The 71,122-nt window shown below is 47.4% G+C and overlaps 2 protein-coding genes and 1 pseudogene across 6 annotated transcripts; 1 reads left to right on the forward strand and 2 right to left on the reverse strand.

Moving 5' to 3' along the window:
* The first annotated feature begins 28,364 nt into the window (after positions 1 to 28,364).
* Positions 28,365 to 35,322, forward strand: Gtf3a (general transcription factor III A). The gene is made up of 9 exons (NM_025652.3): positions 28,365 to 28,683; positions 30,241 to 30,341; positions 30,895 to 30,991; positions 31,582 to 31,670; positions 32,435 to 32,508; positions 32,935 to 33,015; positions 33,556 to 33,785; positions 34,832 to 34,891; positions 35,076 to 35,322. The coding sequence occupies exons 1-9, from the start codon at positions 28,489 to 28,491 to the stop codon at positions 35,241 to 35,243; spliced, it is 1,095 nt and encodes a 364-aa protein (NP_079928.2). The 5' UTR covers positions 28,365 to 28,488; the 3' UTR covers positions 35,244 to 35,322.
* Positions 31,281 to 43,563, reverse strand: Mtif3 (mitochondrial translational initiation factor 3). 5 transcript variants are annotated; one of them, NM_001256101.1, is made up of 5 exons: positions 43,431 to 43,505; positions 42,929 to 43,088; positions 38,533 to 38,984; positions 36,495 to 36,652; positions 31,281 to 35,523 (listed from the first exon to the last, which is right to left on the reverse strand). In NM_001256101.1, the coding sequence occupies exons 3-5, from the start codon at positions 38,981 to 38,983 to the stop codon at positions 35,302 to 35,304; spliced, it is 831 nt and encodes a 276-aa protein (NP_001243030.1). In that variant the 5' UTR covers position 38,984; positions 42,929 to 43,088; positions 43,431 to 43,505; the 3' UTR covers positions 31,281 to 35,301. The 5 variants fall into 5 exon arrangements, with proteins under 5 accessions (NP_001243030.1, NP_001243029.1, NP_001346396.1 ...); NM_001256100.1 differs by having other exon boundaries at positions 43,420 to 43,505; NM_001359467.1 differs by lacking the exon at positions 42,929 to 43,088 and having other exon boundaries at positions 43,474 to 43,563.
* Positions 43,564 to 58,496: 14,933 nt separating this feature from the next.
* Gm46936 lies at positions 58,497 to 61,482 on the reverse strand (annotated as a pseudogene).
* Between the last annotated feature and the right edge of the window lie 9,640 nt (positions 61,483 to 71,122).

The following is a 71,122-nucleotide window of genomic DNA, read 5'->3' on the forward strand; positions in this document are numbered from 1 at the left end:
TTTACAACACGGGAGAGCCAGGTGCGGGTTCGTTTGGCCAGATCAATGGGGAAAGTGGTAGCTGGGGTGGGCCGACCGCTCTGAGAATGGGTTTCCCCCTCCTCTGCCTCCGAACATCACAGGCTCCTGTGCGGATCGAGGGTGGGGTGGGGTGGGGTGGGGGGAGCGCCCCTCCTCCCCACCCGCTCCGGCAACCCGGGACAATCCCACATTCCAACCATGGCGGGGGAGGGAAGGGAAGCGGGGGTGGGGTGGGGAGGGGTTGGATGTCAGGGCCTCTAGGCTTGTAGGAAGCAACCCTCTAGGTCAGCCTCTCTTTTCTGTAAATTCCTTTATGATGGACTTGGGCTGAGGACAGCTGTTTCTCTAGCGCCCCCCCCCCCAACTTACGCGGAGACGTGTAAAGAGGGGTGGTTCCCTGGGGATGGGGGGTGGGGTCATTCTTCTGGGAGCTTCTGGTGCTGCGGAGGAAGGCAGATGTTCTGTAAGGCGGAGGGTGGCTCTGTCTGAAATGTTTGGAAGCCTCACCTGGGTTCATGGACACAGAGAGTTCTTCCCTGTTGATCTGTGGTGCACGCTTAAGCCCATACATTTAAGGCACACACGTGCAGGGATGACAAGGTTTGGGTCCCCCAAAAGCAAGGCACCTGCTACATATGTGCTGGGGGGGGGGGCGGGTGCTGGCCTCAGTGGGAGAGGATGCGCCTAATCCTGCAACGACTTGGAAAGGAGGGGGTGTCATGAGGGGGCAGCCTCCTCTTTCTCAGAGAAGAAGGGGAAGGAGAGATGGGGGAGGGGCTGTCATCGGGATGTAAAGTGAATAAATAAACAAATAACGAACGGGAAAAGCAAGGCATTTGGGGAATGGCTTCATAATGATAATCCCAGGGCAAGAAAACAAGCTGCGCACTTATGTTTTAAACATGGTTCGTTCTCCTCAGGAATATGTGTGTCTGTGCAATGTGACATCATGAGAGAAGAGCAATACTGAACACACCAATGTGAGACATGCTGGTGTCATGGGCGTCGCCGGAGAAGTGTGACTTCAGAAATGTCACTTCACAAGTAGTCAGGCTGTCTGTAGCCTGTGGGGGGAACGAACCACACCGAGGTCACATTTATGTAATAAGGAAATCAGTGACCCGAGGCACAAGGGTCACGTCTGTCCTTCTATGACTCTGTCTCTTGAGCTTGCAACACTTCTCAGCAGTGGAGCTAAGAGGGTGTCTTCCTAAAGATATTTCAACATTTCTAGTTGGAAATGTCTCTCACAGCCAAATACTGGATTCTGGAATTCACCTTGCCTGCTAAATCGGTGAATGTTTTCTAGGATATGTGTTTTCAGAAGAAGAGTGGGCTAGAAAACTTGTACAGGCTCCTGTACCACTTTCCAACTGTCATTTTCTCTCTTTGATTTATTTATTCATTATATGTAAATGCACTGTAGCTGTCTTCAGACATCCCAGAAAAGGGTGTCAGATCTCATTATGGATGGTTGTAAGCCACCATATGGTTGCTGGGATTTGAACTCAGGACCTTTAGAAGAGCAGTCAGTGCTCTTAACCGCTGAGCCATCTCGCCAGCCCCCCAACTGCCGTCTTCTATCCTCTGAACACATCATTCGGATGCACACTGCATCCAGCACACAGGCCCTGGTGTTCAGTAGGAAGCAAAGGGAAAAGGCACAGCTTCCAGCGGATCAAAACAGGGCAGTTGGATCGGCGTCTGCAGTGATCTGACTATACCACTAGCCTGTCATCTGCTTGCAGCCATGTTAGTGGAGACGCCTCCCTAGGCTTCCTGTTCCTTACCCCACCCCAACCCTCTCAGGCCTCCATCTTTCCTCTGTTTAACTGTGGTTCACAAAATAGACTCAGGTACAGTGCTAGCAAGCCAGAGATTTCCCTGTGTCTGTCCCAAGGGGCCCGTCCTGATACTGGCCCAACTCCATTCCTGGGTCTGTCTGCTTGCCTTTTCTCAGATAGTCAAAGGCTAGAACATTCTTTTCCTTTAAACACACACACACACACACACACACACACACACACACACACACACACACACACACAAAGATATTTTTATTTTATATTTGTTTAGAGATTTATTTATTTATTATATATAAGTACACTGTAGCTGTCTTCAGACACACTAGAAGAGGGAGTCAGATATCATTAGGGATGGTTGTGAGCCACCATGTGGTTGCTGGGATTTGAACTCAGGACCTTCGGAAGAGCAGTCGGGTGCTCTTACCTGCTGAGCCATCTCACCAGCCCCTTATATTTGCTTAAATGAATAGTCATTGTTATCATAGCAAGTCATGGGTTTCACGGTATTATCATATGTGTCATTTTATTTATTGTGTGAGATTTTGTGTGTGCTACATGTGTGCAGTGCCTGTGGAGGCCAGAAGAGGGCGTCAGGTCCCCTAGGACTGGAGTTGCAGGTGGTTGTGAGCCACCATGTGGATGCTGGGAATCAAACCGGGATCCTCTGTGAGAGCAACAAGGGCTCTGAGCTGAGGTTCTCCTCAGACTCCTGGAGATGCTATTCTTTCAAAATAAAATAAGGCAAGGCGTGGCTTTACTTACTGTATTTATTGTATTTGATTATTGTACCCTTGCTAACCCAGCACTTGGGAGACTGAGGCAGGAAGATCAAGAATTTGAGGTCAGCCTGGGCTGCTGCAGAGCCTGACCCTGTTTTGTTTTGTTTTTTAAGATTTATTTATTTATTTTGTGTATGTAAATACATACATAAAAGCTATGTATGTGAATACACTATAGCTGTCTTCAGACACACCAGAAGAGGGCATAGGATCCCATTACAGATGGTTGTGAGCACCATGTGGTTGCTGGGAACTGAACTCAGGACCTCTGGAAGAGCAGCCAGTGCTTTTATTTATTTATTTATTTTAAAAGATTTATTTATTGTTATATGTAATACACTGTAGCTGTTTTCAGACACACCAGAGGAGGGTGTCAGATCTCATTACAGATGGTTGTGAGCCACCATGTGGTTGCTGGGATTTGAACTCAGAATCTTAGGAAGAGTAGTCAGTGCTCATAACCGCTGAGCCAGCTCTCCAGCCCCTGGCCCTTCCTGTCTTAAAACAAAAACAATAACAGAAAACCTAAAACAAAACAAAGCAAACAATGAGAGAAAGTAGAGAAGACACGCCCCTGAGGACTCTTGCACACTTTACACAGATTTCAGTTCTAGGCCAGGGTTGTCCTCTTTTCTCTTGCGCTCCTAGCAAATCCAGAGATTTGAGAGCTCATCTATTTTCACAAGTATGTCTAAGCAATAAAGATTCTTTTAAAAAAATCTATCACCTTGGTATCGGCTCATTTCTAGCTCTTTAGGACTGGTGTCTCTTAGTAGCACTCAGGCGGCCAGTACACAGACTCTGGCTTGTGTGTTTGTTTTCTTTACTGGTAGGGTTGGGTTGGGAGCTGTGTGTATGTGGGTGTGCCTTGAGTGTTTCAGATTCTTTAGGCTAGAGCGGGCCTTCCCTCAGCAGCCCTTTGCTTTCAGAGGTCTAGAGTCTATGACTGATGTAGACGTCCATGCTTGGTGTTTTCCCTTAGTTTTGCTAGCTGGTTTCTCTGCACCATCAAAGCCTCCAGATGAGTTATGATTGTCACGAATGCCCTGGTGTTATGGTGAGTCGAGTGACCTAAAACATCGTGGTTTGTTTTCAACCCAATGCAGTTTGCATCCTTGATAAAAGTGGCCAAGAGTGGTGAGAGGCTCTTCAAGCCCGGCCTCAAGCCCTCCTCCATCACTGGGGTAGACAGCCAGCATCCTCACAGGTATGGGATGTGCCCCAGACCTGCAGCAGGACCACTTCTCCATGGGTTTTGGTTGCTCTCAGCAGACAATACTAGGAGATGGGAATCTGCATGTGGAAGCCCCAGCTGTCCCAGAAGGCCATCTTCTCCACGCCTTTCTGTGAAAACGGCCAGAAGATATGTACGTTTGCATTAGCATGAAGCTGTCATAAGATGTTACTCAGCGACTTCAACTGTCTGGATTACTTCCTTCTTCACACAGGAAGATGTTCCCACAGGATCAAGAAGAACTCATTCAACCCCTTCCACCATTCACAACACAGAGCAGCAATGCCAGAGGGGGCTAACATGGCCATTACCTCTGAGAGCCAGGCGGGTGGGTTTGGCTGGATTTGTCTGTAGGTTGTTCCTGATTCTCCGACTGATTTGAAGATAAAGTCATACATAGCTCAAGGGCAGAGCTCTTACCTAGTAAGTGCAAGGGCCTGGGTTTAATCCTTAGCACCAAAATAAATAAATTAAATAAATAAAATTTCCTTTTCTTTAAAAAAAAAACTTTACACACACACACACACAGACATACCCAGACACACACCTTTTATCTTTGCATCCTTAAATATATTTTATCCTTCCTTCCAGTGTTATAGTGTTTAAATATTATGCTTTACTCCTCCATTTTAAAAGCACATATTCATATATATTACATGTTTACATATATATTGTTACATATTACACACACATGTATGTATGTATTACACATATACATATATGTGTATATTACATATATGTGTATATATTACATATATATATGAAAATGAGATATAGCCTCACTTAAAGTATCTTTTTGTACATCTTTTCTTCACAGAAAAATATAGCCAGGCAGTGGTGGTGCACAGCTTTACTCTCAGCACTTAGAGGCAGAGGCAGGTGGAGCTCTGTGAGTTCAAGGCCAGCCTGGTCAACAGAGTGAGTTCCAGGACAGCCTGCGCTACACAGAGAAACCCTGTCTCCGGAAGAAAAAAAAAAGGTAGCAGAGAAGTAACAGATGGTTCAACAATTAAGAGTGCCAGCTGCTCTTGCAGAGGGCCCAAGTTCAATTCCTAGCACTTACACGACTGCTCACAACCATCAACCATCAGGGGCCCAATGCCCTCTTTTTGCTCTGTGGTTACTGCACACACGGTGCACATGCATACATGCAGACAAAACACTCACACATCAAAGCTAACGGTGGCAGCTAATAAACACTGTTCCCTATGTTTGTGTGCTAGCAACAAGTCCCAGATCTCCACCCCACTAGTGAGTAGGCCTCTCGTCCTCATTCCCTGGCAGATGCTCAGTCTAAAATACTATCATTTAGTTAGTTTCTTGGTCGTCATTTGAATCCCTTCCAGATTTTTGCTGTTGCAAATAATGCATATGTCTAGTCATATGTTGGCAGTGCACCTCTGTGAGTTGTAGTGATTTGTAGAAAGTGTGTGTGTGTGTGTGTGTGTGTGTGGTTTGTAGAAAGGAAATCACGGAATCATGGGGCAAACGCATCTGTATAGCTCTTCTAGATGTTACTTGAGTTTCTGTTGCTGTGATAAAACACCCCAACCAAGGCAACTTAGAGAAGGAAGAGTTTATTTGGGCTTACAGGCCCAGAGGGTGAGAGTCCACGATTTTGGAGCAAAGCCATAGCAATGGGGCACGAAGACGAGGGTGCACATCTTGAACCACAAACACAAAGCACAGAGAGCAAATTAGAAGAAATGCACGTATGTAAATGCTCAGAGCCTCCCCAAATGCCACTCTTATAGAAGTTCTTTTCTACTTTTGCAATGTATTGCTTATTGGTTTGTTCATGGTTTTGTTGTTTTCCTTTTGAGACAAGGTTTCTTTCTCTGTGAAGGTCTGGTTGTTCTGGAACTAAAGGTGTGTGCCACCACCATCTAGCTACAATGTGTTTTTAAAAAGATAAACATTCTAGATTGTAAGCAGCAAATCTCTTTTTTTATATTAAAAAGAAAATGTGGTATATGTGTCTATGTGTTGAGTGGGTACATCTGAACGCAGATGCTCTATGGGGCCAGAACCTCTTCTGGCATCAGAGTCCCCTAGAGCCGGAGTTACAGGTGGTGGTTAACTGCTGTGGATGTGGGGACTTGTTCTCTGCAAGAGCCTTACTCTCTCTTTACCCTTGAGTCATGCCTTCAGGGCTGGTGACAGATCTTTCACTGAGCCCTTTCCATTCACTGGCTCCCAGTCTTGTAGCTTGGCCCTGTCCCTTGGCAGCTAATTGGATCCACCTATGGCTGACTGTTTTGGTCTTGGGTAAATCCCTTGGCTTCAAGATGAGTGAGCTTAGCTGTGGAATGGTAATGAGGCTCACCAAAGCACTGTCGGGGAGAACATATGAGTGTTATTTAGATACTAGGTTACTAAAGGCAAGGGCGCCAGAAGAAAATCACAATGGCCAGCAGAAGAAATAGAAACAAGTCAATGAAGTAGCCAGGAGATGATTGTCAAGAAAGCAGGAAGGAGAGTGGCTGGGGGGGGGGGGGGGGGATGAGGGGGAGGGGCAGCGAATCCCACGGGAAGGGACATACAGACAAGTGGAAATGTCTTATTTCTCAGCTTGGTTGGTGAACAACAGGCGTGTAAGGAAACTGTATGCTCAGAACAGCCTTTCTGTACTCTGGGGGTATGGAAGGAACTCTGATGTGTGTGAGACACTGCTACAGGGAGGGAGAACCGGTTGAGAACTGGATTCCCTCAGGGCAGAAGGTGGGTCCCTGCACCCAGCCAGATAGAGCACAAGGTAGTGTCTGAGGAATCTCAAACACGCAGCGCAAAAGAGACTCCGAGGCAAGGACACAGGGACAACAAGATGCTAAAGTAGAAGGACAGTAAGCCCCTGTTAGGGCCCAAAGCTATGCCCTAGGTCTCCCACTGAACCTGGGGTCCCATCCTGGCTCCACCTCCTCACTGCTTGGATTTCAAATGTATTACTAGCGTGTCTGACTCTCACATGGGTGCTGGGGATCTGAAGCCAGGTCCTTATGCCCATGTAGTGAGCTCTTTGCTGGCAGAGCTATCTCCATAGCCGAGAGTGCCGGAAAGCAGGTCTTGTACAGGTAACCACAGCTCGCCGGTGAGGGCTCATGTGTGCAATGACCCATCCAGAAGACAGTATTCATAGCCCTCCTTCCTCCTGCCAGTTCTTTTTCTGATTTGTTTTGGTTTTTCAGACCAGCTTCTCTCTGTAGACCAGGCTAGCCCAGAACTCAAAGATCTGACTGCCTCTTGAGTGCTGGGATTAAAAAGGCACAAACACCATCTCCCGGAGACCCTCCAGTTCCTGATTCTTACCCTTCCACGATGTCCCTGCAGCCTTAGACAGGGTGATATAGATGTACTATTCAAGTTGGTTGAATATTTTTATCACCTAATTTAAAATTGTCTGGTGATGTTTATATATTGCCAAGTTATTATTTGTCCCCAGTACATTTTTAAATGACTTGTCAGATTACATTCTGTGAGTTACAAGGGACTAGAATCTAAAAAGAACTGAAAACCTATTTAAATGTTCTTTTCTAGAGATGTTTTGCAGTCTCAGTTTAAAGAGTTAAAATCTAGGTCACTGGAGAGATGGCTCAGCGGTTAAGAGAACTGACTGCTCTTCGAGAGGACCTGAGTTCAATTCCCAGCCACCACATGGTGGCTCACAGTCATCTGTAACTGTAGTCTCAGGGGCTTCAATGCCCTCTGCTGGTTCTTTGGGCACTTCCATGGTCCACAGGTCTCCATGCAAACAAAATACTCATACACATAAGTTAATTTCACAATTCCCCTTATGTACCTAAACGTTTTAAAGACTTTTTGTCTGCACGGGTCATGTTCATCCATGCTTATCATTTCAGAGAACAAAATTAAAGAATTTACAGTAATGATTTATTAATTTACTAATAAAATAACCCTGAGGGGTTGGAGATGTAACTGAGGGATCAAAGACTTGCCTAATACTTACAGGCCCCTGATTTGACCCCTAGCACTGCAAAACCAAGTCAAAACAGCTACAACAACAATAATAAATCCTTTTTCTATGTTCACGTGTGTGTTTTCATTAAAAATAATTATATTTTTCAAAGCAGTAAAACAGAAAAAGACTTTTGTTGTTTCTTATTTTAGCAGATCTCACTGGCACCTTGCTTTCTACTTTGCAAATGTCCATAACACATATGTCTTATACATGAAAGCGTATGTACATCTTCATGCAGAGAGAGAGAAGGCAGGGGGGCAGAGACATATACAGAGACACACACTCACACAGAGAGACAGAGGAAGAGAGAGACAGAGACAGATATACACACACAGAGAGAGACAGAGAAATATACAGAAACAGAGAGAGAGGCACAGAAAGAGAGAGAGGGAGAGAGAAGAGAGAGAGAGAGAGAGAGAGAGAGAGAGAGAGAGAGAGAGAGAGAGAGAGAGAGAGAGAGAGAGAGAGAGAGAGACTAGTAGGCTCAGGGAGCCCCTGAAAAAAACCTTGGCCCCTCCAGAGTTCATAAACCCTATGAATTTTCATGAAAATATTCTCAAGCCGAACTTTGTGACATGGTTTCTCTGTGTAGCCCAGGCAGGCCTGGAACTCATAGATTCACCTGCCTCCACCCCTGGGATTAAAGGTGATTGCCATCACCGCCTGGCTCAAACTGAACTTTTTAAATCTTTAGAGGAATGGATAATTTTGGAAAAGTTGTAGAACAATCAACTAAGCAACAACTAGCTTATCAAGAGAGACATCTTCCCATTTTTTTTTTGATGATGGTGATGTGTTTTCTTAAAAGGAAGATGAAGTCTATTAAGGAAACCCCAGACTTTGGAGGAAATGATGCAATCAGACAAGCCAAGCACAAGGTAATGCAGTCCTGGGGAGCCAGGCAGGGCACCCGTGACACAGTCCTGGGGAGCTGGCTTTGGTAGGTTTGGAAAAGAAGCATGGTTCCTGGAACATCGTCTTAACGATATTCCTCTTGCTTTCCTCTCCACTTTATGTCACTGTCCTCGGGCCACCTCCTGGCTCTCCCAGTAATGTGATTAGTTGGCCTGTGGCCCACACTGAGGCAACCACAGCCATAAAGCCACTGTCTTCTCTGAGTAGTCTCTCTCCCAGAAGCAGCCGTGTGTTTATAGTGACAGGGGCATTGTTAACCTGGACTCAAGTGGAAGGGGATATTTACAGTGCTCTCCTGCCTCCCCCATCCCTGTAAACATTGATTCAGGGAGACATTCAGGGAAGAAGTAGACTGATGTGGAGCAAATGAAATCTCTCTGCTTCTGTGATGACTTTTTATGGTTCCTCTTGGATGCCTCTTTTGACTTTGAAAAAGGAGCCAAGGTCAAATATGGGCTCGTACCAAGAAACCGTCCCTTAGGGGACAGGGAATATAAGCAAGTGTCATTTCCCATTGCATGGGTGTAGCTAATTCTTCTCACGTTTTCATTCATGACTTTATGTGTAACTACAAAACACACACACAAAAAGTCTTATTGGACTGTGAATGTCTTTCCATAAACCCTTGATGGCTCAATAATTATTTTAAAGGCCATATATGCGTACTTACAGTGAGAAGAAGCCGGTAGAGACTGTGGGCACCCATTCATTATCTTCTAGTTAACATTCATCCACCCAATTACCTCTAAAGGGCACATTTTAGTCATGTTGATCATTTAAGTCAAATAGCAAAATGTCCAGGCTAGGGAGATTTTTCATGTCCACAATGCTGAGCTCGTACAAGTTTTTGAATCTACCCTTCGATTTGATGCCAGTCATATTTTTCAGCCTGTGCTTGGGAGTGAGAGGTATGTGTGTGTTAGGGGCTAGGGGTAGTGGCAGCGGTAGTGGCAGCAGTGGTGATAGGTGCTCCAAAAAACGTGTCCCAATGTCACTTCCCTCATCCAAGGCTGGGTCTGGGAAGCAAACCCAGAATTGATAGAAAGACGTCAGGAGTGGGCGGAGACCCTAAGCTTACATCTCAATCACGTTTATGGGAATGAGGCCTGATTTGTAGTGTTGGCCATTCCTGTGGTGTAAACGCTCCCATGTGGCTGCACTGGGAGTTGGGGAGTGAGCCCTCCATGGACTCTTGCCAGTACTCAACATGGCGCCCGTGTATGTGCTTCCACTCCTTCCTCCTTGATTGGGGGCTAGACGCCTTTATGCTTGTCTCTCTGGGGAGGAGGCAAAGGGAGCGTCCTAAAGTCCCTGCATCATTTATAGCCAGGGCCAGGCAGAGCCCCATAATGAAGTCCCCCTAAATGGCCACCCAACAACATTGTTACTATATTTACTGTTGTTGTTGTTAACATTCGTTGGGTTAAGTTGCTCTCTCATGAGAAAGTCACCAGCATAAGCTCCTTTGGTGAAGACCAACATAAGGGCAAATTGAAGATGGTTAGTGAGCATGTTGAGAGAGTAAAGCGTTGGTGACTCACTTGGACTCCTTCAGTGTTGGGAACCAGCAAAGGTGGCTTAACATTTACATTGTTTCTTTTCTAAAGATTTATTTATTTATTTATTTATTATACGTAAGTACACTGTAGCCATCTTTAGACACACCAGAAGAGGGCATCAGATCTTAATACAGATGGTTGTGAGCCACCATGTGCTTGCTGGGATTTGAACTCAAGACCCCTGGAAGAGCAGTCGGGTGCTCTTACCCACCATATCTCCAGCCCTTACCTCATGGTTTTATCTTTCTCACTCCTCACAGCATGCCTTCCTGTCTCCTTCCCCACCATATGCACATATACAGATATCTGCATGGGACACTCAGCTGTTAGACCCCCTAAAATTCTCCCTCCTCCTCTTCCTCCTCCTCCTCCTCTTCCTCCTCTTCCTCCTCCTCCTCCTCCTCCTCCTTCTTCTCCTTCTTCTTCTTCTTCTTCTTCTTCTTCTTCTTCTTCTTCTTCTTCTTCTTCTTCTTCTTCTTCTTCTTCTTCTTCTTCTTCTTCTTCTTCTTCTTCTTCTTCTAAAATGTAGCCCTGGATATCCTGAAAATATGTAGACCAGGTTAGCCTTGAACTCACAGAGGTATACCTGTTTTACATGAGAATGCTGGAAGAGGGCAATGATTACCCTGGAACCAGAACTACAGACATCTGTAAGTGTCCTTGTAAGTACTGGAAACCAAACCCTGGTCCTCCCTAAGAGCAGCACATGTTCTTATCTCCTGAACCACCTCTCACTCCAACCCCACACAATCTTAAAATTCTTTATCTCACCAGCCATGGCCAATGCCATCTTCCCGAAATAACAATCCTTCTATCGACTGTTTCTTTTTATCGGAGATCTACAAGGAATCTAAGCCTCTCAAATCGAATCATATGATCCTCGTGGACTTGAAATTCCTGGCTGGGGACCAGACCAAGGACGGGACAGAGGACATTTCTCCCAGGCTCCTCTCAGCCTCTGAAGGTTCTCTAAAGGCTACTTAGGAGATGCTCCAAATTACAGACATGACCAGAAGCCTAAGGGCTCGCTTTATCGTGCTATCTCAAGCACGGGATTATCAACACCAGGGTATTTCCTCATTCTGGTTTAAAACACTCCCATGCCTTAAACTTTAAGTATGTGTAATGGTATTTGATGAACAGTCTTGGGGGGCTGGAGAGAGATGACTCAGTGGCTAAGAGCACTGGCTGCTCTTGCAGAGGACCCAGGTTTGATTCCTGGCACCCACACGGGGCCTCACAACCACCTGTAGTAGCTCCAGTTCTAGGGGATTCCACGCCTTCTTCTGACCTCCACAGACACTACATACATCTGGAGAACAGACATGCATGCCACCAAAACACCCATATACACAAATTAACAACAACAATAATAATGCAGGAGTCCAAGACAGTGGAGGACCGCTCTGTGCACCGGCCGGCCCACACAATCAAAGAGGTTGAAAACCTTCCAGAAGCTATTACACGGGCACTGAAGTGGACGATTGTTTTTCTTTGGACTTTAGACCAGTGATTTCATGGGTGATACAGGCTGATATAATTTCACTCTACGGATCCAAATAGGTCAAACACCATTCGCATCAGCAATGTTTATTTTCTTACGTGGTTATCTCCTTTATTTCCTCCAACAGCCCTATCAAGCCAGCAGAATTGTCCTCTTTATGCAGGTGATAAAAACTGGGTCCAGAAGGGTAAGGATGGCTTCCACGACCATCAGCGGGCAGCTTACACTTGCTTACCTGTGTCTGACAGTGCTGCCCAGGGCCAGAGCCAAAGCCACCAGCGCCAATGCTGTGATCTATGGGGTTGGGGGAGGGACTTGGGGTGGCAGGGAGAAGATCACACGGCATAGGCTGGGCCATCACATGACACTCGGAAAGCAGGAGCCCTTCTCTTTTTTTCCCCCAGACATCTTTAACTCGGAGTTGACAAGGGGCACATATGGAAGCCCGCCCCCTCGTTTGGAAATCAACATTCTTGAATGAGGGTCAGTGCACATGCAGAGAGAACAAACAGAAGCAAGGAGCCACATTTTAGTTTGCCTGTGGATAGTAATTTATTTGCTCTTTATTTGGAGGAATGAATGATGGCTATTAAAATGTTTATTAGCTGTTACGGTTCTATGCAATAATTAAAGAAATTACACGTGTATCTTTGAAAATACTGGAGCTCTGTGAGAAACATGATTCAAATAATACTTAACTAAACCTACTACTACTATTCTTGTTACTATTATTATTATTATTATTATTATTATTATTCAAGGTCTTGCTATATAGTCCTACTGTCCCGGAATTCACTATATAGACCAGGCTGGCCTAGAACTTACAGAGATCTGACTGCCTGTTCAAGGCCTGCACCACCACACCCAGCATTTAGCTTTGATATTTTGAGACAGGGTCTTAGAGATAATCCAGGCTGGCTTCAAACCCAGAATCCACTTGTCTCAGCTTCCTGAGTGCTGGGATTACAGGTATGTGTCACCATGTCATTCTAAACCTCTGTCTGTCCTAAAGCAACACCCTGGATTTGGGAGGGTAGGCACCTACCTCATCTGCATCTCTGCCACTTCCAGGTTGAGCAGAGAGGTTGCAGAAATTTCTGGTGCTTTCCTTCAGCTTTTATCAGTTTGGGCTGCTGTATATAAGTTTATCCTCAGAGGTGAAGTTTGGGCAAAATACAGGTGGGGCTATGTAAATAAAAACTTATTATTTCATCTGTTTTTTGTCAATGGTCTATAATCTTGGACCATTTTGTCTTCTAGCGTTTGCTGCGTGAGATGACTATTCTAGCTTCAGAGCTAGGCTCCCCAAAATTCTGCTCACCAGGACCTTTGCCGAAAGGGACTCTCGCCCACCTCACCTATAACCCGGTGGAAGTTGGGACAGACTGAGAAAACAACCACTCCTAGGTAGCCTTTTATGTCTGCTGCTTACAGAGCTCTGCCCCGCTTCTCCAACGCATGAAATCAGAATCGGAATCGGAGTGGGAAGCAAGGCTCAGGGGCCTCGATTTGCTGGCCTTGGAGACAGGAGAAGACTGCGTTGTCAGGATGTCTGTAAACCACGGAGATGGAGGTCTGGGGGAGGAGTCAGAACAGACAGTTGCAAGAGCTCCAGGGAGATGTGGGCAAAATGCAAAAACTTGGAGATGTGGGTCCAGCCCCGCCATTCTCTGTGTAGCTCTGGCTGTCCTGGAACTCACTTTGTAGACCAGGCTGGCCTCGAACTCAGAAATCCGCCTGCCTCTGCCTTCCAAGTGCTGGGATTAAAGGCGTGCGCCACCACGCCCGGCTCTGCCATTCTTAACAGGAGCCAACTTGACTGCTGGGTTTACTGGAAGTAGAAGCGATGTAAGGCTCACTGAAGGCCGGGCAAGCAATGCTCCTTCCTGCAGAAGGAGAATTGTACCTTCAGCAGGCTGAGGCAGGAGGATCACAAATGCTGGGCTAATTTGGGCTATAAAGGGAGATCATGTTTTGTTTTTAAAAAAAAAAAAAAATGGCTGGAGAGATGGCTCGGTGGTTAAGAGCACTGACTGCACTTTCAGAGGTCCTGAGTTCAATTCCTAGCAACCACATGGTGGCTCACAACCATCTGTCATGGGATCCAATGCCCTCTTCTGGTGTGTCTGAAGACAGAAGACAGCTACGGTGTACTTATATATAATAAATAAATCTTTAAAAACAAACAAACTTGGTTTGTATGAACATAGATACTTTTAAAAAATTGGTTTGCTAAACGCTAGAGCTGACTGCTCTCCCATGACAGCAGCTCCGGTCTGTTCCCCAGCTGCCTGCAGGCTTGGTCCTCCTTTTTTCCTAGAAGCCAGATTGTTGGGTCCTTGGTTAGCTGCTTTCCCTGCATTATAAAGAGGAGGGTTTTGATCTGTCTGCCTTTTGCGGGAGGTCTGTCTGCATTTGGGGGCGGGAGGTTCTTAGGTAAAGAACAATTATCCCTTGGCTTATTGCTGTTCATACTGTCATTTAAAATCTATGTGAACAGACTCAAACATCTGTTTGGATTGTCGCCCTGTTGTGTCTTACAAAGGGCAGGGTTTGGAGTCCCACAGCCCGGGATGGCTCCTAAGTTAATCATCTTAAATGTTTAAATATTCAAATAGTTTGTCCTCCATAGGAGACCAGAGGTCCAAGTTCTTCTGAGAAAAGAATTCGAGAGTCGGGTGGGAATAGCCCACACTAGGAGCTAGAAGCTGGGGCAGAAATGGGAGGTGAGGGACTGCGTTATACCTTGTTATGTTTTTGAACACAGAGAACCTCTTTTGAAAGACCTTTGATTAAAAGGTGACTCCAGGACTGCAGAGGTAGCTCAGTGGTTAGAGCACTGGCCGCTCTTGCAGAGGACCTGGGTTTGGTTCCCTAGCACCCACAGAGAAGCTCACAACTACTTGTAACTCCAGTCCCAGAAGATCCAGCGTCCTGTTCTGGCTTCTGAGGGTACTTACCGTACACACATGATACATAGACATACAGTGGGCATAACACCCATACACATGAGATAAATAACTTTTAAAAAGGTGATGTGAAGATGGAAATCCAACTTTGAAAAAAAGCCACACTTGACTAATAAGACAGAAGCAATTTTTTTTTTTACACAGGGGAGGGGTGAGGAGGACTTTTAGTCAAGGAATAAAGTCAATAAATGTGTGATTTATATGTGTGCATTTTGGCAATAGCTTTGAAACTGGAATTGGAGGTTTATGGCTTATAATTAAAGTTTGGGGTTAAGATTCTTCAGGGAGGGAAATAAAACACCATTTAAAGTCCACACCTTGTTTCTGGGGAAGTCACCCGGGCAGATTTTTACAGCCCCGGCTACCCACTCTCTTCCTAATTTCCAAACTTCTGCTTGCTGGCCTTGCTCTGGGCCGAGCTTCCTTCCAGTGCTGGCTGAAGCTCGGACGAGCCCTGGTCCATCTCAGCTGCACACAGGCTACACAAAGCCACATCTCATCTCCAGACAAAGGCAGTGGAGAGGGTGAGCCCAGGCCCTACTGGTTAAGTTACCAAGGCAGGGAAGCGGAACGGGAAACAGGAAAAAGCAAACGGCTTTTTCTCAGTTACAGGCACACTGTGTGCTACCCCAGAGCTGGCTAACAGGTTAGAAAGACACTTCAGGAATTTTCTGCACCAAGTGTTGAATAGAGTCACTGTTTACCAAGCCATGTGTATGTTATAACCCAGAACTATATGTTATAACATATATGTATGTTATAACCCAGAACTATATGTTATAACATATATGTATGTTATATCCCAGAACTATATGTTATAACATATATGTATGTTATAACCCAGAACCATAGAGATGGTTCAGCAGTCACGAGTGAGTGCTCCATGCTCAATTAGTGAGAACCAGACTTCAGAATCCACTCCCCATAGAACAAGCTAGGCATCCTAGAAATACCTGAAACTCCACCTCTGAGGGACCTAACACCTTCTCAGACTTATGTACCTGCACATACACACGTCTATACGCAGACACATACACATATACACACACAAAATTTTTTTATAACATTGGGGCCAGTGAGGTAGGTAAAGATACTAGACACTCCATGAAGACCTGAGTTCAATCTTGGAACTCACATAAAAGTGGGAAGAAACAGTTCCTCAAAGTTGTCCTGTGGCACACACACACACACACACACACACACACACACACACGGACACCCACTTTGACAAGCCAAAACCTATATGCACCCACACACGGTGTTTGTGACTTAGAAACAAGGGGCGCAGATGGTGCCCACGTGAGTCATACATTTGTATGTTAAGGGGAAGCTACTAAAATGGTACAGGCAGATTCTGAAATACAGTACCCATGTACCAAGCAAACAAGCCCACCAAACTACAGAGATGAAAAGGTCCCATGTGCAACAGGAAGTTAAATTTAAAAAACCAAACCAACCAACCAAACAAACAAAACCCCAAGAATATCTGTGATTGTCAAGACAATGCCAATACCAAAGCCAATTCCCGCTCAGCGTTACGGGAATTCTAACTATGCTGGGCGGTGGTGTCCAGAGGCAGCCAGCAGGCCTCCGGGAAGGAACCCAGCCCTAGCACTGAGTCCTCTCAGTCAGTCCTATGCCTGCCTAATTTTAGTGTGTGAATTATATTTTTTTTAAGATTTATTTATTTTATTTATATGAGCACATTGTAGCTGTCTTCAGACACACACCAGATGACGGCATCAGATCCCATGACAGATGGTTGTGAGCTACCATGTGGGTGCTGGGATTTGAACTCAGGACCTTTGGAAGAGCAGTCAGTGCTCTTAACCGCTGAGCCATCTCTCCAGACCCTAGTGTGTGAATTATTAATCGTACCAACTACTAATGACCCACTTCTTAGGTTGCAAATAACTAGACACTGGTTGTCTATAAAAATGAAACTGTTAGCATTGACTGTCATTTACATAGAGACACTGTTTAAGTTAGGCTGAGTGTCCAGGGAGGTAGGCCAGGCTCTGTAATTCTGATGCATCTCTGATGTCTCCCTGTAGACCCAACTTGGCATCATTAACGCCATCCGTGAGGTCTCGTGTCCTTCCGGAGGACCAGTTGGTATACTTCTGCTAGAGCTGGGTCAACCTCAGAACCTCTGCCGTTCCCTCTGTCTGTGCCTGCCTCCAACTCCACTAATCTCTGAGGCGACAGTGAGTTTCCTTGCCTTATTACCGAAGAGGCCAGGCTTTGTTGCAGGCTGGGCAGAACTTGGAAGGAACGCTAGTCATATATCATTCCAGAGGGCGGCCAAGTGGCTGGGTAGTACAGCTCTAGAAAGTCAAGGTTAGCTTCCTCGGACACTTGAAAGAGTCCGTCTACCTGGGCAGTGGTGGCACATGCCTTAATCCCAGCACAAGTGGATTCCTTTGAGTTTAAGGCCAGCCTGGTCTACAGAATGAGTTCCAGGACAGCCAAAGCTACACAGAGAAACCCTGTCCCAGGAAGAAAAGAAAAAGAAGAGAGAAAGCTGTTTGTTTCTGCAGATGAAAGGAACGTGGTGGCTGGGGTAACGTCAGTACCCAGAACCCACCGGGGAGCAGTCTCTCCTTAGTCTCAAGGGTTAAAGGTGACACTTTTTGAGAGAGGTTGTAAAGCATTAATGGTGGGTAAAGTTCTTTCTCGATCGCACGATTCTTGAACTGGGTGGTGTCTGCCCAGTAAAGGGCACCGTGTTTGCGAAGGGTAATTTGGAATTGGCAGCGCCAATGTCCCCTTAGCTTCCTGCTGCACTGAGGTCAGTATGGCAGGTTGCATCAGGAGCCTCGGAAGTGTCTGGGATAAATGTTGAATATTGAATGAGGACGGCTAGATGTCTGGAGCCACCAGGACTTCCTAGCGGGGCAGGCTCCGGTCATATCAGCTAAATGCTCACAAATTCACCGACCACAGAGCGTAGGGGACCGGAAGACTGTGCGGTTAACAACTCTAATGTCGCTACGGTCTCTCATCCCAGACCTCCAGGTGACCTAGGACCGTGGACACAGTCTGCATCCAGGAAGTGTTGTTTTGTCTGCCCCTCCCGACCCGCCCCTCTCTGGCTCTTTTCTGTTTTTAATTGGATAAGCCCATGATAAGCATTTACTGAGCAAACAAATGGGTGCTGTCGCCTGCCCCCCCCCCCCCCACAAGTGGCCTGCTGCTCCCGCGGCACTTTCCCTGTCGCCAGGGAGGCACAGGTGTTGCATGGCAGAGGTGGAACCAGGATGAGACCAGTAGAGCCAGGAGTCTGTACACAGGCGTTCAAGCACTCCCTACCGGAAGTCAGTGAGCTCGGAGGACCATATGGGTCCAGGGCCGAGGCCTGCTGGCACTTGTGGGCAAAGATCAGGTTGCCTCCAGGTGTCGGGGGCTGGATGGGTGTAGATAAATAAGGAATGTGCGTGGGAAACTAGGCTTTAGAAATTGGTCTTATCCTACCTTAGCCTTTCAAATAAATAGCCAAAGGCATAACTTGAGTCTACTACTGCAGGAAACATCGACACCGTACTGGGGTCTTATTATTTCATAGTGTGTGGTTTGGAGACATGGCCTCCACCAGCACAGGCTCGAAAAGGTCACTGAGCCCCAGCACTGGGCAGGGAGTTGAGAAATCACTCACATTAATAAAATGACTGTTGATTCCAGACAACCCTTTAAGCAGAGGGAGAAAAACTCTAAAACTGTGTTATATTAAAAATGTATTAGGGGCTGGAGAGATGGCTCGGCGGTTAAGAGCACTGACTGCTATTACAGAGGTCCTGCGTTCAATTTCCAGGAACCCAGCAGGGCGGTGGTGGCCCACGCCTTTAGTCCCAGCACTCGGGAGGCAGAGGCAGGCGGATTTCTGAGTTCTAGGCCAGCCTGGTCTACAGAGTGAGTTCCAGGACAGCTTGGGCTACACAGAGAAACCCTGTCTCGAAAAACCAAAACAACAAACAAACAAACAAACCAAAAACAATTCTCAGCAACCACATGGCGGCTCACAACCATCTGTAATGGGATCCGATGCCCTCTCTTCTGGTGTGTCTGAAGACAGGGATGGAGATACACATATCTGTATGTATGCATATACATTAAATAAATAAATCTTTTAAAATGTTTTAAAGGAAACATATGTGAATGGATGTTCCGCTTGTTTCGTTTGTGCATCACATGAGTGCAGTGCCTGTAGCGGCCAGAAGAGGGCATCAGATCCTCTGGAACTGGCAATACAGTGAGCTGGGAATGGAATCTGCACTCTAGGCAATAGCAGCAAAACCTCTTTACCGCTGAGTCATCTCTCCAGGCTCAATTGTCACACTTTTTGAGGTGTCCTTTATCACAAGCACACAGGAGGAGACTGTGTGCCCAGCTTACACAGAAGGCTGTTTGCTGATTTGAAGACTGAAGTCTATGGAAAAGGCACACGCTACTTTGCTAGTCACAGCTGAAGCAACCCCAAGGAGCTGTCCATTGTTCAAGCTGTTTATAACAGCCTGGAGCCGCAGCTCTTAGGACGGTGTGGAGCCGCAGCCGCCCGGGGCTCTGGCAGCTGCTGCTTTGCCATTCAGACTCTGCCAACCCGACCCCAGGCAGGCGGGCATGCTCGCCATGGTTCATGAAACTCAGCTTGTGTCGCTCCTGTTTGTAAAGCAATGAAAGGCTTGCATGAAATGATGGGCGCTCCTGGAGTAGCAACAGGAACCCGGAAAGCAGACAGATTGATATTTCAGAGCCCGTGGAATCCTGCTGATGAAATTACATTCATAAGAAGGGTGGGTGTGGTTCCCCCGCATTTGGCAACACCACAAAGCAATCAGACTAATTGGTTATTGTCTTCTAATGATATAAAAATCCAAAGCCCATTATTGAAGCAAAGAATACATCTATTTGGATGACGATTACACAGTTTGGCTGTTTGCTTTAATCAAATCATAAACTAATGATCAAATTTGGATTTGATTATGTGCCTATAAAGATAACCGGAGAGCCAACATAAGAAACTGTCAGTCAAAGTCTTTTCAGACAATAGCTAGCATTACAACATGCCAATGACATTTTTATCAGGTAGTTAAGTTAATTACTTGTGGTAAATGTGTTCGTGGGACAAGGATAGATTGCTGTCAACATTTGCTGACCACTTTAAAATGCTGCCCGACCATATGGGAGGAATTGAGGGTGTAATAGCATGCAATTTATTTACACCTGCTAATGTCATATAAAATCCAATAAAGACGTATGATTGGAACGCGCATGTGTTTTCCTCACCACTAGATGGCACTGTATAGTTGTCTTTCCTTCCTTGGGAAACAACATTGGCTCAGATCAAGACAACATCAAAACAGGTTGTGAGGAAGGAGTGATTGCCACCTCTTTTCCTTGCTGGGTAAAATCCACTCCATCCTTCTCTGTCCCCCACGTACCTCATGGCCCCTGGCTCTTCCCCATGCCAGATTAAACAGCGCCCCCATGCTGCCCCTTTGGCAAGGGCTGCATCCATTCGGTTCCCCTCTCTTTTTCCCAGAGCTTAATGTCATGCATACAATTCTACTTGGAGATTCATTTGTTTTAGGTTGAGCAACTGAGGGACAGACAAATGAGCAGATTGCCCAGACTCACGGTTGACAAGTAGTATAGACCGAGAACCCAATTCCAGGTCGTCTGACTCCCATGTTGATCACGTTTTGCCTCAAAGAAGGGGTACGTCTATGAGAAATAGGGAAAATGATTTGAAGTCCATTTAAAAGGCAGTTAGACCCTGGGGATGCCATATAGGCACATGTATACACATACGAAGGCTCCGCTGCCTGTTGCCTGTTCACAGGACTCCACTCCCTGAACAATATGAAGTGGCTGGACATGCAACAGTAACGTACGTGCCAGTAGGTAGACACGCTTGCAGACCCCTGAGAAAAGGTCATACGCCCTCAGGATAGTGCAGGTGCTATAGTTTTGGTTCGTAAGGAAGCCTGTGACTGTAGGGATAGAAGGATAAGGTGAATGAGAAAGGACCTGCCTTCTCCCTGCTTGCTAGGACCTACACAGGAGGTTTCTTGAACCCAAGGTCTGAAGAATTAGAACACAAAAACATTCAAGTGGAAAGTTCTGTTCCAGCTGCAGCTGAAAGAAGGCATCCTCGGGCTAGAGAGGTGGCTCAGTGGGTAAGAGCTCTGACTGCTCCCCGAAGGTCCTGAGTTCAAATCCCAGCAACCACGTGGTGGCTCACAACCACCCATAATGAGATCTGATGCCCTCTTCGGGTGCATCTGAAGTCAGCTACAGTGTACTTATTTAAATAAATCTTTGGGCAGGAGCGAGCAGGGATTGAGCGAGTGGGGTTGACCGGAGCAAGTAGAGGTCCTAAATTCAATACCCAACAACCACGTGAAGGCTCACAACCATCTGTACAGCTACAGTGTACTCATATACATAAAATAAATAAATAAATCTTTCTTTCTTTCTTTCCTTTTTTTAAGAAAAATAAAAAGAAGAAGGCATCTTCTCTCCTTTTAGATCCCTTTCCCTCTGTGGGAGCAGGTGAGCCCATAGACAAGCCTGCGGCTGTCTCTACATCTGCTCAAAGCCCAAAGCCCAGTTTTTTGGAAGACACACTGTAGCAAAAAGCCTAGCTGTCTGCTCTTCTCTCTGGGTAAGCGTGGTCCTTTTGAGATCTTTCAGTGAGTTGGAATTATCCAGCTAATGAGAGCCGCAGTCTTCTGGGAATCAGCCTGCATGTCTCCAAGAGGGCCTCAGACATCTGGAGGAATACACGCACCCTCCTGCCTGCTTCCTCTCCCCATATAACCCTCCACGTTGAAGACAGATGGTTCCTGAGTCTGAAGTTAACCCCGAGACCAGCAAGAAAGGATTGGACCCAAGGCTCCTCCACACTCCTTTCTCTTTTGTTTTGCAGTATTGGTCAGATAGGCACAGAGGCTAGGGATCACTTGACCTTTGACCCTTGACAGGCTGGGGATCACTTGACCTTTGACCCTTGACGGGCTGGGGATCACTTGACCTTTGACCCTTGACGGGCTGGGGATCACTTGACCTTTGACCCTTGACAGGCTAGGGATCACTTGGCCTTTGACCCTTGACAGGCTAGGGATCACTTGACCTTTGACCCTTGACAGGCTAGGGATCACTTGGCCTTTGATCCTTGACTTTGGGGTAAGTAAGACAAGGCCAGTAGTCTGTAAGTTCCAAGAAGGAGAAAACCTGCTTCAAGCTTAAAAATCTGCCTGGCCTTTGGCAAGTTAGGCCCAGAGTTCAGACTGCCTGTCCATGGTTCTCCCATCTCTTTGCTTCCAAGGGAATCCTGGCAGCACCTACACATCCTACGTAGGGCCATATGAATCAGGCCCCTCTCAGATATTACATCCAGATCTACTTGCCTTTATCTGACATCCCCTCTGTCTGTCCCCATCCCCAAGAGGACCAATGGCTAGCTGGCCGTTTTTGGTCTGGGATGGGTTGAGTTCATGAGCGTAGAATCTTTGAATACAGAGGGCCTGCGGCATCTGGTAGTGTCTGTTTGGCAGTATGGCTGATGGAGACAGCTCAGCCAAGCATACTTGGACACTGAGGGAGTAGAGGAAATGAGCAGACACTGGTAGGTCCTGCGAGGCCTTGCGAGTATACCAGAAAGGAACCACAGCTCTATCCCAACGGCGGTGGGTCGTTTCTCAGACAGCTGGCATTTGAGAAGGAGCCCCGAGCAACCGTGGAGAGGCTCAGAGGGGATGAATGTGGGCTCTGGCTGTGGCTGAGGTGAGGTGTGACCACAGTAAACTGCATCAAAAAAAGGTATCAGTGGAAGGGAAGAGAAATGGGTGGATCCTGCCTCCAAACTAAGCCAAGAAGCCAGATAGAAATGGGGCAAGGACTCCCCAAGAGTGCCTGCCCACCTCCGCCAGACATATTTCTGCTGGCTGCCCGGAGAAATTATCAGGCACAAAAGCCCTGCCCGTGCTGCAGATGGAGGCTGCATGTTCGTGAGTCTGACCCCACGGGTAATTAGGGAGCAATTAAGCTTGACTCACTAGACAAAACCTGGTTCCTGTGAACTGAAATGGATTTGAAGTGGATGGCAGTGATTAAGCCCAGGCTTGTGGTGATACCCGGCAGAGCTATTACGGCTGCAGGAAAACATGATCTGACCAAGGGAGAGGAGAGCTAACCGGAAAAAGAAAATGTCGGGAGTCGTGAGATGGACGATAATGAAGACAGAAAGTGGAACCGTGTCTCTACGCCATCTGCAAGATGAATCTAGATAGGCGAACACCAAAGGGAACGTTCAAAGTCTGGGTGTGGAGATGGTGAGGCGTCTGCTGACTGTACAGTCAGTCAGGGGCCATGAGTGCCAGCTCGCCCTTACTGAGTGACTACCTAGAAACCTTGCAAGCTTTCAGCAGGACCGGGACACAGTAGGACTACAGCTGGTTGGGATATGTCCTTTGGGGAGTCCTTGTCCTATTTCTGCCTGGCTTCTCTTACTTTGGAGGCAGGACCCACCCATTTTTCTTACTTAAACCAGACACAGAATGGTTAGATTTTTTTCTTTTTCTTTTTTTTTTTAAGGAATTATCTATTTATTTTATTTATATGATTACACTGTAGCTGTCCTCAGACACAACAGAAGAGGGCATGGGATTCTATTACAGATGGTTGTGAGCCACCATGTGGTTGCTGGGAATTGAACTCAGGACCTCTGGAAGAGCAGTCAGTGCTCTTAACCACTGAGCCATCTCTCCAGCCCTAGATTTTTTTTTCTTGAACCATTGTCTTCTAACTCTGTGATTTACTTAGCACCATCCATCCATTTCTTACCAGCACGCAAGAACCCACTGTCAGTAACTGTTGACAGACACGATATTTTGTGATTGACACGCAGATCACAGAAACGGTGGCGATGAGAGTTAACTTCTCAGAGCCCTTCCCCTCAGCCACATGCTCTGCTCTGGGCTTTATGTGGGTTAGTGGAGCCTCGCTACCTGTGAGGTAGCCAAAGTACAGAGATCAAGTGGCTCACTGAGATGTCTTACAAAGCTTGAAACCACTGTGGGGGGACTGTTGACCTGGGTACCCGCTACTCTTCAGATGAGCCAGTACGGGGTAGGGACTGTGCTTGAGTCACATGCAGGTAGTGGCAATTGGAGCCACCCCAAACTCTTTCTACCTTACCCCCTGGCTCAGAAAAGAAAGAACATATTGCTGGACGTGGTGGCTCACCCCTTTAATCCCAGCACTTAGGAATCAAAGGCAGGCAGATTTCTTGAGTTTGAGGCTAGCCTAGCCTACATAGTGAGTTTCAGGCCAGCCAGGGCTACACAGTGAGACCTTCTCACTGCTCAAATAAGTGGAAAGGGCAGATACGGCTGCTCATTTAAGTTTCAGGGCATGTTTTCAGATAGAGCCTTCTGTTCGGTTTCCAGCTGTTAATGGGATAAACAGCATTACACATTGAAGAGTTCCTTGGGCAGATTAGCTGAGAGTGTATGGTCCCAGTTTTACCAGACATACTCATTATTAGCACGTTATATATCTGAGTTTTGGTTAGAAACCTAAAATGGTTGAATTCTGTCTGGAGACATGGCTCAGTGGTTAGGGAGCACTGGCTGCCCTTCCAGATGACAGAGGTTCAGTTCCCAGCACCCACAGGGTGGTTCAGAACCCTCTAACCAGGTGATTTGCTGCCCCCTTCTGGCCTTGGTGGGCACTGCATGCACACATGCACAGATACACACGCACAGAGCCAGCAATGCACCCATACCAATAAAATAATAAAAATTTCAAAATGACTGAATCCTGTGTCAGTCTCTCCTGGTTTCCAGAAAGGCCTTCTTGCTGAGCCATTCTTTCCTGTGTGAGAGTTCAATGCCACCTGATCTAGAGTTATTTTATGAAGTACAAAACTCTGGCCCTTCAATGTTTGTTGTGCTAAATAGCAAATTCCCCTCTTACTTAGTGGTCTAAGCCAACACATATTTTTGTTATGGTGTTTTGTAACATGCATTTAATTTTTTGTATTTGGTTCAGTGTTTTTGAGATGGGTCTCTCTCTCTGTGTAGCCCTGGCTCTCCTGGAACTTATAGAGATCCACCTGTCTCCACCTTACGAGTGCTGGGGTTAAAGGCCTTCAGCCCCACAGCCAGCACTTTTTAATCACACAGTTTCTGTGGGTCAGGAGTCTGGTCACGGCTCAGCTGGTTTTTCTTTTCTTTTCTTTCTTTTTAAGATTTACTTATTTTATTTTATGTATGTGAGTACACTGTAGCTGTACAGATGGTTGTGAGCCTTCATGTGGTTGCTGGGAATTGAATTTTTAGGACCTCTGGTCAACCCCACTCGCTTAGTTCCTGCTCGCTCCGGCCCAAAGATTTATTTATTATACATTAGTACACTGTAGCTGTCTTCAGACGCACCAGAAGAGGGCATCAGATCTCATTACGGGTGGTTGTGAGCCACCATGTGGTTGCTGGGATTTGAACTCAGGACCTTCAGAAGAGCAGTCAGTGCTCTAACCACTGAGCCATCTCGCAGCCCTCATCTGGTTTTTCTACTCAGTGTCTCTCCCAGGCTGCAATGAAGAAATCGGCCAGTGTTGTGGTAAATCTCCAACCCCAGTAAGCCAGTGTAAAAAACACACAACTCAGTTACAATATTTATAAGCTGAACGCCTAGATTGGGCAGGTCTACTACCACTACTCTATTCCCCAGCTATGAGATCCATTGCTATGAGGCTTCTCCAGGCCAAGTGGTTCTGCTCCACCGTCCTTCTACCTCCTCTTCCTCCATCTTCTTCTTCCTCCTTCTACCCTACCCCCCAAAAATCTCTAGTCCCACCTTTTCTTTCCACTGCCTAATCACAGGCTCTAGCCTTTATGACCAGTTAAAATGGGGAGAATGTTCATGTGAAATCACTTGAGTAGTGATCTAGTTGAGTTGGGGCAGCCCTTCTTGAGGAAGCAGAATTAACATTAGAATAAAAACAGCACAAGGGTTAAACCACAACAGGCCAGGGTTAAAATGTTTTAATGAAGGACTGACTGTGGCAAAATCCTCTAGGGCTTTAGGGCCTGGGGTCTTACCTGGCTGCTGGCCAGAGGTCACGGTTAGTACTTTACCATAGAGACTTCTCCAACACAGAAGCTTCAAAAGTGTCCATTGCCAAGAATTTCACTGGAGGCAAGGAGGAACCTTCCTCAGAAAGATGGAAATGCCATGCGAGCTACTTTACACAGGGCTAAGTAATTAAAACACAGTAGCTCACACAAGGTCATCATTTCATACAATTCTTACAACTGTGGGCCACAGACATTATAATTGTTATTTGCAGAAAACATGGATTTCAGAGAAATTAATTAGTTAACTCTGGTCAATTCAGAAATAGGGTGCAGAGTCAGGTCGCAGAAGCCCACGCCTCTGACTTACACCGGGGCAGCTGAGTCACCATTACACCTAAGCATTTCTACGCCCTCTCCTTTCCAGTTGTCTGGTTACCCCCTCAAGACCAGACACCTGACTTTGTTGATGACAATGGCCTCTTAGTGTGCATTTAGTATTTCAGAACTTTCTTTCCCATCCACTATATGGCCACTTCTTCTTTAGTATCATATTTATCCTCTCAAGCGTTGGATTAAAAAAAAAAACGATCTCTATGATTCTTTCTAATCATAGACAATGCTAGAGCGGGAAGGAGCAGCTTCTGGAAGGGACGTCTTCCTCAGTTGTGGGCTGTGGTGTGGTGAGGGCTAAGGGTTCTCAACGTGCCACCCGGTGACACGTCAGCCGGATGGGAAGGTCTTGATGGAATAAACAGAGACAGGATGCAATCTGGAATTGTTTGTGGGAAGAATAACCCCGAGTAGCAGAATGCTCTTCATGAAGTTGAGGATGAAGTGAAGTCTCCTTGAATAGCCCTGTTCTGATGGGATCATAGCTCTCACCCACCCTGCAAACCATGTTGGGTTCAGCATTCAGGAGTGAAAAAGATCTCCAGCCACTTTGGATGAAGGCTAATAAATGAACTTCACTAGCTGGAATAGAGATGCAACAGTTCTAGCTATGGCTTATGTTTATTTGTTTTGTTTGTTTTATTTTTTTTGAGATAGGGGTTCTCTGTGTAGCCTTGGATGTCCTGGAACTCACTCTGTAAGAGCAAGCTGGCTTTGAATTCAGAGATCCACCTGTTTCTGCCTCCTGTGTGGGGTTAAAGCCATGCACTACCACTACTGGGCTAGTTCTGTCCATGTTCATGACTCACAATCTGCCCCCCTCCCCCAAACACACTCCCCATTCCCGAAACTGGTATGTTAGGGTCTGGAAAGAACCTGAATCCTGGCTGGGTCCCATATTGTCTAACCAGGGTTATCAAGCAGGAGGAGAAAAAGAAGATGAAGAAGTCCAGGCTGCTTGACTGAGACCAAAATCCTTGGAAAACAATGGTCACAGGGGTGGGATCTCAGAATCTTCTAGAAGCTCATCTTCAGGGAAAAGGAGAGACAGAAGACTGGAGCTGAAAGAAGAGTGTCCGCTGATGGGGTAGAGCAGACAAGAGAGTGAGAAAGGGGAAGAGGGACTGGAAGGAAGGAAGAGCCGGCCAGCAATCTGCACATGCGCATGGGGCATGACTACAAGGAGCAGAGGGGGCCGTGAGCATGAGATCCCAACAGGGCCGCACAGAGAATGACCTGTCAACAGTGTTGAGACCGCCCTCCATTCAATCCTTTTTCTTGTAGATTAGTTTGACTGGAATAAAGTACATTTTAACCTTCTTCAGTAAAGATATTCATTAAAAAAAAAAAAAAAAAAAAAAAAAAGCTGGGTGTGGTGGCGCACGCCTTTAATCCCAGCACTCGGGAGGCAGAGGCAGGCGGATTTCTGAGTTCGAGGCCAGCCTGGTCTACAAAGTGAAGTCCAGGTCAGCCAGGGCTATACAGAGAAACCCTGTCTCGAAAAACCAAAACCAAACAAACAAACAAACAAACAAACAAGCTTTAAGATTTCCCATGGTTGTCGTCATCCAACTAGCAGAAAGATCGGTTCTGCCCTTCATTGATGCACTACACTTTGCCAGGGAGGATTCGAATAGGGTATTTTCCAGTCTCTGCCATTACGGAGATTAAATCAAGATAAGGGAAAGAGGAAATCCCACAACTGAAAACAGCGTCAAACACTAGAGGACTCAGTGATACAAAAGGAAAGTTGACAAAACACCAGCACAATTGCTGTCAGAAATTAAGGTTTAATTGGTCCTGGTTAAGTTCTGGGCTTCGGAATTTTGAAAAAAAATTCCACGTGACTCGAAGGAGCAGACAAGCTTGGGATTCACCATGTCCTGAGGCTAGTGGCAGGATGCAGAGGGCAAAACTGGAATGTGAAAAACAGGCCACCTTAAGTCATGTCAGGTTGATATTTGGGACGTTTAAGCAGCGCTTCCGTTTCCCTAAGCCGCGAAACCAGAGCCCAGAGCCTGGCTGCCTCTCGCCGTGGACGAGTCCTGGATGCGCATGTGCAACCGGGCTCTACGGCCTCTGGGAGCATGCGCAGTCGTGGCGCGCGTGGGGGGGGGGCTAAGGGGCGGGGCCTGGAGCCTTAGCGGGCCGCGTTCCCGGAAGTTCAAAGTCTCCGGGCGCCAGTGGCTTGCGTCCCGCGTTCCCGGGGACGGCACGTGGCTGCCCCGCGTCAGCCCGGGCCCGATCGTGTCGCCCTGGAGCCGCGGGTGTCAGTCGCGGAAGCGGTGTCGTCGCTGACCATCGCGGATGCGTTCGTCGGGGCCTGTGAGGGCCCCGCGCCGCCGCGCCCCGCGCTGCCCAGCAGGTTCATCTGCTCCTTTCCCGACTGCAGCGCCAGTTACAACAAAGCCTGGAAGCTAGACGCGCACCTATGCAAACACACGGGGGAGGTAACCTGGCCGCCCGTGTGCACGGCAGGGCCTGGCGCAGGGGCTGCGTCCTGGGCTTGGCTGGGGCAGGGCAGGGCAGGGCAGGGCAGGGCAGGGCAGGGCAGGGCAGGGCAGGCGCTCTGCAAAGACCGAATTCTAGGATGTCAGGATTTCCTGCAAGCAACAAGTGTGCACCCTTTTAATTGCAGGCGGGCTTTGGTCGGGTACTAAGGCTGTGGGTAAAGGTGGTCAGGAAAAGCCTTCCTGCTTGGCCCTTTACCCTGGTTCTTATATTTGGTTGTACCCTGGTCTATCTCTTGACAGACTTACCAACCCACTGTTGTCCCTCATAACATACTTTGTAACTTTATCCCTGTTTCTCTTTGACCATTCTGTTCCCACATTTTGGCCTTTCTTTGTCCCTGTGTCCGAGGCAGAGCTTGCTTTCTAGTGGACACTTAAAAGTTGTGGTTCATCACCATCATCATTATTATCATTGTTTTTTTGAGACGGGGTTTCTCTGTGTAACTCACTCTGAACTCACTCTGTAGACCTGACTGGCCTCGAACTCAAAGATCCACTTGCCTCTGCCTCCAGAGTGCTAGTATTAAAGGTGTGCACCACCACACGTGGCTTTGAAGTTGTGTTTATTGTTCCAAACTCGACAATAATTTGATTAGTACGGGTCCTGCCCTGGGACTGGATCTGAACAAGGTTCTTTGACGCCGTGCTGAGCAGTGTGGCTCACTTGTGTCTTCCTGTCCACTGGCTGTGATTGAAGGCTTGATGCCACCTTTCCTGTATTTCAGATTATTTCCATAGTTGGGAAACACAGAACTGGATGTTAGGATATGATATAGCTTTACTGTGGATTCATGACAGCATCCCCTTCCCCACCTCCAGGGTCCCACTTGGAGATTGTGTTTGGGGCTGGGAGCTGTTTCCTTCGGTTGCCTTTGCACCTGTGAGCTTTTTCAGCTGTTGTGACACATTTAACTGTCTCTGTGCCTGCTATCTCTTAGTATGGACACAGGTCACCTGCGATGAGATGCAACCTTTCCTCTGCCTCTTTGCTGTAAAATGATGCTGTAGCAGAGATCTGGGCAGACAGGCTATCTGGGTTCAAAGCCACCTTGAAAAGGGGTTTGCTGGGGAAGCCTGCACCCCATAGGAGCAGGCTAACCTGCCTATCAGATGCTGGACATCCATAGAACAATAGCCTGTGTGCCACGGTGACTTGTGGGACGATGGGGTGTTTTTGATGTGGAACTTGGTTCTACAGTGCCTGTGTTTGGCAGGCACCTTTCTGAATGGACACGTCTCTGGAGGGAAATCTGAGGTGTTGCCTGCCACAAGTCAGACTTTTAACAGCACAGAGCTGAGGAGATGGCTCAGTGAGAGGGGTACTTGCAGCCCGACCTAGGGACCTCACAGGGTAGAAGGAAAGAAGTCACTCTGGGAAGATGTCCTCTGACCTCCACGTGTATGCCGTGGTGCAAACATGCCCCCCTTCCCCAACAGAAATCATTTTTTTTTTAATGTAAAAACTTTCTTTTCTCCCCCCTTCCTTTCTGCTAGAGGCCATTTGTTTGCGACTATGAGGGCTGTGGCAAGGCCTTCATCAGAGACTACCATCTGAGCCGGCATGTCCTGATTCACACCGGGGAAAAGCCGTTTGTGTGAGTAGGGGGTTGGCCAGGCCAGGCCAGGCCACTGGAGTAGGTTATGGTTGGCACGTAGGCCTGGCAGGGTGACTGGTGATTTTTAGGATGAAGAATAGAGGGCTGGCAGGTGAAATGGCTTAGCGGGTAAAAGTGCTTGCCACCACACTTGACAACCTGAGTCTGACCCTCAGAAATGTTGTCTGTGGCTCAGACTGGCTTCCTTTCCTGTCACACGTGGGCGAGCAGGTGACTTTATGACAGTGGTAGCTTTGTGCTCAGATGATATACAGTCCATGTCCCTTGACTGTGTCACGGAATGGCCTCTGCTGCTTTCTTTTTTATCTTCCCCTGTATGCTTGGTACTTGTGGAGACCAGAAGAGGGCATCTGAGTCCCTGGAATTAGAGTTAAAGATGGTGACAGGGCACCATGAAGGTGCCAGGAACTCAGCCTGGGTCCTTTCCAAGAGCAGCCAGTGCTGTTAACCATTGAACCATCTCTCCAGCCCCCTAAAGTGTCTCCCGCTGTGGTGTTATGTTTTGGTTCATACAATCTCTAATCTCTTGTAGTTGTGCAGATGATGGCTGTAATCAGAAATTCAACACAAAATCAAACTTGAAGAAACACATTGAACGCAAACATGGAAACCCACAAAAACAGTATGTGGTGAGTATGGCTTTAGGTGTTTCAACCTTCCGTTTTTACATTTGCTACCAAGGTTGAGTTTTTGTGAACCAGGTTTTCTCTCGATGGATATGTAAAGTCCAGCATGGGCTATCCCCATTTTTCAGGTTGTCATTTTGCAAACTGACTTAGGGCGCATTCACGTGACCGGTTGGTGACCGACCCGGCACAAGCGCTTTTGCTTTCCTGAATGTCGCTGCTCTTTATGCTTCTTAAGATGAAGGATTTTCATGGAGACCAAGTGGGTGAAAGTTTATATTCCCCGAGACACTCAGATCCAGAGAGACTTTATTGTTTAGTTAAAAAAGGTTTTATGTGCAAGCGTTTTGCCTGCATATGTATCTATATACCATATGCGTGCTCGGTGCCTGTGGAGGTCAGAAGAGGGTGTGAGGTCCTGTGGAACTGGAGTCAGATGGTTGTGAGGCACCACGTGGGTGCTGCAGTCCAAACCTGGGACCAGAGAAGCAAGTGTCCCTAACCATTGAGCAATCTCTCCTGCCTTTTAAAGGACTTCAGCAACTGATGATCCCCTGCCTGTACTAAACCGTGCATTTATTTTTTTTAAACAGTGCAGTTATGAGGGTTGCAAGAAGGCCTTTAAGAAGCACCAGCAGCTGAGAACCCATCAGTGCCAGCACACCAGCGAGCCGCTCTTCAGGTTGGTGCTTTGCCAGCGCTCTGGGATTCAGAGTAGAACGCTAAGATCAGGATCCCGAGGAAGGCTCTGTGTCATGAGGGCTTTTTTTTTTCTTACTATAGAACAGGAGTAATGAGGCCCTGCTTGTTTTGAGGGATTCCTGAGTACTCAAGAGGGACAAAGAGGAGGTGGGCAGGGGTGCCAGGTTACCTGCCTGCCTCCCTCCTAGGGCAGTGTCTCCCTGCACAGTCCGGGTGATGGGGCCTTGCCCCTGGCTCCCATAGGCTGCTCTTTGCACTGGTGCAGCTACAGTGACCGAGGTCTTACCAGCAGCCCTGTGGCCTGTTTGTGCTGCCAGTGCCTGGAGCTCTGCACCGACTGCTGTACATTCTCGTGTGTTTCTGGTGCTGGTCCCCAGCCTCTGTGCTGTGTTCTCATCTGACCGTATGCAGCATATTGGGCAGACCCCAGACAACAGCTCTGTGTCTGGTCCAGTGCAAACCGAGTCAGACAGCCTCTTGATGTCGCTTCTGTAGCCACATTTCCAGAATTCAGAGAACTTTTAGTTTGATAACACAAACAAAAGATGTGACTTTTTCTCAGGATGGCTTGTTTTGCTCCCAAGCTGGCCAAGCCACTATGTCCATATTCGGGACTGTACTTACTCTTTGTTTTGGATGACAGGTGTGGTGTGGGAAGACATGGGCTTTGGTGTGGGAGAAGAGGGAATCTTAGAATTGTCCATGGAAAGGGCCTGGCTGATGCTTTGCCTGCTATTGTCCTAGGTGTACCCACGAGGGATGCGGGAAGCACTTTGCCTCGCCCAGCAGGCTGAAACGGCATGGGAAAGTTCACGAGGGTACGTAGATGGGGACTGTGCCGGCCGCGAGGAACATGCCACCGGCAGGGTAGGCTGGGTCTATTCTGTAGTCACGCTGAGTAGACAAAGTTCTGTGACAAGCAAGCGCCTGTTGTGTTATTTGAGTGTTTGCCTCTTATGCCAAGAGACACTGTGCTGTGTGTTTTGCCGCTATCCTCTTTGCCACGTCCACTGGTGCTATACTGTTCCTACGCTACCTGGTTATGTGCCACTCAAGTGTGCAAAAGTCTGGCTGATGGGAGCTTTCAGAGCAGGGGCCACTGGAGCCCGCTGCATTGCACCCAGCAGAGCAGCACACTTCAGAGAGGGGAGTGCACTTGGCACGGGCTTTCTTGGCTGTCATTAGGGATTGCCCTGGGCATTCAACAGGCTGTGGGTAACTTGTTTTGTTTTTGTTTTGAACAGGCTACCTGTGTCAAAAGGGATGTTCTTTCATGGGAAAAACGTGGACAGAGCTCCTGAAACACATGAGAGAAGCCCATAAAGGTAAGGTAGGCAGGAGCTGTGGAAGCGCATCGGCCCTGGGGAGAGCCCGGTGTGCTCTGAACCCCGGGGAGCCCATGGTGTGTGTGCTCTGAGCTCTGGGGAGTGCATGGTGTACTCTGAGAGAGTGAGATACCCACTTGCGCTGTAAAGGAAGGGGGCTCTGCATCGAGTTCAGGGTAGTGCTGGCTTCCTGGGCTGTGACAGTCGAGGGAGCCCTGCAGGCCTCAGAGCTGGTGCGGCTGTGCCCGGGTGTTCGTGAGGCCCTGCAGGACTTAGCAGATGCTACTGTGTCAGAGGGTAAAGGTAGATGCTATGAGGGCATACTTCCTCGTGCTCAGTTATCACACCGAGGACGCCTGCTCCTTGACAGGCGAGGACTCAGGATGTTGGGAGCCATGAGTGAACTTGAGGAATTTGAAACCAGCATAGCAGTGAGACAAGCTGACATTTCCCATGTGAAGTCCCCAGATTGTGTGTAGTCATAGGACCAGACGGGTTACTCATGGGACGCTGGTTACACGTGTGTGTTTCTCCTCCCAGAGGACATAACCTGCAATGTATGTCAGAGGATGTTCAAGCGCAGAGATTACCTTAAGCAGCACATGAAGACTCACGCCCCGGAAAGGGATGTGTACCGCTGTCCGCGGCAAGGCTGCGGAAGAACCTACACAACCGTGTTCAACCTGCAGAGCCACATTCTCTCCTTCCACGAGGAAAAGCGCCCATTTGTGTGTGAGCACGCTGGCTGTGGCAAGACATTCGCAATGAAAGTGAGTGTCTCCCGCTCCAGGCTGGTGTGTTCATGTCCAGCCTGCAGAACTTGGAAATGCAGGAGCCCTGGGGTTGGGAGGCTAAACAGGCCTATTTAGGACCTCTAGAGCAGTGGTTCTCAACCTTCCTAATACTGGGACCCAATAACAGTTCCTCATGTTGTGGGGACCCCCAACCATAATATTATTTAGTTGCTACTTCATAACTATAATTTTGCTACTGGTATGGATTGTAAATAATGATATTCAGGCGATCTGGTATATGACCCCAGAGGAGTCATGAGTAGCAGGTTGAGAACCACTCCTGGGGGATTCTAGCCATGCTGAGTGGGAGAGCCCGGGGCCTGTATTCCTACTTAGAGGATGTTCTGAGGTGATTAGGAGCTTCTGACCGTCGCCTAGGGTCTGGGAGAGGAGGTGGGTAGCACAAATGCACAGCCTCTAGACTCTGGAATCTTGGCATGATTCATGGATCGCGTGGGAACATGGTTCCTAGTAGGGAACTGAACAGTTTGCCTAAGCCTAGCTGGTTTCTAAAGAGCTCTTACTGTGGATTACAAAGTCACTGAACATAACCCAGACCAGCCCACAGCAAAGGTCCCGTGGTCAGCACTGTCAGCATAGCCAGCAGGGCAGAGGTCAGATTTCCCCCTGGCACTTAGGGACGCAGCTGAGGTAGATTCAGTTACCCCAGCATGAGCCTGGATGTTCAAGCATAGCCGGCTTTCCCTTCTCAGGAGGACCGGGAAGAAGTAAATCCCATGCGTGTCAGCAGGCTGACAGTCGCTCGCTCTGCCAAGGAGTTGGCTCTGGTTAGGGAGTCAGGTGAAGGTCAGATTCACTACACAACAGAAAGGCAGCTGGTAGTTTATTATTGCACACTGGACCACTGCATCTTAAGGTTAGCAGACACCAAGAGTTTTTACTGGAACTGGAGTACGGGTGCTGGGAACCAAACCCGTGTCCTCCTCGAGCAGCGAATGCTGTAAGCACTGAGCCACGTCTGCAGGCCCAGGTCAAGCGTCCTTCTTTCCCTTGCACTGCAGCAGAGTCTCATGAGGCACAGTGTCGTGCACGATCCCGACAAGAAGAGGATGAAGCTCAAAGTAAGTGGCAGCTGCTGGGGCCAGCACTCGGCTGTGAGGCCTGCTTGGCGTCTGTCCATCCGCATACCCCATCCTGCGTGTCTGTGCCTGCTGAGGGTGTGACTCCCATCAGGGGCTCATCTGTTGGAGTGGATCCCCGTTGTGTAATGGGCAACTCAGTTGTCTGTCTTCCTCACTCCTGAAGGTAAGAGCCCCTCGGGAGAGACGCAGCTTGGCCTCTCGCCTCAGTGGGTACTTCCCTCCTAAGAGGAAACAAGAGCCCGACTACTCCTTGCCTAACGCCAGCGCAGAGTCCAGCAGCAGCCCAGAGGCCCAGCTGCCCCCGCCAGCCGCCTTACTCACTGTCTGCTAGGCGGGAAGACTTCAGGGCGGCCAGCAGAGGCTCCTGGCCTGCACTTTTCCTATTAAAGTCACTGACACACAACATCCGACTCTTTGCTGTTTCCGTCGTCGTCTTTGCTCAAAGTGTCTCTTCTCTGGCTCTCCTGGGATTCTCTGTACGCCTTTTCTTCTTTCTTGCTCAAGTGACGAAAAACACACATGGAAGCAGTCCCTCCTCTGATGGCTTTTGGTCTGCTTGAGAAGGTTGCTATGTCAGGCATAGTCTGGAGAATCTGGTTAAATATCTCCTCCTACAGAGGACAACAGTGCACCATTAGTGTGAACCAGGGTCTGATGCTGCGGTGGCATCTGAGCATGCCCACGACAGGACTCAGAGCTGCTGTGACAGGCTGGGCTGCTCCTACATCTTCCCGTGTGTCTGACAGCAACACTGAACTCCATGCTCACCTAACACTTGGTCTCCACTCTGTCACAGCACTGAGGGCCTACACACCCAAGCATCCCCAGAATCAAACACTGGGTCTTGGCAAAGTGCCTTTCTTGTTCTGAAGGGAGGGAGGGAGGGAGGGAGGGAGGGAGGGAGGGAGGGAGGGAGGGAGGGAGGGAGGGAGGGAGGGAGGCAGATCCCACCTGGACTCCCAAAAGCCTGGGCCGGTTGAGCTGTGCCCTGCAAGTATGTGATGCAAACAACTGAGGCTGGAACCCACTGGACCAGTGCTGCCTTTGGTGGTGATGAGTGAGCTAGGTCTAAACACCAGCGGCATGCAAACTGGGCTTCTGACTAGGAAGGCTCTGCAGGTGTATGCAAGGGAGCCCTGTGAACTATCTGCCTTCGCTGTTTTAACTGCTAGCCACCCGGCAGGTCTTAGAATAACGTACAGCTTTTCTATCGCGTTTTTAAAGGAAATGTGTGTGGGTGTTCTGCCTGTGCTTATGTATGTGCACCTCATGAGCAGTGCCCGCAGGGTCCAGAAGATGTCAGATTCCCTCCCCTGAGACTGGAGTTATAGACAGTTGTGAGCTGCCGTGTGCGTGCTGGGACCTGAACCTGGGTCCTTTATAAGAGTGGTCAGTGCTCTAACCACTGAACAATCTCTAGCCCCAGAACAGTTCGCGTGTGGAGAATCTAATGAAAAACATACTAGACCCAGTTTGACACTAGGAAGCCAAGGCGTTGTGCGTGGTAGGCTTTCCAGTTTCTCTGCAGTTTTCTTTTTGTGTCGGCGAGTCGGCGGCCCTGCAGGCGCTCGCTCTCACTCACCGTTTCCTCCTCTGACTGCTCCGCATCTTTCCTCCTCTTTATCGTGACTTGAACGTGGTATTTCTTCTCTATCCACTGCTGGATCTGTTTACTCTTGGTGTCTAAATCGTGCTGTCCAATATTTGAAGAGAAAACGAGCTCTTTCGTCATAGTTGGTCCTGGTTGGGGACAATGAAGTTGAGTGCTCGTTGGTCTGTTTCCTACTCTCCTTTGAAACCTCAGCTTTCTGCCCACAGATCTGAAGCCAGAGAGGCCACTGCGGCCCTCCGCTCACTTTCACCCCCAGGAACTGACCGTCAGCTGTTTTCTTTTTAAATTGGGGAGACAGGCATAAAGGCTTGTTTTCTTTTAACTTGCTAAATAATATTTAAGACTTGCTAAGGTTGTGGGTGTGCTTGTGAGTGCAGGCTTGGGTGGGGGTGGAGTCAGGACAACCCTGAGTATTGGTTCTCACCTTCAACCTCCACACCCCACAGCTCCCCAAAGGACCAGGCTTGCAGCACCCACACTGGCTGCTGAGCCTGGCTCTTCCTTGGTTCTGGGGCTTCAAACTCACACTTGTGCACAGGCACTGCGACCCATAACCATCCCCCAGACCCTGTGTTAGACAGAGCTATAATAGCCGGGCGTGGTAGCCCACGCCTTTAATCCCAGCACTTGGGAGGCAGAGGCAGGCGGAATTCTGAGTTCTAGGCCAGCCTGGTCTACAAAGTGAGCTCCAGGACAGCCAGGGCTATACAGAGAAACCCTGTCTCGAAAAACAAAAAAAGAAAAAATAGAGCTATAAATCTGAAACAATGGGGCACAAGTAGACAACTCACAGAAGTGCCCCAGACTGGAGAAGGGTGACATTAAAACGACCAGGGACTCCTCACTGTCACTGTTGACAGTGTGACAGTACTGAGAACACAGGGAGCCTCACCTGACGCTGCTGCTGGCAGCCTGGTCCGTTTAGGTTCATAGAACCCAGAGTTGTTCATAAATAATGAACAACTGGGAAGAGGCCCATGCCATGGACATAGGTTAACAGATTAGATCTACTCCTATTAGTTATGATAATTATAATAATTTACCCATAGCTATCCTATAAACATGGGTAGATCAAGAAAACAACGTGCTTAAAAAAAAAAGCAATCTGCATACCGTTTCTGAACATCTGTCACGTTAACATTGGCTGAAGTCCATGAGAGCACACAGGAACATCTGGAGCGGGGTGCGTAATGTTCAGACTTTACCTCTGAATGGCAGCTGGCTAACTGATTTTGGGTGCTGTTAGTTAACTACCTTTTCTTATAGGCCTTTAGGGTGAAATGTTCTTAGCGCCCCCTTGCTTCCCAGCTGGCCCCGGGTCTCCATCAGAACGGAGTAAAAGCTCCCAGACATTAGCCCTTCGGGCTCTCCAGGTTCTCCAGTCTGCTCAACGTTTTCTGGCTGTGCCACGGTTTGACATCCTTATCCCTGGTTAGTTTCCTTCGAAAGCCTGTTTTGTGGCCAGCATTCCTGTGGTGTTATAAAACAGGTTCTCTTTCCTCACAGCACACGGCCTCGTACCGTGAGGCTAGCCCCGGCCCTGGTCACACCGTGAAGGCCTTCCACAACTGGGAGCCACCAAAAGCCAACCCATCTTAGTACCCAGTTCTTGGCCTCTGCGTGGCTTCCGTGACACGTGCCTGGGAAGGTGACTGGCCATGTACAGAGGCAAGAGACAAATCTGTGATTTACAAGATGCTTAAAAAGCAGAGCAACAGGAATGGGGGTTAGATCTGGTGGACATCTCTCCACTGCCCCAGGGGTCATGCAGAAGCAATGGCTCTCACCCTTCCTAACGCTGCGACCCTTTTTTAACACAGGTCCTCATGTGGTGGTGCTCCCCCCACCCCCCAGTTATTTTGTCGCTACTTCGTAACTGTAATTCTGCTACTGTTATGAATCATACTGTAACTATCTGACACACCATCCTGTGAAAGGGCCATCCGTCCCTCAGAGGGTTCGCAACCCACAGGCTGAGATCAAGTCGCAAACACAGCAGAGCACCTACCAGTTTTGGGTTTGGCCTTTTCCTGTTCCCGGAGCTTTAGCCGCTCCTGGTGGATCTGCTCTCCGGTCATAAGCTGGTACTCCGGTGGCTCTGAGCTGGTGTTCCTCTGCACCAGCCTCAGGTCCTGCTTGTTCATGAGTCTGATCACATCTGCTCGATGCATCATCCCCAGGTCCATGCCCTTCTCATCCAGGACGCGGATAATCCGCTCACTAATCTTCCGGCCGGTGTTAGAGAAAGCATCCCTTCTTTTCTGTTTCCTCTCACCCTGTGGGTCTCCAGCAGTACTAAAACCTTTTGCAGAAGTCAGGTACAACAGCTTTGGGGTGGACGCAGACAGGGACAGCTGTGCTGGATCTGGCTTCACAGCGTGTCTTTGCAAACATCTTCCAATTAAGTTATGGTCAAGCTTTGTAGTTTGTAGCATCAACCTCATCAGAAGAACAGCCATCCTGACAAAGTAATGGAGAAGGTTTATTACAACGCAATCGCTGATGCCGATGGTCTGCTGGGATGCAGCTGAGGGTGCCACAGGTGAGTCTGAGGAGCCTTACAGCACCCAGGCCACCAGATCCACGCGTAGGAAGGTGACACAGAGACATGGATCCTTGGTTGGCACCGTCCCTAGCAGCTGGAGATCAGACTGAGCAGTTGGCTGGCGTGGCTACTTCAATCTCTTTTTCTTCCACATTCATGACATCTATTTTCTCCTAGATCCTATAGTGCCAGCTCCAAAAGCTAAGTTCATCTGGGGGTTTGTGAGGATGCAGTAGAAATGCCATGTCAGGGGCTGCAGAGATGGCCCAGAGGTTAAGAGTCCTCTGCTCTTCCAAAGGACTAGATTCCCAGCACCCACATGGTATCCACATAGTTCCAAGGGATCTGACATGCATTAGATCCTAGCCTCTGAGGGGACTGCACGCATGTGGTGCACAGATAATACACGCATGGGGTAAGCACTTGTAAAATATAAGAAATAAAACAACTGAGTGATTCTTGGACTTTTAACAAAATGCTTCCTTACCACAACAAAACAATAAAAAGTGTTTCTCTCATTTCTCCCTGTGCTTCTTGTCCACACCTTTAATCCCAGCACTCTGAAAAGGCAGGGGTGTGGAGGGAACTCTGTGATTTCCCGGCCAGCCTGGTCTACAGAGTGAGGCCTATCTCAGATGAAAAAAAAAAAACCCACAAATTCATAATTATTATTTACTATTCAGAATTCCTTATTTGGGGCCTCAGGATTTGGGTCAGTGGTAGAGAATCTGCCTAATGTACAAGGCCCTTGGTTTAATCCTCAGAGCAACAATCTTGGAAAATCTTTCTATAGAAGAGAGTGAGACAAACAGCATGTGTTGAGACTGGTTTCATCTTCTAGTCACAGGTCCAAAGTGGACAGCAAGCCACCAGCAACCACCAGGGTGCCCAATCTTCTGTCTCATGATTCTAGGCCAGCCCTGACTGACAGTGCCTCCTCTATCAGATACCTGGTCTCCAGGTCTCCCCGAGAGTATTTTGTTTTGCTTGCTGGTCATACTTCATTTACAGTTTGGCAGCATGAAGGGGCTTAGTCCAGCCAGTTGTATAATTTAAACATTAAGGAAAATGGCTGTAATTCCCTTCCACACGCTGAATATATATGCAAACATCTATTAGGATGATAACTGCCACTGTGTGTCACCGCCACACCCCAGCTCCATGGAAAACTGGTAAATTGGTAATTAAACAGAAAGAGCTGAGCGTTTACTCTGTCTTTTAAGGGAAAACTGTGCCCATCTCTGTGGATGAGGAAGAGCTCTCCTTCCTAGCATGGAGATGATGATTATGGTAATAATAATAGCAATAATAACCACCACCACCATTTTGGAACAAAGGAAAATGGCTCATTTAGTCAATAGTCAAACACCTTTAGGTACAAGGCTGATGCCACAAGGTCACCCACACACTGTGCCCAGATTAAATACGTATGAACACTTTGCTGAGGAGGACGCTGGCTGTCACCGTCATGGCCAACGGTCAGAGTGGCACTGCCACCAGAGGAAAAGCATGACACCCCGGGCATGCCTCCTGATCCGAAGCTGCTGCAAATACGCAGAGCTTTCCACAACACAGCCTCGCCCTGAGGTAATCCAAACTGGCTCGCTTCTCCACCCAGCTTCCAGAATAAGGCTGGACCCAGAGAGCAATGACCTGGAGGATGCCACAGGGAAGGGATCTCACAAACCCAGACTCTGAGACAACACACTAGCTTGGTGAGGATGAAAAGGGGAGATGGGCTGGCTTTGAATAAAAAGCTAGGGAAATTACAAAGTGTAATGTTTGAAAAAAATCCTCCGAGAGATACCCTGGGAAACAGGAACGCAGATTAGTTATTGGGAACTTGCAAAAAGTACCAACAGCTTGCTCAGTGTGAGAATAAAACTCTCGGGAGACAAGCCCTGACGTATTTAGGATCATGACACGTGTCCTTCTGAAATGGCTCGGCTGGAAATGGGAGTTACAAAGTGCGATTATGGCGACATTTGCCGAATCTGAACATGGGTGTCAGTTAGCTCATCTTCCCATTCTTTGCTTTGTTCAAGTGATTTTTGTAATTAATGTGTAAAGAAAACAAAGAAACAGGAATTGATGCCCGGAAGAAGTAGTAGCTCAGTGGTCATGTCCCTGCGATGAATCCAGCCTGCAGTGTCCATGTGTCATCCTACTGAACTGAACGGCCACACTGGCTCTGTGCATTATCCTGGCTGGTGCTTTGTCAACCTCACACAAGCTAGAGTCACCTGGCAAGTCAGTGGAGCGTTCTCCTGAGTAATGACTACTGTAGTAGGAGATCCAACCCGCTGTGGGCACTACCCTTCCTGGGTGGTGTGAAAAAGCAGGCTGAGAGGCCACGGGGAGCCAGCCAGTGAGCAGTGTTCCTCTGTGGTCTTGTTTTGGTTTCTGCCTCCAGGTTCCTGCCCTGACTTCCCTCAGTGGTGAACTATGATTTGGACCAGCTAGCCCAATCAACCCTTTCCTCTCCAAGTAGTCTGCTTTTTTGCTATGGTAGTTCTCGAAGCAATAGAAAGCAAACTGGGCACACATATTACTATGTACCTACACACATACATACCATTAGCTTCACAGCCTGTGTGTAAAAGAACCACAAGTAAGGGTTTTACAAATGTAAAATTCTGAAGACTTCTGTAACACTAATCTACTTATTTCTCTAGTTTTGGTCAAACCAAAATCTCCAAGGTTCTCACTGTCTCAAACGGCAATGAGTGCCAAGTACAGCTCACACATGTTTTGATAATTCAAGGCCCCAGCAGAATATCAACTGCAACGTTTTATGGTTCCCACCGTCTTCTGCTCTTAAAACTTTTAATACAGGCAGGCAGTGGTGGCGCACACCTTTAATCCCAGCACTCGGGAGGCAGAGGCAGGTGGATTTCTGAGTTCAAGGGCAGTTTGGTCTACAGAGTTCCAGGACAGGAGGGCTACACAGAGAAACCCTGACTCGAAAAAAAACAAAAACAAAAAACAAACAAACAAAAAAACCTTTCAATACTTTTCTGCTAACATTCTTCAGTATGAACCCAATTAGAGTATCTCTAAGCTGTAATGTATTACAATGTTTTATTTTTAAAATTGCTACTTGAGTTCCAAACTTGAGTTTCCTAATACAATATCAACAACAACAGTAATAATAAATAATAAATTATGGCTTGTGATTAGTACGGGAGTTCCAATAATTTCTAAAGTGAGCCTAAACACACTAACACTATTCATCAGTGCAGCCTTCACAACACTAAAAATTATGAAACTGTATCAGTTAACTCGGAAACGTGTTGACTATGCTCACAGCCTACACTATCTAATACTAAGCAAAGATTCAGGGCCAGCCAGATGGCTCAGTGGGTAAGGGTGCTTGTGTGTCTGTCTGCCTGTCTGTCTGATGTGTCTGGGCACCCATGCCATGGTGCCAGTGTGGAGGTCAAAGGACAACCTTGTGGACTGAGTTTTCTCCTTCCACCTTTAGGTTCCAGACACTGAACTCTGCCTTGCCTACTGAGCAGCTCTTCAACCTAATGATACTGATTTCTTTTTTCTTTCCTTCTCTCTGAGACAGGATCTCACTATGGAGACCAGGCTGGCCTCCAATTCACAGATCAGCCTGCCTCTGCCTCTGCCTCCGAGGGATAAGGCTTTATTCCTGACGGGATATGGCCTGACGGGAGCTTATTTCTACCACTTATTTCTTTACTTTTTTTCTGAATCGTTACACTTCATAATCACAAGCTCACATTGACATATTGAGGGCTTATATTCACTCCCGAAGGAAAGGATGGGTTCTAGTAGAATCCATATTTTGCGAAAATGACGTTGGCTTCATCCTATGACTGAATTCTCTCACCTTCAATTCCGGAAGGAATTTCAAAAGTCCTGACACGGCGAGCGGTGCACGCCTTTAATCCCAGCACTTCGGAGGTAGAGGCAGGAGGATTTCTATAGGTTTGAGGTCAGACTGGTCTACCGAGTGCGTTTCAGGACAGCCAGAGATAAATAGTGAGACCCTGTTGCAAAAACATCAAAAATTAAAGGAAAAAAAAATCCCAAAACGCTCACAAGGGGTCCGCAGCAGACACGCCCACCAGGACGCCATGCCACCAGGATGCCAGTTGTCCTACGCCCCCACCTTGCCCCCCAAATCCGTGGAAGGAGCGTGCGCGCGCACACAAACAGCGAAACTGGCTAGGCTGGCGAGCAAGTGATTATTGGCAGCTCGGCAACTGGTCTCGACTCCGAAGGCTGGTGCTGCCGCCACCCCACGTCCACGGAGGGCTCTCTGCACAGAATGTTCCCAGGACATGCATTCCCACCTCAGCCCCGTCGCCAAGCCCTCACCTCAGCGTTACCTGGGCCGGGGTAGGCGAGCAGGAAGAACTAGCAGGTCCGTACCTGGACTCCGCCGGAGCACCGCGTCGGCTTCCGTAGCAGGCGGAACTTCCTGAGTCCCTTAAAGGGAGGGTGCAGCTGCGGCCTGCGGATTCCACTAATGGAATAAAGCCCTCCGACAAAAAAAAAAAAAAAAAAAAAAAAAAAAAAAAGAATCGTGCAGCAGGCCTGAGTGAAACTGAGAGATTTGCTACTAACCTGCTGCTCCAAAGGCCAAGTGAACGCTAAAATATAGAGTCCCTGGAACAGTCACTGCATCGCTTCCGCCAGTTACATTAATAATGTTGAATAATGCCTTCTACAGTGCTAGACAACTGCAGGGCGGTGTTAAACTATTGCCACCTGCGGATCTGGTTTAGTGGAAGCTCTAGCTGGGTAGCAGGGTGCAACCCTCGCTCTCAAGATTGCTCTCTTCTGAGAAAAAGAGATGGATTCAGGTTCGATTACTGTCAGAACTGGGAGAAATCATAACAGACCACCCACATGTGGGATGATTGACCGCATTGGCCAGAGTCAGGCAAGAGGATGGTCAGAAACTTCGAGCCCCTGGGTGTTGCACTTTCAGGCTATTGGGGCCCTGCACCCTTGTTACCAAGCTGTTGACTGTCCCCTACTTTGGCGTTAAGTCCCTGCTTTTCCCCATTCTTCAACAGGGAACTCCTTAGAGAAGCCGCTGAATGTCCCTCATTTACAGACTACGTGTCTATAACATATAATTTATACATCTTGTCTTGTTTAATCCTCACCAAATAACTCAATCAGGGTAATATCTGATTGCAACTATTACTGGTACATCAAAATACCATCCTTTTATTGCAGGTGAGGAACCTGGGTCATCCTTAAATAGCTTTAGAGCCGCATCCAAGTCTCCCTTTCTTCATCAGATCACAGCCTCTGGCCCATGAGCCTTGTATCTGTGACAGGCAAAAGCTGAAGCAATTCTTTATGATCCAAAGGCCAGGGCTGGGCTCTGCATGTCAGCCATTCCTAAGTGAAATGAAGAATTACAGATACTTTTTATTCTGCCAGCATTAGTCCTCCATGGGACGATAGAAGCATAGTTGTGCAAATAAAGTGTGGAGACCACCTCTTGGATAGACAGGTCCATAACAGTTGTAAGTGCTCACATTTGTGATAAAGTTTCCATAAGCACCACAGTTCTAAACACTTAGCCTGTATTGAGTTAGTTTAATCCTCAAGACACCCTCATGATACACTGCCATCACTACCCATTTTTAAAAAGATTTATTTATTCATTATATATAAGTACACTTCAGACACCCCAAAAGAGGGCATCAGATCTCATTACGGATGGTTGTGAACCATCATGTGGTTGCTGGGATTTGAACTCAGGACCTTCGGAAGAACAGTGCTCTTAACCGCTGAGCCATCATCTCTCCAGCCCCATCATTGCCCATTTTATAGATGAGGAGACTGAACATGGAGAAGATACATGACTCGTCCCATCATTACACCCTGATCAGAATCAAGAATGTAAAAAGAAGTCTGGAGGGATAGCTCAGTGGAGGGATGATAGCTCAGTGGAGGGATGATAGCTCAGTGGAGGGATGATAGTTCAGTGGTTAAGAGGGTGTTGCTCTTTCAGAGAGGCTGGATCCTGTTCCCAGCATGCAGAACTGCCTGTAACTCCAGTTCCAAGAACCCCAGTGGCCTCTTACTACCTAAAAGGTGCTTGCACGCACATGGTGTACACACAGAGATATGGGCACACGTATACATACATAAACATAAATAAAAATGATTTTAAGAAGATTTTTAAAGAGAATGAAGGGGACTGGGGAAATAATTCAGTGACAATGACCAAGAACTCTTATAAGCTACAAGGTTTCATTGGGGCTGCCTTACAGGTTCAGAGGTTCAGTCCGTTATCATCATGGCAGGAAGCACGGCAGCCTGCAGGCAAGCATGGCCCTGGAGAAGGAGCTGAGGGTTCTACATCTTGATCTGAAGGCAAACAGGAGACGACAAGCTTCCTGGCCACTAGGACCAGGGTCTTAAAGTCCACACCTACATTGACATACTTCATCCAACAAGGCCACACTTCCAAATAGTGCCACTCCCTGGGCCAAGCATATTCAACCCACCACCCAGACTGTTTGTTTTATGTATTTCTTATGTAAGTGTAGGGCCTAGTACCTGCTAGCACTGAGTTAAATCCCCAACCCCAGAGCAAGAATACTTACTTAGCATGAGCAAGGCCCAGCTTCTACCCTCAGTACTGAAAAATAAGAGGGGGGGGGGGGAGAAAGAGAAAAAGGAAACCTGACCCAGTCTGGTGTTACAACCCTCTACTTGGTTAATGTCCTTCCGCCAAAGCAGTGACTGAGGAAGAGACGCTGCCCCTGAAAACGTGCAGTAAGCTGGATGAAAGGAATGTGTTACACCTAATAGACACCAACGATGCACTTAACAGATGAACAAAGGATTTAGCCTTTGATAAGGTTGTGGTTCAAGAAATTTAATCAGACAGACATTCTTGGCAACTGCAGCTTCCTGCCCAGCATCTTGTTTTAGCCTTGTTTTTTCACATCCTGAACTCTGCTCTAGCCACGGTGAAATGGGAGATGGCCTATTTTAAGCAACCATTAGGAACGTTGGGTTCAGCTTGGCTATGACAGGATTCAGAGACTCTTGAATAAAGACAGTAGGTAAAACAAGCAACCTGCCCCCAAGACTGCCTTGCTGCATTCATCCTCCTATTTGCCAAGGCACAGTTTCTGCTTGTCGGTCATAAAAGGACAGATATTAAGATTTCCTGGTCCCATTGCTGCCTCTGTTACGTTTGTCTCTTGTGCTCCCATAAAAAGCCCTGTCAGAATGTAATGTTTAATTAAGTCAGCAGATCTGTAAGTCCATGGTATTTTCTCCAAAATTCACTTCTACTAAGAAGGTCTCCATGGAAACAATCTTTCAGAAATTCTCTCTCAAATTAATTTCAGAACAAGTGGTCCTCACACATCTAAGAGGGAGATGCTGAAGTCCACAGTGAGCCTGCCAGTGAGTCCAACCTCCCAAAGGAGCAGCGAGGTCAGTCAGGGCATCCAGGACACCACAAAGGGTACCTTAGGACGAGCTGTTGAAGAACGAGCAGGCACAGGCCTCCGTATAAACCCCCTCCTGTGTGGCAACTGGGGACAGCAACAGTTTTCAAAGCAAACCACATACTAGTAAAAATTTTGGCTTATTTTGAAATTGTATGGATGCTGCTGAGTCTGCATGGGAGCATGGCAGCCACTGTCAATATAGAGGGCCAGCTGAGAAGACACACATTCGAGTTCTGCTTATTGATATGGCAGAGGGGACATAGGAAACAAGATGTCGGGGTTGAGGGTGGGGCACGATGGCAGAGTGTTAGAAAAAGCATTTTAATCTTCCTGAAGCCAGCCAGCCCTGGTCCATGAGTCTACTTCCACGGATTCATGCATCTAGTATCATAAACTATTATGGCAAGTCTTCATGTAGACGCTCGGCCATTTACTCTCAGATGGGAGCATGGGTCATCCACTCCAAACACGTGCACGCCTGTGCACTGAGTAAACAAAACAAGGATTAGCCGAGCTTGCGAGATTTAGAGGACTTGAGACTCAGCCTTTGCATGACTTAAGTTTATTCCTGGCTACTTAGTCAGGTTCCCCAGTAGACCTTGAGAACATCTGGTGGTCACATCTGCGTGGCAGCCCTGCAACGTGCCCTCAGACTATAATTAGATCCCGAGCAATTTCTTCATTGTGTATAAGGTACCGCACGGTGCCACACTCCAGATCAAATATTTCCCATGTCAAAAACTGATGACACCAATTTTTTTATTTTTATTTTTATTTTTTTTAAAGATTTTATTCATTTATTTTATGTATGTGAGTATACTGTCCCTCTCTTCAGACACACCTGAAGAGGGCATCAGATCCCATTACAGATGGTTGTGAGCCACCATGTGGTTGCTGGGATTTGAACTCAGGACCTCTGGAAGAGCAGTCAGTGCTCTTAACCACTGAGCCATCTCTCCAGCTCGACACCAATTTGGGGGGTGGTATTCGAGATAGGGTTTCTCTGTGTAGCCCTGGCTGTCCTGGAACTCACTTTGTAGACCAGGCTAGCCTCAAACTCAGAAATCTGCCTGCCTCTGCCTCCTGAGTGCTGGGATTAAAGGCATGCTCCACCACGCCCGGCCCGACACCAATTTTTAAAACCCATCAGTAACTGTAACCGAGCATAGTAAGTGTGTCTGAGTCATGTGTCATGTGTCATGACAAGTTTCCCAAAAGCTTTCATGGGTGTGAAATGCAATATTTACAAACAGAGATGCGTTTCCCTTCCACATAGTCTTTTTGCTCAACTGAATGAAGCAGGAAATGGGTTGAAAAGGCAAGATAATTGGGTTTTGGAGTGATTTTGCTAACTTCTGTCACTGATGTGTGTTGTGTGTGTGTGCACAAATGTGTGGGACCCGAGGACCATAGGTCAACATTGGGCGTTGTTCCTCAAGCATCGTCTTTTGATACATTTTGACACAGTCTTTCATTGATTTGGACATCTTCCATTAGGCTGGGCTGGCTGGGCAGGACCTCCAAGAATCCTCCTGCCTCTGGCCCCTCAGCTCTGGGATTGCAAGTGTGTGCCACCACACCCAGCTTTTTACGTGGGTGCTGGGAATCAAACTCAGGTCCTCCTGCTTGCCTAGCCAGCACTTTATCAGTTGAACTATATCCTCAGACCTAACTCCCTTCATGGTTGAAACCGTTAAAGCAAGTATCTCTCACTGCTTACATATCACGTCCGACGGAACAATAAAGATGGCGAAAACTTACAGGACACTCTGTGCTCTCTACCATGGAGGTCACAGCAAAACACGACCAAGATATCACGCGATGTTCACATTTCACTTATAACACAACACCGCTTGCAAACGCTACAGGAGACTGTTTGCTTGCTGCTTAAGGAAGCTCTGCCAGTAATATGTCCGTGATGGAGTATTGGGGCTGTCACCCTCCTTGAGGCAAGTAGAATTAGAGGCCAATTACTCTTCTTTTACAAGTCCCTGGAGTGTGGAGTTTTATATGTGTGCTGTACAGAGAAGACAGTCCGCTGTCCATTTGGGGTCATTGTTTAACACTCTCCCCCCTCCAGAAAAAAAACCCTGCTAAGTTCCCCAGGCAAAGAGTTTTAAAGGCTGCTTTGTTGGCAGCCCTATGCATCCGTGGCCCTGCCAACATGGAAGTGAAAACTGTGTTTTTCTTCTTTCTTTCTTCTTCCTTTTTTTTCCCCTTTGCAACAGTAAATCTACCAATTTTACAGTCAGCTGAACAGCAATAGGTTGATTTGTGTAAAGTCTGCGCTCACAAAGGAAACCTGGATTTCAGCAGCTTGAATGCCCGAGTTGGCCGAGCGATCCTTGACGGGTAGACACCCTTACAGCTTGCATCTAGAAGGATGCAAGCCGGCCACTGTCACCTGCTTCTCAGCCCAGGTGCTGACCCCTCGGGCGACGAGGGGCCTCCAAGCAGGGTGGCAGCGAGGCTGGGTCTTTGTGTGACACTGAGAAGCCTTTTCCAAATCAGGAGCCAGCTTTCTCCAGCAGCCTCAGGAGGCAGAGAAAGGAGAGGTGAAGGTCACCCCCAGGGTCACAGTGGGTTAAATTTAGTTAACATCAGAGGTTATAGCTTCTAACAAGGGCTTCAAGAAAACTTACTGGAAGATGCAATTTGTTCTTTCTTTGTCCATCTCCTTTCCCCCTCACTCTATTGAGAGTGACAGCTTAACAAAGTTTTTTTTTTTTTTTTGCTTGCTTGCTGGGGGTTTTCATCCATTAGAGAATAAAGGGCCACGTTCCTAAAAAGGGATGCAGGTGGAAGGCTTTATAAAGCACCCATGATTTTCACATCGCAAGCTTTAAAATAGGCTCCCTGCTTGGCTAAGGCAAAATTAGTCTATGAAGGGATGCTAGAGAAAGTCCTCATTAGAAGTGGAGGGGCAGTGCTATCAGCGGCAGGAGCTCGGTCTTCTAGAAGATTCTTTGTGTTTTTCCCTGAGTCATCTTAGGATAGAATTTCTAGCCATTTAGGAATTCCCAAAGAAGACTTTCTTACAATACCCGTGAGGTATGTAAGAGCCTAGCGCATAATCCTGGGCAGGACTTGCTTGTTTGCATTTCTGTGTAAGCCAAACAAATTTGTGACCAGAAGATATACTCTGTTGTCGCCCTTAAGATTTATCATATTTAATTTTATTTGTATGTGGATGAGTCTTTTGACTGCATGTATGTATGTGTTCAATGTGCATGCCTGGTACCTGTGGAGGCCAAAAGAGGGCTTTGGGTCCCCTTAAAACTGGAGTTACAAGTCGGGCGTGGTGGTGCACGCCTTTAATCCCAGCACTCGGGAGGCAGAGGCAGGCGGATTTCTGAGTTCGAGGCCAGCCTGGTCCACAAAGTGAGCTCTAGGACAGCCAGGGCTATCCAGAGAAACCCTGTCTCGAACAAACAAACAAACAAAAAACTGGAGTTACAGATGATTGTGAGCCTCCATGTGTGTGCTGGGAATTGAACCCATGTTCTCTTGCAAGATTATCCACTGAACCTTTTCTCTTGTTATATAGCTGCTCCACAGTTTATATTCACCGATGGACTGCCGTGGAAGTCCTTTCAGGGCACAGTCAGTATACATTCACCTTGGAAATGGGCGGTTACCTGCTGATGTTAGACTCGCTCGCTCTGCCTGGGCCTCAGGTGTTATTTAGATATTTCTCTCTCACTAGGAGGTTTGGCATGCCTGGGTGAGGTTATCCTTCCAGTTAATGGATATTTTAACACACTGACCTTGGATTTCTCAAGCCATGCTTTCTACTCAGTGGTCGGCAAAACCGTGTGCATTTGAAAATACATTTGTCTCAGGTAGGGCTAGAATGTCTTTAGTTATTATTTGGGATTTAAGATGTTTTGTGTTAGAGAATCTTCTAGACATCTAAGCTTACCTCTAGAATGAATACAGTTATTTATACTTAGCATTTTAAAAAGGCTTGTTATTTTTTATTATTTTTAAACTGTGTGTGCATGTGTATGTATGTGTATATATGTGTGTATACATTTGTGTTTATGTATGTGTGTTTGTATGTATATGTATGTGTATATATATGTGCTTGTGTATATGTGTATGTGTGTGTGTATATATATATGTGTGTGTGTGTATTTGTGTGTTTGTATATGTATATGTCTGTATGTGTGTGGTATGAGTGTATATGTGTGTTTATGTGTGCATGTATATGTATGTGTATGTATGTGAATGTATGTTTGTGTATGTGTGCTTATAAGTGCATGCCTAAGTGTGTACGCGTGTTTGTATATGCATGTGTATATGTGTATATGTATATATTTGTGTGTGTCTTTGCATATGTGCATGTCTCTCTCTCTCTCTCTCTCTCTCTGTGTGTGTGTGTGTGTGTGTGTGAAGATGCCCAAGAAGGACAGAGTCATCAGATTCTTCTGGAGTTGGAGGCGGTTGTGAGCCATCTGATATGGGTACAGGGACTTGAACTCTGGCCTTCTGGAAGAGCAGTATGTCCTAATGCCTGAGTTATCTCTCTAGCCCCTTATATTATATAATTTTTTAATCATTTTTAATATTTTCTATAATAATGTTTTTAATATCTGGAATGTAGCATATGATTTTTAAAGGGCAACATCATTATAACTACTCTATTATAGGATGACACTATAATACCAACACCCCTGTGCTAAATGCTGCTATGCTAAGTGACCATGATATCATGGAATCTGAATTTGCAATTCTTTTTATATGTTGTTTATTCTTTTCTGACTTTACTCTGCCTGCTACATCTTATTGTTTTTGTTTGTTTGTCTTCAAAATTGTGTGTCTGTAGAGAGGTAGTGTGTACACAGTGGTGGAATGCAGGGCCCAGGGAGAGAGAGGCTTCAGATGTCCCTGAAGTTAGATTTATAGGCAATCGTGAGCCACCGCTCACACTCGAACTTGGGTCCTTTGAAACCAAACGCTCTTCACACTCGAGCTATTTCTAAAGCCTCCCTCATCTCACTGTTATATCTGCCTTGTTAGCTTTACTACCCTCCCCCCCACCCCCCCACCCCCGCCCGCTCCTGAATTTCAAAGTCAAGTTCAGTCTCCCTGGTCTAACGCAACCTCTGGCTCCTCTTACTCCAAATCGACTTCTGGCCAGGATGAGCTTGTCATAGCAAAGCTCCCTGCCTGTCATTTCCTTCAAACAATAACACAAAACAAAAATGCTTGGGTTGGGTGGTTCTGTCCAGAGAACAGCCTGTGGCAGCCACACTTTAGGTTTCAAAGAGTGAGTTTATTAAGCATGAAGCAAGCAAAAGGAAAAGAGAGATTGGGTAGCGACCAGATGGTTTCAACTCAGGTCGAAACAACCAAGCCAACGATGGTAAACCCGTTATCCTGGCTTTGCTGCTGAGCCTTCATCCTGGGACAGATTTTCAGGCCCAGCCTGGGATTCTCTCCAGGGAAGAGCCTCTACTGTTTTTGTTCCCACCACAAGTCTTTTAATATCAAGGGGACAAGAATAGAAACTCCTGTTGGAACCAGTTTGCCTTCTAACTGTGCTTAAGAGCACAATGCTTTGAATAGCATTAGCTGTTGGGTGTTTCCCCTTCTCCATTACAGGGCTCAAATCCCAGGGTACCCCAGGAGGGTTACTCTAGTCTTAGAGGACACCAATATTCTTGAATCTGAGACAAGGCAGCCCCTTGATATCAAAATCCACTCTCAATAAGTGCCAACAACACATGGCAGTTTAACCAATAGAATCCACATCACCCTGGTTTTCTTTCTTTTCCTTTTTATTTTTTTATTTTTATTTATTTATTTTTTTTGGTTTTCTGAGACAGGGTTTCTCTGTATAGCCCTGGCTGTCCTGGAACTCACTCTGTAGACCAGGCTGGCCTCGAACTCAGAAATCCGCCTGCCTCTGCCTCCCAAGTGCTGGGATTAAAGGCATGCGCCACCACGCCCGGCTTCTTTTCCTTTTTAGATTTATTTATTTTATTTATATGAGTACCCTGTAGCTATCTTCAGAGGGCTTCGGAGCCCACTGCAGATGGTTGTGAGCCACCAAGTGGTTGCTGGGAATTGAACTCAGGACCTTTGGAAGAGCAGTCAGTGCTCTTAACCACTGAGCCATCATCTCTCCATCCCTACCCTAGTTTTCTACTGATGAATTGAATTGCGATTTTTCTTCTCCTGTATCTGTTACCCTCATTAGCACACCTACAGTATTCTGTACAGAGCAGTCGGTCAGTCCATTTGCCTGCCCTGGCCAGGCTGTATTCTCCGTGACCACGCCTGGTCTCAGCCTATGAAAGGATACTCTGGCCCTGAGCATCGCTCCCATAGTCTGTAAGACCTGGGTGGAAGTTTGGCTTATGGGAAGCTAGAGAGCAGACCGGCAGCTTGCAACTTGAGGCAGGAGGTCAGTTGATCGTCGATGGTTATTTGTGACAGAAGTACTAAATGGAAACCTGTCTTCCGCTTTGCCAGGCTTCAGCAGCGTATGCCTGCCTTAGAACCATCTCTGACAGAAAGCGATGACTGTGTGCCAGTGGACTATCCTGGCATGGAGAGTCTACCAACAGCCACACCCCTCAAGAAATTCAATGCTCCCTTCCCCAGCAGCTATCAACTGCCAGTGGCTCCTTAGCTAGGGGTGGTGCTTCATGCGTCCTTCCCCCACCAGTACTGAAATACTGAGTGACCTTTTGGACTTGACCTTGTGTGGGTTGAGTGCAGGTGACCACAGCTGTGGTGAGTTAATGAGTACAATGGCCGTGCCACGTCCGGAAGGTGGCATCTCACAGCTCTCCTCCTTATGCTGCAACTCTTACATCCTTTCTGCCCTCTCTTTAGTGACGTCCCTTGAGTCTTGCGAAGGGAAGGCTTCGCAACGACTCCTTATTTAGAGTCAGGCACTCAACAGACACATCTTCTCGGCACTCTGGCAGTTACCAGTTTTGGCATTAACCACTCTCCACTGCAACCAACCTGTGTATATAATCTTGAATATTTAGAAGGCGGTTTGACAATATGTCCGTTTAGCAAAACAACAGCAGTAGATTCCCCACTTGGTCCCATGACCTCCCCAGCCACAGGCTTTGGACCGGGCTTAAGTATCAGGCATTAATTCCCATCTGTGGTATAGTCTTCAAATCCATCCAGAAAACAATTCGTTACCCTGTATTGGTAACACGTATACCAGTGTTACGCTAGTTACATATATTGCATAACAAGTTGGTATTACGGCATACAGGGTTCTCTACTGGACAAAACCATTAGTGATTTCTCTCTCCCAGCAGCCTAAACAGCACCTTCTGGTGCCACAACAACTAGTCTGAAAGGAGGAAACGTCCCACCCAGTTTCAACCTGATTTCCCCATGTCTCAAAGCTGTGAGACACAACCGTTTATCATCACGATCCTTTGATGGTTAGATCTTACAGGAAGGGTAGCCCGGCACAGGGTTGGCAGTGGAACTGCCACTAAGGAGGTGCTCACAGTGAACCTGACCACAGAGGACATGCCAGCAAGGCTGTGGCTGAGGCTGGACTCCTCAGCGCTGAGAGGCAGTGAACCCTGACGGATTGCACAGAGTTGTTCTTCCAACGCCGTAATGCTCCGTTCTCCCTCGGCCGACTCTGTTGTCTCCCCTCTCCGTACTCTTCCTGTGGGGAGAATTTCAGGTCAGCACGAGGCAGATGGTTTTGGGATTTTTCCCATTGCTTTTTGTAGCCATAGATGGATTTGTCGTAGTGTCGAGGCTACTACAACTGTCTGCCAAGACCCACGTTCCTTCAAGAGGTTCTCAAGCGAGATTTGACGTGGAGGAAGCCAGTGAGGCGGAGATGTGGAATTTGGGGTGGAGACCAGGCCAATCATAAGAGGATTCCATTCTTTTCCTATGTGGAGGTCACAGCACGATCTTTGTTTGCCTTGCTGGGTTTATTTATAAATTTTCATCTCTTTATTACTGTTCCCCCTCCTCTCTCTGTGACACCCTGGCCTTGTCGAAGCAGTGTTTATAAAAAGAAAACAGTAATTATTAACTGCACTCCCAGATGCGGAGCCAGAAAGACACAGAACAAAACCTCCCTTCTGGTTCCCACGCCCACTGCTTCGTGGGGATCTGGCGTGGGCTCCCGCTTAGCAGGCTTCTGGAAATAGATAGGGCTTGCGGGCCTGTGAACCCACCCGGATCTGCCTCTGCAGGCCGAGGTTCTGACGTTTGCACTGCCTGCTTTTGATCCTTCCCGTTCACGCGTTACTGGGGCCAGGTGGGAAGGCAGGAGGTGTCAGTTGAAGTGTTTGACCTAAAGACAAATCCATGTCCTCACATTCTTGAGTTCTCTGTTTCTCTCCCCATTTTGGCCTGAGAAAGAAGGCTAAAGGCGGTACCAGGAGTCTGGAGGTTTTGTTTTGTTTTACTTTTCTAAGACAGGATTTCTCTGTGTAGCCTTGGCTGTCCTGGAACTCACCCTGTAGACCAGGCTGGCCTCCAACTCAGAGATCTGTTTGCCTCTACCTCCCAAGTGCTGGGATTTAAGGTGTCAACTACCACTGCCCCGCCCAAAGTCCAGAGATTTAACCCCAAGCTCTCAGGACATAGGCTGAGGCTCTTTGCTGCGATTGTCTGAGAGCTTAGAGAGTGACTTGGGTGGAAATCCCTCAGGAACATGGGAATAATAATAATAATTATATATATATATAAAATGTTGCCTCCAAGCCACAAGATAACAGGGGTTTGTTGTGGTGGTAATAAACAAAATAGGGCTCTCTTTACTACTCATGAGGAAATAGTCCTTTGGGTAGCAAATTGTGGCACTTACGAAGCTCGAGACAGGTGTTTGTATCCCATATTACCCTAAAAAAGCATGGAAACTGGACACTGTAGTGTTTTTTTTTTTTTTTTTTTTTTTTTTTTTTTTTAAATTCAACTCACAAGGTTCCATCCATATATGGGACTGGAAGTCAAGTTTTTTTTTTTTTTTTTAAACACGATGCACTGAGATCCTTTCCGTATAGGACAATAGAAACCGGTGACTATAAGATGCACACATATGGGTTATTTTAAAAAGGGGAGGGGGCTGGAGAGATGGCTCAGTAGTTAAGAACACTGACTGTTCTTGCAAAAGACCTGGGTTCAATTCCCTGCACCCACATGGTGGTTCCCACCTATCTAGAACTCCAGTTCCATGGAATCCAATGCCCTCTTTGGCCTTCTATGGTCTCTACACACATGTAGTGCACATGCAAACATGCCAGTAAGAGGCTTATACACAAAGTACAAATAAACAAATCTTAAAAAAATTTTTTAAATGAAGTTGGTAGGGGTGGGTCTGGGAGGAGTCAGGGGGATGAATATGTGTGTGTGGGTAAGTATGACCAAAAATACAAAAATCTTAAAATTTAATAAAAATATTTAAAATGCATACTTATTTAAATATTTGTTAATCCTCAAAAGCTCATATACATATATGTGAATATATGATTATAAATATAAACTAAGTATACTGACATATCATATATTCATTATATGTGGAAGAAATTAAAGACATTTTGTTTGGTTGGTTTTATTGAGACAGTGGTTCTCTGTGTAGCCCTGGCTGTCTTGGATCTCACTGTATAGACCAGGTTGGCCTTGAACTCACAGGAATCTGCCTGCCTCAGCCTCCTGCAAAGGACTGTGCCACCATTGCCCAGCTAAGACATTTTAAAAGATTTATTTTGTATTATGTGTGTGTGTGTCTGTATGTGTGTGTGTATGTGTATAGGTACTCACAGAGACCTGGGAAGTTGGGTTCCCTTTGAGCTGAAGCTGGCATTACAGATGGTTGTGAGTCACCTGACCCAGCTGGAGTGGAATTAAATGAAGAGCAGACAGTCTCTTAGCTGCTGAACATCTCTGCCACCACTAAGGCATGGTCCAAGTCCATCGCGTTCTCCATTATCCCCTCCCTGCTCTCAGCTGTCTCTCCACAGCTATGTCAGACCTTTATTCTCAGTGACTCATTGTTATTCAAACTGCAGCTTAGCTCTTAATATCCATTTTACACGCACAATTTCATGGCTTATGCACCAAGAACACGAATCACTCCACAACAGAGAGACACTCTGAAATGCGTCAGCAGGCACTCCGCCATTGCACAAACATTCTAGAACATACTTACACAAATAGTCTACTACAGGCCCAAGAACCGTCATGGTGCCTGAAGTGTGTCCTGGGCAGAGGTCGACTTTTCAGCCTGTGGCTGTGTTTAATTACATCATGCAATTGTCGTGTCAGGCATGACTGGCAAGAACAGATTTTGGGAAAGCCAGCTTGGGGTCAGAGGGCAACCTCACAGGTGGGAGCCGAAGCAAGGTGTTTGCAGAGAGCATCGTCTCTGACATCACTGGCTGTAGTCATCCTGTGTACTTTCTATCAAGGCCACGGAGGCAAGAGGGTGCCGTGAGTGCCTGGTCAGGGTAAAGCTAGGAAGAAAGACTGCTCTACACGCGAACACTGCAAACGGTACAGAGGCATCGCGCTGAACAGAGGGTGAAGGAATACCCAGTGCACAAAGTGAAGGTCAACGCAGGGAGACATGCAAGCCTGTGAAGACATACCCACACAAGCCAGTTCCACTCACTGGATGGGGAAGGGCTGCTAGGCAAGAACTTTGCTCACTAAGCCTGTCAGAGACGTGATCAAATAAGTCATGACGGTGGTGGGGATTACTTCCAGAGCGAGGCGGTTTTGCTGAGCATGGCTGTGATGGGATTATTCCTGTACCTTGGTCAGTACTCTTAAGAATGAGTTAAGTGGCTTTTTCTAGTTTACTGTATCTATAACCTGTTCATTGTCTGGCATCCCTTCAATAAGATTTATACAGTGGCCGGGCAGTGGTGCCACATGCCTTTAATCCCAGCACTTGGGAGGCAGAGGCAGGCAGATTTCTGAGTTCCAGGCCAGCCTGGTCTACAGAGTGAGTTCCAGGACAGCCAGGGCTACACAGAGAAACCCTGTTTCAAAAAACCAATAGACACACACACACACAGTGAAATGGAAATTTTTGGTTTCTTTGGAAACTCAATAGTGTCATGTGGTGTTTTTCTGGAAACAGTCTTTCGAGAGGATGTTTTCCTGAGACAGACACTTGAAGGAAGTGTGATGTTTTTGAAGTAGAACCCAACAGATAGTGAATGAGACCCTTGCATCGGTTCACCTTGCAACCCTTTGCTGGTTTTTGCTGATCTTCTCTTGTCATGACTTCTTAGAGAGATATGTGCCGGGCTGGAGATACGGCTCAGCGGTTAAGAGCAACAACTGCTCTACCAAAGGTCCTGAGTTCAAATCCCAGCAACCACATGGTGGCTTACAACCATTTGTAATGAGATCTGACTCCCTCTTCTTGATTGTCTGAAGACAGCTACAGTGTACTTACATATAATAAATATGAAAAGACCTGACAGAGAGAGAGAGAGAGAGAGAGAGAGAGAGAGAGAGAGAGAGAGGTTGAGAAACGTGCCAGAGAACTTCTTGCCATGTGTGTTTGATATTTGATGATGTTTTGGAGTGGGCTGCTGATATCCTGACAACAAAGATTGGAATCTCCCCAAAGAACTATTTTTAACAGGCCCACATTTCCCTTTGTTCTATTTACCATCTTTCTCGCATAACTTTGGTCGACAGGCTAGAAGGTAAGTTGAAGTGTATATGAACCCTTATTAAAGTAGGTTTTGAAAAATCTAAGCCTACAATACTGGCTGGTTTGTTGTTTGTTTTTTATATCAACTGTGATTGTTTGTTTGTTTGTTTGTTGAGACAGGGTTTTTCTGTGTAGCTTTGGCTGTCCTGGAACTCACTCTGTAGATCAGGCTGGCCTCGAACTCAGAAATCTGCCTGCCTCTGCCTCCCGAGTGCTGGGATTAAAGGCGTGTGCCACTAAGCCTGGCTGTGATTTTTTTTTTTTAATATCACTGACAATAACTATTTTCTAACAGGTAATTTTTGTACTGCCTCAGTATTTTCCTTAGACAACAGAAATTTTAGAAACTGTATCACTTGGCCCTTTCTCTTCTTCTCTCCTCCCAGTTCAAAATGCTTGCACATCTTACTGGCCAGCATCCTCTTGGATCTGCAGTTGGGCTCAACACACTCGAGCCCGTGCACAATCTTCTTCGTGGTTTTGGCCTTCTTTCAGAGAATTGGCCTTGTCTGCCCACCGTAGCCACTCTGCTTGCGATTCTTGGGTTTACAGGGAATCCTTGCCCTTCTTATACTAGGTCACTTTGTGAGGCTGACGCTTGTCACATTTCTTACAGAAAGTCCTTAAGGTTTTAGGCACGTTGACCGTCTTTGTGGTAGAAGAATGTAAAAGATGAAAACAAGAGACGTGGTCGGATCGCTACCTCAACTGCGCATGTGCAGAACAGGAACCGAGACAGCGTGAATTGTTAATCCCATTGATGATTCTTGGGATACAGTTTATTCATTCTTTTTTTTTTTTTTTTTTTTTTTTTTTTTTGGTTTTTTGAGACAGGGTTTCTCTGTGTAGCCCTGGCTGTCCTGGAACTCACTCTGTAGACCAGGCTGGCCTCGAACTCAGAAATCTGCCTGCCTCTGCCTCCCGAGTGCTGGGATTAAAGGCGTGCGCCACCACTGCCCGGCCAGTTTAATTTTTCAAAATTACTTTTACTTATTCATCGTTTGTGCACATGTGAGGGCCGGCCACAGGTACAACACAGAGACATAACCAGAGGCCAGCTCACAGAAGTTGATTCTCTCCTTCTACCATGTGGCTCCCAGGGACTGCATACAGGCTGTCAGCTTTGTGTGCCAGGCAGTGGTGGTGTACGCCTTTAATCCCAGCACTTGGGAGGCAGAGGCAGGTGGATTTCTGAGTTCAAGGTCAGCCTGGTCTACAGAGTGAGTTGAGGACAGCCAGGGCTACACAGAAATATACATTCTGGAGACAAACTGAGGGTGGCAGAAGGTAAAACGTGAAGAATCGATGTCGAGGAACATCCAAAGTCAGGAGGCACAACTGGCCAGTGGTGACTCCATGGGTTGGGGGTGATGCATGATTCTCTGGTTGGTGGCAACCTCCTGAGTTTAAGGTCGGTGCTGACAGGGTTTCTCTGTGTAGCCCTGGCTGTCCTGGAACTCACTCTAGACCAGGCTGGCCTTGAACTCAATGGCCACAGATTCAAACCCAACTCTCTCTTTTTTTTTTCAACAGAATAAATTGTTCTCTCCCTTAGCAAGTACAACTGGGTTGAACAGTTCCCGGCTCTCAGTTGTGTGTTTGAGGACCACCTTGACACGTGATACAGAAACACTCTGCTTCTGGGGTGCAGGGGAGGCACACCCCACTTGCCTCTGGCCTCCCCACTGTGCTCATTTGGAAACACAGAGAGGCAGATGTCTCTGAGAATGAGGAAGGGGGTGACGCTAAGGACGTCTGACAGTCCCTGCTTAAACACAGGGCCTGCACGTCACAGCATCTGTTGTGACAGCTGGGATTAGCATCAATGATTACAAAATAGAACAGTGCTGCAATAAAAGATGTTTGAAACTTGCAAATTTTGTATTTCTAGAACTTCCCATCTGACGTTTTCAGACCATAGTTAACCAGACATAATTGAAATAGTGTTTAAGGGGAAAGGGACTACTGCATATGTAAAGCCAGTATTTCTTCCACGGTCACCATCACAGGTCAGCTTTGGATAGCCTGTGGAAATGTTAACATGGCAGGCCTTTCATCATGATCCTCAAAGTCCCAAACCCAGGAAGTTGGAGCATGCTGCCTATGGGGGAAGCCTTTTTCTTGTGATAGTGTGGTGATTTGAGTCTGCTTGGCCCATGGGAAGTGGCACTATCAGGAGGTGTGGCCTTGTTGGAGGAGGTGTGGCCTTGTTGGAGGAGGTGTGGCCTTGTTGGAGGAGGTGTGGCCTTGTTGGAGGAGGTGTGGCCTTGTTGGAGGAGGTGCCTTACTGTGGGAATGGGCTTTGGTGACCTATGTTTAAGCTCTGCCTAGGACAGAATAGAGTTCCCTTCTAGCTGCCTTTTGGATCAAGATGTAGATAGAACTCTCAGCTCTTTCTCCAGCACCAAATCTACCTGCATGCTGCCATATTTCCCACCAGGAAGATGATGAACTAAACCTCTGAAACTGTAAGCCAGCCCTAACTGAATGTTGTCCTTTAAGAAAGTTGCTTTGGGGATTGTGTCTCTTCACAGCCATGAAACTCTACGATAGGTGAAGACTCGGATTGGTCAGATAGCGTTCTCAAAAATCCCACCTCCCACAGGTCTGCTGTGCATTGGCTACCTGGCCATGACTAGACTCATTTAGCCATTCTTACATCAAATAGCCCTAGCCTGAAACTGTGGAAAGCACTGGTCCTGAGGTACCAGTCTCTGGGACACCACTCAGCATAGGATAACAAGTGGTTTGTATCCCAGGCTGTGCTCAGACCTGGCGGTTGACAAGTTCAGCTTCAGTGGGACAAACAGCAAGCTGACATTCTGGAAGACAGACTGTTCCCCCAGGAGGTTCAAAGGCCAGAGGAGATACGTGAGGCCTGTCCTTAGAGTGGTGCCAGGGCTTCTTTCTCTTTAAGGCAGAGCTTGCGTATCCACTTATTTGTTAGTGTTACTTGGAGTGTGTAAGAATGTCCATCTTGAATACGCTGATCTGACTGTATTCTCCCCTCCACCCCGCTGTGCCCAGATGGAGCAAGAAGGTCCTGATCTTTGCCCTGCTGGCCAGCATGTGCCCTTGTGGGACTGCCTCCCTGTGCTTCCTCAGCTCCACACTCTTGGCTCCTGCCCCTGGCAATTCTCCTCACTCCCCCACAGCCCGGCCTGGCAGGGATTCTCCTCTTTCTACCTGCCTAAGGTCAGGAGTGCCGGTGTCTCTCAGGGTACTCTGTGTATCCACACTGCATGGCTCATAGTTGCCATTGCACATCTAGATAACCCTGAGCCTTCCTTCCCTTCATCATCAGAGCCTGGCCTAGTGTTTAGGCTTTCCGTAAGCCTGGCTTCTGAGGGAAGGCCACCAGACCACAGCCGCTGGATAGGCGGGAGTTAGATGAGGTATGGATGTTGGGGGTGGGTGTAGCTAGAGGCTGACTCTGTGTGAGGTACCCCACACCCTAACCCCACCTTCCTCTCATCAAGGACGTTGGGGGTGGGTGTAGCTAGAGGCTGACTCTGTGTGAGGTACCCCACACCCTAACCCCACCTTCCTCTCATCAAGGACTCATCTTCCCACCGTGCAGGTCCAGGGGACTTACAGAGTCAAGCAGCCCAGACTGCCTATGCTCTATGAGGCTTCAAATCTTCTCTCTTCCCACACTGCAGATCTAGCCTAAAGCTTGTTATGGCTCAGAACACATCTGCTCCCCAAAAGCATCCCAGACACACAGGCAAGGCAGCATTTCCCTTGGAGAGAGGGTGTTGGGAGTTCTGGATCTCTGGTGCCTTCTAAGGTACAGAGATCTTTGCAAGACACAAACACCCTCCCTGTCTCCAGCAGTGGATCATTCTCATAGAAGCAATCTGACCATGGAACTGATTCCTACCGGAAGGATTGCTCAGCGTGACCGTCAAGTCACCATTGACTGGGGGCCAGGACTTTTTCCTCTGCAGGTGAGCTTAGAGCCAAGAACCGGCCACATCCCTGGTCGCCCAGAGCCACAGGTCTGACCAGTCCCTTTCTCCACAGCAGAGAGACATAAACTCACACACTGATCGTTCAGTGAGAAACACTGGGACAGAGCACAGCCAGGACTCCCGGGAGGACCTATGAGCTGGGCCCCCAAGGCTGACAAGGGAAGGTCTGTTATGTGGGATGTCTCCCTGGGGACTTCCTCTCTGGCTGTCAGTAGAGCTGGTTCCATCTATGCATTTAACCCCCCTTTTCATTCATAAGGACATCCCGGACCACTCTCCTTCCACAGAGCAGAACTCCGAGCAAATAGGGAGGAAATGTCTGCTTTTTGCTGAGATGGATTCTATCTACATCTCCTCTGCATGCAACATCCGCAGCAAAAGCACTCTATGTTTTTAATAGAGAAACTGGCATGGGGTCTCATATCTCTAATCCCCTAGCCCTTGGCAGACTGAGGCTGGGGCATCATGAGTTTGAGGCCAGTCTGGGCTACATAGTATGGCCCTGTTTCAAAAAAGAGAGGCAAAATTAAAAACTTAACTGGGCTCACAAGCCCCAGAGTCCTGAGGGCACTCTGGGCCCTGGGTGTGTGCACCTACCCAACAGCGTAGGGTACCTGTGAAGGGGCACAGCGGGCCACACACCGGCACAGGCCTTGCAGATGGGGTGCTCACTGCAGAAGACCCTCCTCTTCAGAATGGGAGTCACTAAGGAAGTTGAAAAGAAGCCAGGTGTATCTTGTAAGCCACCCTCACCCATGCCCAGTAGCAGGTCTTACCTAGCCTCTCTGATTCCTCGTATGCCCCTCACAAAGTTCCCTTCTAACAAGTCTGCCAGCTGAGCTGCTTAGGAGCGCTTGATTCCCCATGGACCCTACCTGCCGAAGTCTCCAGGAGCCAGGCCTGCAGTTTCACATGGCGGCCACTGGGTGTCACTGTTGAAAAGTCGTCCTGAAACCTGCCTTGACCACTCATCGGCTCCCTTGTCTTTAATGCTAGCCTTCTCAGGCATCCATGCAGCTGCAGACACTGGGCAGGACTCGAATCTTGAGGGTCTTCAAAGATGAACCGTACATGGTTTGAAGGCCATTCCTCCACAAGAAGTCTTACTTCTCTGGATTTAAGCAATGTTTTGTGCCTGTTAGATGTTTCTGCTTTCAAAGGAAACTGTTGATTGCCCTGGGCTTCCTAGGCAGAGACCATTACCTCTATCCCAGCTGGCTGCTCTACAAAGTGGGGGCTGTGGCCGACTTAGCTAAACTCACCAGAAAAACAATCTCGGGTGCCACCCCTTCTTTGAGAAAATGGGTCCCTTCCCGCCATGTGCTGGAAGATCTTTTTACACCCGTCTGAAAGTTCTTGAAATAAAAATTTCACCCTGCTACCGCTCATGACAGAATTATTGTCCCAGATTAGTGGATTTTATTTGTTTGCTTATTTGAGACCATGTAGCCTTGGCTGTCCTGAACTCACAGATTCACCTGTCTCTGCCTCCTTGGTGCTGGGATTAAAGGTCTCCATACCTTTTAGCAGTCATGCCAGAAGATCCCTTCATAGATGTTTGTGAGCCACCATGTAGTTGCTGGGAATTGAACTCAGGACCTCCGGAAGAGCAGTCAGTGCTCTTAACTGCTGAGCCATCTCTCCAGCCCCCCACTTTTTAAGCAGCAAGAGGTATTGAACATGCAGGAGGGTGACAGAGTTGCAGTCCCTAAAACATTTAAAGATGATGATAAAAACCCTCAAATCTGTGGTTGCGGGCCCTTACAGAGCAAAGGGGGTTTTAGTGGTATAATTAGGTTAGGGACCTTAAAGGGATGGTCAGCCAGGAGTGTGAGGCAGCAGTATTTATATAATTTACAATGAGCCTGAAGAGCATGTGTGTGTGGTGTGTGTGTGTGTGTGTGTGTGTGGTGTGTGTGGAGTGTGTGTGTGTGAGTGTGCTCGTGTGAGTTTCTATTGCAGTGAAATTCCTCTTTGTCTGAGTTGTTTGGTATTTGCTTCAGGGAAAGGAGGCAGTACACTCAAAATTCGCGCACACACACACACTAATAATATTGTGTGAAATTACTTTGGGTCATAAATTAATTTCATGTGTAGACCCGGGTTTGATGCTTTGATCTATATTGTCTTTCATCATCTTGGGCAGGGCAGACTCAGGCAGGGACAGTGGGTGCCACTCCTACAGTAGAAAACTGTCCAGGAGGTGACAATGAGACTGTTGCGTGCACAGCATTTGCTGTGTGCGGCATGTACGATACCTGAGATTTCATCTCACCCTGGCAAGTTACCCAATAGGAATCAGGCATTCGTACCACTTTAAAGGTGGGGAAGTGAGGCAAGCTCTAACTCCCCAAGGTCAGATTGTCAGCGTCACCCTGGAGGGTGGAAGCTATCCTGTCACCCAGCTCCTGCTGTTCAGAGGGTAAATGTTTGCATCTTATAGCCTGTCTGTAAGGCAAGAAAGTCCAGCGGCTCCAAGCTTCCATTCTACCCGATCCAGGCAACCTGGTGGCTTCCTTGTGTCCTTCCCACAGCAAGAGAACACAACTGGAACAGCTGTGAACCTCACACCCTGCTTTTCCTACAATTCTGGCAGCCAGAGGTTCAAAGCCTTTCTCTTGGAGAGCCTAGGGGAAAGTTTTCTGTTTCCTGCAGAGGATTTAAGTGGGCTCCAGAGTTTCTGTACGTGCTTTTGGCTTACTCATGTTCTGTCTTGCTTTCCTGTGGATGCCAGTGGCTGTCAAGGCCTCTTGGATAATTTGGATCCCATTCCAGTCTCCAATCCTTACCTTGTCACATCTGCAAAGTCCTCCCTTGTTGCTATGTGAGGTAACATTTGAAGCTCCGGGGATCGGAACCTAGAGGATAGGTGGGGAATTTCATTATTTATCTCACTACCCCAACATCCCAGGGATCCACTGTGGGGTGCCACGGGGCAACATGCTAAGTGAGCTTGGAAATACGAACCTCAAACACCATTTGTGGAGTGTAAGAGATTAAGCTTGTCCCGTTCCTGCCTAATCAACCAGCAGGATATTGTTGATGTTTGGGTATTGCTGGTGCTGGGACACGAACCCAGGGCCTCCGGCCTGCTAGAGTGAATAAAGATCTTTGAAACACTGAGGACTGGGGCTAACAGGGAGGCACGGGGCGGGTCTGTACCACAGTTCGAAGGCCCTGTCTCTAGAGTGCACCGGTGTGCCGGATGCCTTCCTCCCACCGATAGAAACACACCTAAGCCCCTTTGATCTGTTTGAGCCCTCTTTGTTATCTGCTTATTGGAAAGGACATGAGAGCCACAGGATGCTGGGGAAGAGAAGAGATACAGTGTACGGCAGAACACTCCAAACGGGCCTTGGGAATCTCTTCCAAAATCGGTCTCATAACCATCCAAGCCCAACATCCGGGGCACTGGCACCGCGCTGGCTACGCGCTGGGGCCAATCTCATGCTTGAAGGATCCCTTGTTGCGGTACCCAGCTGTCCGTACCTCACACAGAAGGAAAAGGACCCTGCAAGTTGACTCAGTTCCTGCTGCCAAAGCTTATTCTCATACCGTCATATCTTTTTGCAAATCACACAAAGGGTAAAGCTGGAGCGAATTTTACTGCAATAGGAGGAAAAAAAAAAAAGCACACACAAAAAAAATCCCCGCCACCAACCCTTGGGCCTGCGGTTTCAGCAATTAGCTCAATGTGCTAATGAGAGTCTTCAGGGGGAACGGCATTAATTAATGGGTGAATTTCACTTTAATAAATGTATAGGCAATTTTCTAAATGCAGATGGCAGAGTCCGCCCTGATGGCTGTACCTAGAGCCACTCAATATGGTAAGTGTTGGAGGAAAGTGGTTAATTTGTAAAACGTCTCATGATCCTGATTAGAAAGCGAGTTAGCAAAGCCTGTTTTCCCTTGCGGTGCAGCTGAGTTGTTGAGTCGTTCGTCTCCACAGCCTGAAAGCTGAAAGCGCTATCCTCCTCCACTTCCCCCGGCAGCCTGGGGCTTTCTGTTCTTCCCGGTGTCCTGAAACGAGAGGAGCCCTTCCCCACGACTGGGGACACCTCCCTTTTTGTTGGCTTCCTCTCCGAGTTTCTCATCCCAGGTTAGACTTCGATGGCCATCTCTGAATAAGCAGAAACGGCTGCCACACGGGTTCCCCAAGCTCAAGGGCACCATCTGAAAGAAAATACTTCCAGAAAGTGCAACACCCCGAAGTCATTGTTCACTTAGCTGAACCTTGGTGACAGATATTTGACACGCTGGTGATGACCAGGAGCTAAGGGACAAAGGGAGCTTTTCCTCAGTCAGGCTTCCATTCCCAGCCCACAGGCAAGCGAGTAGGGAGCTAAGTGAGTTGTGTCAGCTCCCAGGCTTTCCCCACATCCTCCCTTGAGATGAGATGCATGACGTGACCTGGCTGAGCAGACTCCCACTGCAAGTTGTAATTGTGACAGAATCCAACCGCTCTGGGTTGTAGCCTTTAAAAATTAGAGCAAGTCACAATTTATTGCAACTATTGGCTTGATAATTTAAAAAAATCCCAGCCGGGCGTGGTGGCGCACGCCTTTAATCCCAGCACTCGGGAGGCAGAGGCAGGCGGATTTCTGAGTTCGAGGCCAGCCTGGTCTACAAAGTGAGTTCCAGGACAGCCAGGGCTATACAGAGAAACCCTGTTTCAAAAACATCAAAAAAAAAAAAAAAAATCCTGATTTATCAAATAAGCTGGACCCAAAACAATTGGAACATCCAAGTGAATAGAAGTGGCCTACTGACTTGATGTTGTTCTATGAGTCACCATGGGGTTGTCTCTGTGAAAGTGATGAGGACAAGATGGTCCCGTCTTCACCAACTCCTGCTTCCCTGGGTATCTGCCACATGTGCTACATTGTAAATTAGTGTTGCTATTCCGAGGAATTGAGTGATTTCACAGACCCACCCTCCTCTTGGCATCTCTGGAGGAGGGGGGAGCCCCTCCCCGCATCATCCTCTAATGAATAGAATCAAAGTGAATCAGACTTTGTGTATGACGAATACTTTTGCGACCCAACACACACAAAAAAATCCAGTACGGCATTGTATTTTAAGCCTTAGAATTGAATTTTGAAATATTAGATGTCTTAGTTCCAGTGAGAAAAGCCAGGCCTAGAGGGATTCGGGGGCTTGTTCAAAGTCAGGTGGGTGCCCGTAGAATACAGCCCAGACCCAGCTGCACGGGGAAGCACCGGCTTGTGTGCCTAATGTGCTTACTTGTGAGTTCTGGGCTTTGATTCCCTGGAATCAGGCCTGGGAGAGATTCTGCTGACGTGGCCTGTTTTCTGTTGCTATGGCAAAACGCCATTGCATGACTCCTATAGGAAAAGGAGCATGGTTTACACAGGAATGGGGTTTGCTTACAGTGCTGGAGACCCGGAAGTCCAACAGCTGGAGACCCGGAAGTCCAACAGCGGGAGACCCGGAAGTCCATCAGTTTGGGGATTGCATGCTCCCCCCCCCCATCTCTGTAAAGCAGAAGGGCCTAGGCATGTCCACAGAAGACAAAGAACACAAGGTCCAGCTTCTATCTGAAAGAGTGTAGAGGTAGTTAAACCAAGCCTCAAAGAGCAAGAACCGCTCCGTGATCCACACCTCCCACATTCCACGAGCTTTGATGAGCACAAGCCACAGTGAGACTACTGGTCTTTAGAGTGTCTAGTTGGCTAAATTTAGATAATGGGCCAGCCATCGATCACCATGTCAGGACTTGGACAGATTTCCCAGGCTGCTGACATGTCCGGCAGAGAAGCACTTCCAACTCATGGCTCTGAGCAAGGCAGGAAAATGTCAAACTACACATTCTTTTACTTTTTAGATTTGTTCATTTTTATTTTATGTATATGTTCTTTCCTGTCTGGGTGTAGGTGTAGCACACATGTGCAGTGCCTGCTGAGGGTGGACGAGGACATCAGCTCCCCTGAAACTGGAGTTATAGGTGGTTATGAGATGCCACGTAGGTGATGGTATTGAACACAACTACCTCTGCAAGGACAGCCGATGATCTTAACCTTGGAGCCAGCCTTTCCATACCCAAACCGTACACAATTTAATAAGCGAGGTAAGGGAGAAATGTGTGCTACATCTCATTCCAAGAAGTTGCTTGGGTGTAACCATGGTTGAGAAAGGCTCCCTCAAAGCCTCCTGGGCTGAAGGTTAAGGCCCAACCCGTGACAACTTGGGGCTGGGGGCGGAACCTCTAAGAGTAGATCGTGCTCTGGGAAAGTTATGCCCATGAAGGGCATATCTGGATATAACCATGCCTGTGTGCAGTGCCCCCAGAAATCAGAAGAGGCAGTGGATCCCCTGGAACTGAAATGACTAATGAGCTACCATGGAGATGCTGGGAATCAAACCTGGATCCTCTACAAGAGCAGTCAGTGCTCTGAACCACTGAGCCATCTCTCCAGCCCTTCCTTCTCCCTCTCTTTCCCACTTCCTGGCTATTATATGAATATTATCCCTTCTCCAGGCTCTCCACCACAATGAGCCTCTTTCCACAGGCCCCAAATAAAGGGACCTACCAACCATGAACGGGAACCTTTGAGACTGTGAGCCAGAATACAAATTCCCTCCTTATAATTCTCGAATCTTTGTTACAGTAACAGAAACCCCACTAATACAGGAATTGGACAATCTCAGGAGTATATATTTAGAAACTTCTGGCTAAGATTTAGAGGAGGCCTTTGAAAGGTCAGGGCCATAGCCATTCACCCTGGCTCCATCTGGAATCTGTCCAGAGGCGCTCACAGGAACCAACTGTGCCCCTTTCCACGCTGATAGGAGACAGTAAACCCCACAGACAGCCGGTCTTAAGTGCAGCAAGGCCTATTCTGGAAAGTTCTGCTGGCCACAGGAGAACTGGGAGGTCATTTGTGGATGCATCGTCAAGATAACACTCAAAAACTACCAGGGGAGGGGCTGGGGAGATGGCTCTGGGAAAGTAGTGGTTCTCAGCCTTCCTAATGCTATGACTGTTTAACACAGCTCCTCATGTTGTGGGGACGCCAACATAAAATTATTTTCATTGCTATTTCATAACTTTAATTTTGCTAATGTTATGAACCATAATGTAAATATCTATGTTTTTCTGATGGTCTTAGGAAACCCCTGTGGAAGGATCAGTAGTAAGCCCTAAGGGGGTTGTGACAGATAGGCCCACTGGGTGAAGGGAGCTTGCTGCTCTCTCAGAGAACCTGGGTTCAATTCCGAGCACCTGCATAGCAACTCGCAACCATCTGTAACTCCAGTCCCAGGGGAACTGATGCCTTCTGACTATGCCCACACATGTGTGTATATGCAGACAAAACATTTATACATATAAAATAAATATTTTAAAAAATACCAGAGAAGCCGGGCGTGGTGGCACACGCCTTTACTCCCAGCACTCAGGAGGCAGAGACAGGCAGATTCCTGAGTTCGAGGCCAGCCTGGTCTACAAAGTGAGTTCCAGGACAGCCAGGGCTACACAGAGAAACCCTGTCTCGAAAAACCAACAACAACAACAAAACCAGAGAAGAGCCGGGCAGTGGTGATATGCCTTTAATCCCAGCACTCAGGACTCAGAGACAGGCAAGATCTCTGAGTTTGAGGCCAGCCTGGTCTACAGAGTGAGTTCCAGGACAGACACAGAGACACTCTACCTAAAAAACTAAACAAACAAATAAGCAAACAAACAAAAAAAATCAAGAGAAGTGTCCCTATCCTTGGCTCTAGGTGGAGTCTATCATGGATTTAAAATTAAAAAGATTTATTTATTTATTTATCTATTTATTTTATTTATGTGAGTACACTGTAGCTGTCTTCAGACACACCAGAAGAGTGCATCAGATCCCATTACAGATGGTTGTGAGCCACCATGTTGTTGCTGGGAATTGAACCCAGGACCTCTGGAAGAATAGTCAGTGCTCTTAACCACTGAGCCATCTCTCCAGCCCCTACCAGGGATTTTTACCTCTTCAGTAATTCATTCATTTATGTTGTAGACTTTTAACTGATGAGTGTTTTGTACCAGGAACTCATGTCATGGAGAAGATAATAAGGAAAGTTGACGTTTTCCTGTCCCCTTGGACCAGACTACAGTCCGGTGTCGGAGGCCATCTTCCCATTACTGTAGCAAAACACTGCAGCAATCAACTTACAAAGAAGAGAGTTTAGGGACTGGAGATATGGCTCAGCAATTAAGAGAGCTTGCTGCCCAGTCGTGAGGACTAGAGTTCGGATCCCAGCACCTACATTGGGTGGCTCACAGCCCAGCATAACTCTGAACCCAAGCGATCCAAAGCCTTGAGGTCTCTGTACACAGGCATCTGTACACAGAGGTGCGCGTACATTCCCATGACCTCTCTATATGACGACATAAACACATAAACAGGAAAATAATCACTTTTAAGAACAAAGTCTTATTTTAGCATGGCAAGAACCATTATCTCCATGGTGAATGTCTTACTTAGTCACAGTATCGCTCTCGCCTTGTCTGCCAGCATTACAGTGATCTGTCATGACAGGTCCTGGGCGCTCACGGACAGGGCAGTCTAGCTAAAGGAAGGAGCAGAAGTGATCTAGCTACTGTCTTGTCCTGTCAGCCAAGTATGCGGGTGTGGCAGGTAGGTGACTAAACCCAAGTCTAGTCCCTCAGGTCCAGTATGAAACCATGTCTATCTTACAGGACTCTACATGTCTCCAGGGAATAGATGCCCACCGGCAGTGTTGCTGCATGCAAGGTGTTAATTGATGGCTTGCCAGTTCTTGGCTAGAAAGTATTTATTAAAGGCAACATTGATTCACAAGAATCTAAGCCACAAAGGGCCTGGGTGGAAATAGGGTAGCAGAACTCAGAAGGTGAGGTCAGCCTCAGGATGAAAGTGATGCAGGTAAGTGGCTTGCGGCCACCAGAGTTGTGGTTC

This window comes from Mus musculus, chromosome 5, assembly GCF_000001635.26.
Source record: "Mus musculus strain C57BL/6J chromosome 5, GRCm38.p6 C57BL/6J".
NCBI classification, from domain to species: domain Eukaryota; kingdom Metazoa; phylum Chordata; class Mammalia; order Rodentia; family Muridae; genus Mus; species Mus musculus.

Bases quoted from the DNA above. Each gene is read 5' to 3' on its own strand.
- Mtif3 (NM_001359467.1), bottom strand. From the start codon at position 38,983: ATGGCTGTTCTTCTGATGAGGTTGATGCTACAAACTACAAAGCTTGAC. The intron at 36,653-38,532 runs GTAGGTGCTCTG...GTCCCCAACCAG, and splicing joins AAAGGCCAAACCCAAAACTG to GACCAACTATGACGAAAGAG. The intron at 35,524-36,494 runs GTGAGTGAGAGC...TGTCCTCTGTAG, and splicing joins AGCAGTCAGAGGAGGAAACG to GAGGAGATATTTAACCAGAT.